Here is a 60,948-nt window from a genome sequence, read left to right on the forward strand (position 1 = left end):
TGCCTGCCATCCCATCTTGCAGAACTTATTTAATGTATCAATTGTAAATAATTTCCCTTCCTGAATATGCATGAACTAATTCCCCAAAGGCATTAATCAAGTAACAATCATTTAATCAAACAAATCTACAAAATTGGCAACTGCACATGTAATGACATCCAATTCTAGTCAGGTTGAAAAATCAAAACTAGAAAAGTAAAGGTCATTGTAAAACTTTTAAATAAGATTATCACAACAGAGACGTCAGTTTGCCTTGTGTATAGTGTACTTCAGTTATTTTAAAACTTAAACAATATCAGTAACCTTGTGTATAGTGTACTTCAGTTATTTGAAAACTAAAACAATATCAGTAACTAGAACTCAACACAGATCCATGATTATCTCTTAACAACAATTTTTCTATGATGCTATCTCTTATATTATAGATTACATGTTTATATGATCATTTAACCAAAACAAACCTTTAACTAGTAGTTCTCTTAAAGACACAATATCTAAATATATATGGTAAGGTGTAATGTAAAAATAAATGAGAATTTAAATACCTGTTGCTACAAAAAAGTACTTTGAGTCTCCATGGATACCAATGGTACCAGGTCCTACCATGTCTGCTAAAACATTGATTATAGAGAATGCTCCATATATTATTCCATAGCCAAACCCTGAAACTATATAATCAAATTGGAATGTAATATCAGTCAATTAATCCAAAGGCTCATTATGCAGGAAATATGATGCTTTAGGCATTTCCATTTTTAATTTACATTTTTTTTAAATGTATAACCATGTATCTCTATGCTTTTTTTCAAGTGGAGCATGTTAATACCACTGCATACATCGTATTCCTGTATTTTCTGTTTTCCAATTTCCAAAATGGCTGCTATTACCATCTAAATGATGCAAAAATGGTCAATATGCTTTAAAAACCTTTAAGTAATATTTACTTTCTTAAAATGGTAGGTCAAATACACTGAAACTTTGATGGTATGTTCCCTCCCATGCACCAATGTGGCATCTGACATTAAATTTTGGGAATGGTCTCCGTTACCATAGGAACCAGCAAAATGTCAAAATTTTCAAAAATTTTTAATTTTCCCAACTTTATGAAACTAAATATAGTTGTATCTCGCAAGTCTGGATGAGACCTTTGACTTTGGAATTCCAAAATGGCCATCATTGCCATGGAAACTGCATAATTATATAAAAATGTCAAAATAATCAAACATGCCCTAAATGTTCTAAAAATTTACAAAAAGATGCAAAGCCATGCATATATGTGCATTCCCTGTTTAAAATTTTAGAAATGGCTTAGTGGCAATGGGGGAAGGGTGACATTCGCTTTTGCTTGCAATGGCAAATCTAGTAGATTTTTTTGTTATAAATAACAATTTATGCATGCAATTGTACAGAAAATATATATTTTGCTGATCACCTAAATTTTCTTTTTCTGTCCATACAACACCGTGTATCATCGGTACAGTGGACATAGGTACTAACCAAGTGGGCATGATCAATTTTGACCTGACACAGTAACGAAAATCTTTGTTTTGTTTTATTGTCATTAAGTGTACATTTCTCAACATCTGAAATTTCTGCTCCCAAATATTTGACATCAATTTTTTCATATTTATAAGACAACTTTGATATTCTTATAAGAATAATTAACTTTTACATGTGCAAAAAGTTGTGAATGTCAACACCAACTTTCAATTTCGATACAGTTGTTGAGCCATTTACATGTTTTATCTGAAAGAAAGTTAATACAGGGAAAAATATATAGTTACCAATCATAAACCTACCTGTGATTACTCATTCCTTGAATCATTTTGGGTAATAAAACAAATGTGAAAATAAAGTTTTTGTGTATGGTGTACCACAAATGAACTATGCACGGTACACAATGCTTCTTTTCGGAATGAAATATCGAAAAATAACATATGTATGAAAGATTTCAATGCCAAGCATTGAAACAGCTATACTTATTACACACATACAGTGGCCTTCTATCAAAGTAAGAGTTGTAATGAATATAGAATTATATCTGATGAGACGAGCGCCAACTTCTTTGACAAGTAATTGTACATGTTTTTAGTAATTGTTCTTGTTTTGGGTAAATAATGAGACTTCTCTAATCATCAACTTACAACCAAATCATTTCTCAAAACAATAATAATGTCAAGATCGAAGTACACATATATCAGGTGAACAAAACAAAGATTTCAATACTGTGTAAGGTCAAAATCGATCACGCCCACTTGGTTAGTACCTATATCCGCTGTACCAATGATACAGGGTGTACAAGTAATCCATTTAAAACTAGTGTCTGCAATAAACAATAAGGAATAACAGTATTTGGTTTTATGAACTTTCATACTCTAATAATTTCCTACCATATGCCATAATATTTTTGTTTGTAATGTCACGAGGGGCAACATGAAGCTCTGGTCCTTCTGTCTGATTCACTTTTTGCAAACCTTCATCTGCTCTCCTGAAATAAACATTTCCTTTATGAATTCTTTAAACTAAATGTTGTTTATATACATGTACAGTTTAGATTAAGCTTTTTAAAACATTTGTAATACTATTGTTTTCACTGAATGATTATATTACAGTAAGTAAATTCCAAATTTGATGTTCAGTACAATGAGACTGATTAAAACCAACTTTTTTTTGTGACTTCCAGGTCAGGTTACATAATCACACATCTTTGCTCACGGGAATGTTGTTTTTATGCCCCACTGTTAACACAGAGGGCATTAAGTGTGCCCCTTGTCTGTACCAAAATTAATTTCTGTTCCCTAACATAAGTTCCCCTGAACCAAATCTTTATGTAACTAATACACAATGCTTATAACCAGAAAATACAGATCAAGTTCCAATTTGGGAGGTGTCATTTTCACCATTCTCCTCCTACTATGTCCATTTATAGCATTATATGAAAGCAAGGGCATCATCCCATGGACACATTCTCCATTTATTTGGTATTTGATCATTTGTGCTTAATTCAGAATTTTATGTTGTGCTGCAAATTTCTTACATATTATTGCTGTTTGAATGTTTCATTTAAAGAAAGCTTAATATTACCTCAACAATTTATAGAAGAAGAATCTAAATATTTCCTGGAATATCACAGAGAATACAAGACCAAATGCCAACTCCTCTCTTAATGGTACAACAGCAAACCACAATATTGATGATAGCAATAATGAAAGCAACCAGAAAAATCCACTGAAAAAGAAAGAAAGTTTGAACATTAGAAACTTATGCAAAATAATAAAATATTTCAATTTCTTAAAATATGAAAATTGTCTCCATCTTCCGGTATATCAACATAATTTACTGAACATTTAGAAATGAACAGTATTTCATGCATGTACACGTAAATACATCTTTTCCACGGTCAATCACCAACTGTTTCCATAAGGATTGTATGAAAAATATTTTCATAATGATTGTAGGAAAATTGTTTCCATGAGGATTTTATAAAGTATTCTTTACAACAGCATTTAAGCACTCAACAAGGCTGCACAACATGTAATAATGAGTATGCAGTAGCTCAACAATTTCTACAATTAATATAGACCAGTGCAATTTTTCCATCAAATCTAATAAAAACTTCTGTACTTTGGTGGTAGAATTTGCTTCTTATAAAACATACATAAATGTATCAGCTAAGTTACTATGTAAACTATGAGAATAAAAAGAATGAATATTCAATAGACTAGGATTAAATGTATTTAACAATGTATTTGTACCTGTCATGTCTGTAAGTGAAATACATGTAAAAATCTAAATTTTAACCTTACCTCGCAATAAGTACAATTATTCTTAGTGGATCATGCATTATTGTGAATACAAATAATCCAAAAGGGGGTCCAAAAGCTATGAAGGTACAACCAAAAAATTCCATCATTGTCATCTTGGAGGGTTGAACTTTTATTTCAGTACCTGTAAAGAGTGTAATGTCATTCTTATTAAGATCTATATTAACTTGTCATGATATGTAATACAATATATCATGCAGTCATCAACCTTTCAAACTATGTGTCCTAGCTAATGGTACTCTATATATAGCAGGGGAGAACTACATACATAATTTATAAAAGAATACTGAAGCAGCAAAACCTCATTGGTACATACATTTTACAATGGTTACCACTGGTTTCTAAAAAATGGATCTAATAAGAAACTAATCTTTTAAGTATAGAATACATGTATGTAACCAATTTTCATTTATTGCTGCACAGTAGTCGTTAAATATCTATGGCATATGAGCATACTTCTGTTGTTTTGTAAATATTTGAACTCTGCTTATTTACCTTTGATATTGTGTATTTGTACATGTACAGAAAGAATTGATAATGCGACTTTTAAGACAAATGCATGTCTATCATGTCTCATGTCTGTCTTTCTTGTCTGTTATTAAAGTTTATCATATATTTAGTACAAAATACAGCTATTTTGTATATCTAATAAAGGTTCGTTTTTCCAGTCTGTATCACCTACCCTGTATCACATACCCCGTATCGCATAGCTAAACCCGTATCGCATGGTAAAACCAGTATCGCATACCTTTTTTTTTTTTTTTTTTACATGAAGTCAGTTTTTGGGGGTTTTTTTTGCTTAAGAAAAAATTTCCTCAAAATAGGTCAATTTTTTGAATGACGTCATTGTTTGGTATGTAACGTCACGAACGTCAAGTTTTCATATTGTATGTGACGTCACGAACATCAAGTTTTCATATTTTTTGGCACACTAAATGCAACTATAAAAAAATACAAAAATAATCAAAATATTTTTAAAACAGCACACAAATTGTAAGGTAACCCAGGTGCTTTGTATAAATAATTGAGCAGTTATTTTATGGCTTTGAAACAAGACAAAAGCAGAACTGAAGGTAACTTAGTGCTATGGATCAGAAAATAGTTCATATAATATAATACCCTCCTGTTGAAATATATGATAAAGCGTATAATACATGGCAAAATCCGTATCACATGCCGTATCACCCTCGACCAATATCATCCCTCAGGCCTAAAGGCCCTTGGGCTGATATTGATGTCTTGGGATGATACGACATATGATACGGATTTTGCCATGTATTATTCTCTATGTAAATGTTCTTATTAATTATATTAAGAATCTGAATCATGATAAATGTCCAAGGCTCAAAATAAAATTTGGGATCAACTGTTTTCTTTGTTGAAAAGTGCTGAATAAGCAGAGATTCTGAAGGCTGTGTCATAAATGTGAATGCTGTGTGTTTAGAAAAAAAAATATGTACATGTATATTGAAAACTTTGCTTAACTTTGTCAAGCTTCTCTGTAGTTACATTAAGTTTTTGTTAAAATTAATTATACTTACTAATTTACACACAGGAACAGGTAAAACTAAGCTTGCTTCCTATTTAAGACTTCTTTGCTTTTTTTGGAATGTTGTTTTTCTGCTAAAATGCACTTTTCTAGACTTTAGTAGTACCAAGTAAGAATTAAGCTGAAAAGAAAATACATGTAAGGAATCAATAAAATAAATAATGAGTCTAGACAGTGACAAAATCTAGACATGCTAGATGAGACAAGAACAAATTACAAAAGTTGTGCTAAATTTTTTAAATAATACCTAAGCATTACAACACAAACATTTCGAAAGATAAATAACAAAAACTTTTGAAAAATTGATTCAACTGATACTACATACCCATTCTGAAGTTATTTTTTAGGTACAAGTATAAATGCTTTAATGCTTTAATGATAGATATATATCTTTGGCTTGTTCTCATGAACATGTATAATGCCTATCTTTTTCTTTAAAAGTGTGTGTTCACTCATTCAAAGTAAAAATTTAGATCATGTAGATAATTTACTGAAATAAAAAGTTTTACAGATCTTAAAGTATAATTAAGATTAGTTTAAATAAAATTTATGTATTTCAGTTTTAAAGAAGTTTACTTTACTGCCAGTTTAGGATGCTGTCTAGTAATGATAATGATCAATGACAACAGTTTTATTTTAATATTTTTTTATACAGTGTATGAAAAAACATTAACTTATCACTTAGTTTACACTGGCTTTATCCCCTTTACCTGCCTCATATAAAACATTGATTATAAACATGAAAATAGCAACAGCATACACCTTATCTCAATTTGTCTGCCATTACCAGATTTTTGGACATCAAAGAAGTTTCGTAACATTTTGACGTCATAATAGAACATATATATCTGATGCCACAATGGAAAGGTGATTGTTGTATAAGGTCTAAAGTTGGGTATCCGGTTGTTCGGCCCCAAGTCAATCTGGTCTAAAGTCAAGTTGACCAAAGTCGATCCTGCCCACATCGATATGGCACCATAATAAAATAAATAAACTATATCGACTTTTAATCAGTATAAATGGAACTTGTAAAAAGTATCGATGATGGATGACAACATGTAGGTGAAGTATGAATATATTGGAGTACCAGTATCATGAGTATTAAAGATGAAATATTTTCAGCATATTAATATTAAGTTATTTGTAACTTTGAATGTCATGGCAATTTTATTTTAATAAATCACACTTAGAAGAAATAAATATTTACCAGTCCAAGGAAACCTATAAAATTTAACTCATTATAATGACTTGTTTAATCAATTCATTAGTCTATAATTGCTTTGTTTATTTAACTATTGTCTAATGATTGTGGAATTTGTGGACTAAGGTAATGCCACTTATAATCACTTTTATTTAATCAAATCCTGATGATTAAAGCTACTTTATCAACAAGTTTTTTTTTATTTTAGTAAACTGAAAATTCTATATGAAGATAACATCAAAAACAAAATATTCCGACTAACCTTGGGTGGAATGGTACTTAAAAACATGTTTCTATGAAAAAAATCATCTGAAAAGTTAGTGTAAAGCCTATTTGAAATTTCCAGACATTTCAAAGGCGTAAACAACTGAAATTTAGGACAATCATTCAAAGAATTACTAAGAAATACTTCTTTGAAAACATGTTTTTCATTCAGTAAATTAGCCGAAACCGTTGTCTGTTTATTTTGTTCTATGCAGTAAGTGTCGAAATTTTGTCTAATTTTAAAAAAATTATCATATTTGTTATAAAAATATAATTTACCGGCATATTTTTTCCAATTCAACCATCCTTTGAAGTTTTTACACTTCAAAATCATAAAATGTACAAATTGTGTCCACGGCGAATATGTCAACTTGGGGATAGGTGTGTATAACTATTTTTTATTACACAAGATGAAAGACTTGTTAAGATCACTGTCATTTGAAAAAAAAATATATATAATTATACCCAATCATTTTGAAAACTTATAATGAAAGCATAATCAGCATAGTTGTTTTATGCTCATCTAAAAGAAAATATTTGTCAAAGGCCAACTTTTTTTTTACTGTACACCTTTTACCATGCATGTGTTTACATTATAAATATATAAACATTGTCATTTATAAATTACAATTAATATACATGATATAAGTCTTCATTTTTAACACCACTGGGTCAATGCCACTGCTGGTGGAAGTTTCGTCCCCAAGGGTATCACCAGCCCAGTAGTCAACACTTCGGTGTTGACATGAATAATGTGGTCATTTTCTTTTTTTAAATTTCCTATTTATGAATTTTTCAAAACACTAAGGATTTTCTTATCCCAGGCATAGATTACCTTAGCCATATTTGGCATAACTTTTTGGAATTTTGGATCCACAATGCTCTTCAACTTTGTACTTGTTTGGCTTTATAAATATTTTGATTTGAGCGTCACTGATGAGTCTTATGTAGACGAAACGTGCGTCTGGCGTACTGAATTATAATCCTGGTACCTTTGATAACTATTAACACCACTGGGTCGATGCCACTACTGGTGGAAGTTTGGTCCCCTAGGGTATCACCAGCCCAGTAGTCAACACTTCGGTGTTGACATGAATATCAATAAATTATGTGGTCATTTTTTTTTATTAATATCCTGTTTACAAACTTTTGAATTTTTCTAAAAACTAAGGATTTTCTTATCCCAGGCATAGATTACCTTAACTGTATTTGGCAAAACTTTTTGGAATTTTGGATCCTCAAGTCAATGCTCTTCAACTTTGTACTTGTTTGGCTTTATAAATATTTTGATATGAGCGTCACTGATGAGTCTTATGTACATTGTAGACGAAACACATGTCTGGTGTACTAAATTATAATCCTGGTACCTTTGATAACTATTCTTTTAAAAAAAAAAATTTAGCCTTAACGATGTTGGGTGGGATGGAGGTGGGACAGATCAACTTGGGGCCAGATCGACATGAAAGCAAAAGTTTAACTGGGACAGATTATCAGGTCAACAGGTCAGGAATAACCACCAATTGGTGGATTATACCTCAATTGACATATAATCCACCAATTGACATATAATGGTACAGACCAATTGGTGTATAATTCTTTGTTTTTCAAAACAAATTATTCTACCAAAATGGAGCATTGTTTTCTTAAAACCATATTATGGTATGAAAACTTGTCAAACATCCCTAGTTTAGTATAGTGACATAACATATTGCATTTAATTGATAATTGTATTTGCAGTTTCTTCTATTGTTATCTTGTCAATTCTTGATTGGCAAATTTACCTGTAATCACCTGTCAATGGACATCATTACTGTCTGCAGTCATGTGATCATGAGTGCAACTCCACAGGTGAATGGAGCTCTTTGTTTAAACTTGACTTTCATTATCAAAAGTCAATCATGGTCAATAATACAAATGTTTCAACAAAAGAATTACATGCATTCTCAAGAGATGCAGCAGGCTTTGACAAAACTGAAACTTTTGGAGGACTCAATAAGGGTCATAAAATAGGTTGCAAGTTGCAAAATTATGCTCCTATCTCACACTAGCATTTTATTACAAAAAAATTGCATTATACGTCATACCAATATACCTCAATTGATGGATTATACATCAATTGAGGTATAATCCACCAATTGGTGGTTATTCCTGACCTGGTCAAGTGAGAATAGCGATAAGGGTACAAATGTAAAGAACAATAAATCAAAGCGCGAAAGCGCTGTAAAGGCAGTTAATTACAGGTTGTTTGTATTTCTAGTCCAGTTATATCATTATCTTCCATAGAACAGAGGTGGTTTGTAGAATTTAAGATTTAAAGTTCTTTTGTACCTAGGTCACCTTTATCTATAGTCTACTGTTTACAGTATATTTTCTGTGCCTCGCCATGAAATGCATTTTTAGCCATGGCCTTGTCAGTTTGCTTTAAATTTAAGAGTTTGACTGTCCCTTTGGTGTCTTTTGTCCCTCTTCTTTAGACATATAAGAACTTTTCCTTTTCAATATAAATAGACTATTTTTAATTATTGATTGTATACGCATATTCTATGACTCCCATAAAAAATAGTTCACAAAGATTGACTAGTCTCTGTACTGTGTGTATAGCAAGAACATCAAGTAACATAATGGTAAATGTACAAAGTAACATGTCAACTTTTTTGATGACCATACCGGCCAACTGTCAGTATTTGCAGAGTATTTCCCCCATCGAGCTCGAGGCTCCCAAATGGAAATTTTGTAAGAGCAATTTTTGTCGACTATTTAAAGAAAACAATTAATTCAACAATGGCTATAAGCTTGTTAATGCAAGAAGAAGCCAAAAACCACATTAGAATATATTTGAAGGGAATCCATGACAATTGCCCCATTAGCAAATAGCCCCACTTTTTCACTAACTCGCCCCACTTTAAAAAAAACTGCCCCAAACTGGATTACCAAATCGCACCACTTGTGAACTGTGTTAAATCCCGTTAATATTACTCCTGCCAACTCGCCCCACCTAATAGAAAACGATAATATCTAGATAAATATATTATTAACCAGGAAGAATTTAGTAATGCCAACTCGCCCCACTTATGTAAAAAGATGTTATCCCGTTGTATATAAGTTAAATTCTGTTAATATTACTCCTGCCAACTGGTCCCACCTAATGGAAATCGGTGAAATCTAGATAATTATATTATCAACCAGGATGAATTTAGTAATGCCAACTCGCCCCATGTATGGAAAAAGATGTTATCCCATTGAATATAAGTGCAATTCCTTATATTGCATTATGATACAATTAACAGGTTTCTTTTCAATTGTTATGCAAATAACTAAGCTTCAAAACTTACATTTATTCTTCAACAATCAGTTTTTTTTAGAATTATAATTTCAGTATATATCAATAATAGTAATTAAATTAATTTTCGGTTTGTTTGTATTCTGTGTAGATTAGTTTTCATAAAAGTGGTGAGAGTTTTTATTTTTAATTATATATATATATTAATCTAAAAATTACCGTTTTTTTATAAGTAGGGCGAGTTGGCAGGAGTAATATTAAACAGGGTTCTCGCTAAGGCGAGTCCACGAGTCCTGGACTCATCAAAAACTGTCTGGACTCACCATTTTAAAAACTGGTGAGTCCACAAATACATCAATATTGAAATATTTTGTATAAACTGAACCCAGTTACCATGACTCACCGTGGCCAAAAATGACGAGTCCCTGGACTCGCCTTCAAAAATCCTTAGCGAGAACCCTTATTTAACATGATTTAACCAATTTCACATGTGGGGCGATTTGATAAATCAGTTTGTGGTGTTTTTTTAAAAAGTGGGGCGACTTGTCCTGCTTCCATTTGAAGGCCCCCTTGAAGGTTTTGTATGACTATATGAACCATCTTTCACGTAAAACCCCCATGTGCATTTTGAAAAGTTGGCAGATATGTTTCTAACTCCAGGCAAAATCTACCGGTATGAATGAAAAAGAAGTTTTCAATTAAGGCTCTGTGGCCATAACAGCTGTCTCATTAGCATTTTAACCACTTCCCATATTTGCAATTAAAACAATAGAAGAAAATTATTCAACGCAAAAACAAAACTTACTTGTAAATATGAAATTCTCTTTACGGTATGAGTTTTTCTCATTGTTTGAGATTGTACAGTAGTACCTGTAACTGCTTATACCTATTTCTTATTCACTTTTGCTTGATAAACTCACTAAATATCATATACAGTGTACCACATCTCCTTATTTTTATATGCATTCCAATAACATGAACAATTGTAATTCAATTCTATATACCAAAGCAAAATGAACTGCACCACTTTCATTCACTAGTATGCATCTTTTGGCAAAATACAAGTTCTTAGATGACACAATTAATATAATATATATTTATTGATAAAAATATAAAATTTAGTATACAACTCTTTAACAGGTATAAAAAAAAAGCACAGCTGTGTCATAAATTGTGAAATCTGTGCTGAAAACATAGACATTGATGGTATTTGAGTAATTCCATATGTGAAGCTCAACATTAGCTCGTCAGTTGGTGGTGGACAGTTATAGTTCCTTTCTGCAGGCTAGGATGAATGACTTTTCAGGAAAACCAATTTCACAAATCAAAACTTTCCTCTAGATTTCTCCTACAATATTCATCCAGTTTAGTTCTTTTGTTTTAATTGGACACCGTCCTGATTTTAAATTTTGCAAACCATTCAGTCTCTTGCTTGCAAATGGTGCATGAAAATAGGATGGGTATGGCAGTAGACAAGTCTCTTTAAAGTGGGTTTGTGCCCTGAAAAAAAGTTTTATAACTTAAGTTTAATTGAAACTTGTGCAACACATATACCTAAATAACTATATATTAATATAACATAGAAGAGAGCATCATTCGTGTCAATGTTTTGTTCCTGTTTACATTGTCATTGATATTTTTTCAGAAAGCCTGAGGCATAGCTCATGAATTCCTGTCATTAGACATTACATCCTAAATTAACATGAATAATTACTGCTAGAATAATTATCAGTATGATATACGTACACTATCATTGTACAGCCCAAGTCTTCAGTATATATAATTGTTGCATTCATTCACTCCTGTGTTCAGTCGTTCAAAAATATTTAAACATCAACAAATGAACTTTAATAAGGACAAGAAATTTTAAAACACTAGAAAAGATACGTACATACAACCCGTGTTTAAGTGTATTTGAAAGAGAAATAAATCTGGTTAAACGATGTAAAAAGGAGAAATATATCTGGTTAAACGATGTATAAAGGAGGAAAAAATTGTAGATATTGCATTACGATGCGTTCTACCTAATAGCACGTGGATATGTTTACATATTTAGACTTGACCCAGTATGACCCGTACCTTGTAGGTCACCGCCGTCGTTTAAACACTTGACTACAGTCGTGTATAAGCTAGACAATAAAAAGCTTAAGCCTGTACTATTTGTGTGAAGTAAATGTGTTCGTTCTGAACATTTAAATTGTTTTACCTGATAGCAAGGACGTATATCTATCCGTTTCCTTCTCAATTCACTTTGTCAAATTCTTCGAGCTTCTTCAAAACATACGTATTACTGCGCCCGGAAGTGAAAAAAATATGAGAAATCCTCGTAAAATAATGCTATTTTCAATTTTGTGGAATCCATTTTGTTATATTAATTATACAAAGATAAAAAAAGTTATGATTAATTATGAATTTGCATATCATTATACGGAACGTTTATGGACTATTTTTTAAGTCGGTCATTTTGGCGGTAAATCATGTACACATACACACGTAGATTGGCTGGTACCCGATTGTAATGTTACACATCAAATATATCAAATAGCTAATACCCGGAACGTAGTACCGGGAACCAGGATAATACGTAGACAACATACATAACTAATACCGAAATTGAAAACGCTTTACGGTTTCTCGTTCATAAACCGAATTCCGCTTTGATTTATAGAAGGTGCAATATTAATCATGTTCAGTCGACTTTTCATTGTTATATCAACGTCTGAACTAATTAAAGAATCTTTAGATGTCAGATAACACTTGAAATTGACCCGACCTCTTTCCACACGGAATATACTAATAATGATAGTTTGTAGTCAGGTTGACTGCTTATAATGCAAAATACACACTAATAACAAGTTCTATAAAACGAACAATACACACTGATCGTTTCTTTAGTCCCCAATGTAAATGAAAGAAACAAAAACCATATCATACCATAAAAAGAAGAGGAGAAATTCGAACATTTCCGGATCTATTTCTGGCCAAAAGACCCCCAGCATAGATTGCGTATGAAAAGATGAACCTCATGACTTAAAAGTCAGGCCTTAAAGCACTGCCTTTAAAAAATGTAATAGCAATAACTAAAGGATTTCATGTCATTTACATATTCATAATGATTTTCTGTATTATATAGCTGGGGGAATAACAAGAGTGACGATCTAAACTAAAAAAAAACAACAAAAAAACAAAATAAAAAGAAGCGAAATATGGATGTATGAAACTGTATGTGCGATTTTATTCCACTTTCACAGCACCTACAGTATTTTTTAAAGTTTAAATTAACAGCATAAATTTAGAAGGTGATTTAAAAAGATGTGTCTCCTTACATTTGAGTCTTTCAATGTGTTTGACAGGGAACAAATAAAATTCTCATTTATTTATTTTTTATTCTTCCTACTTCCGGTTTCAAGCGTGAGTTACACCGCATGAAAGTTATATCTGTAAATGTTAATTAAAATTAATGTCTACCTTTAAAATATGTTTACTAAATATAATCGTATAAATTCGTTTGCATTGTTCACTGTTATGTAAATAAAAATTCTTTTATAATTTTTTTTATCACCGGTCAAATCTCCAGTTTGTTCCTATGTTGAACATGCAGTCTCTATGGAATGAATGAAGATCCTATGACATCCACACCAAATACATGGAAGATCAGCTGATTGTGTGTTGAAATGCCATTGTTATTGTATTCAACTTGATATATTTAACATGAACAACATTTACCCTTATATATCACGAAATGACCAGCGCAGATATAAGCACTGTAGGTGGGAGTATTGGGTAATTAAAAAAAAAAGTTAAAAAAAAGCTCAACAAAATGATTGAATGATTCAGATAATTTCTGAGAGAACAACAAATAATGATTAATAATAAGAGTGTGTAAGGTTTAACATTGAATAGAAGTTCTATATAATCATTTTTAACTATAAAAATTATGACGTTCCTTCTTGAGTTACCTGAATTTTTTGTTTTCATTCCGTCTCACAAATTTAGTAAAACACCTTATCGCTAATCCCGGCTGACTCGGCCGCTTGAACTTTTGACGCATAGAACAATCACTTTTCCGTTGTGGAGTCGGATATTTTGTTTTATGAATATGACGTCAAAATTTTACGCGAACCTGTGTGATATCCAGTAATGGCGGACAAATATCGATAAGGTGTATTAGCAAGAAACGACAAGAAGACCATTTAAAGACATAATTTAGAAAAAAAAGTATTAAGATTATTCACTCAAAATTAATATTCTAAAAAATATGCACAAGAAAGTTAATATTCATACCACATCTTCTTTTTTATATTTCAATAAATTGCTACATTTATTTGTGATATTTTATTATTAATATGTATAACACAGAGACATAATTATAAAGAGTGGTAAAAGGGGGGTACTGAACACGGAAACAATGAAATAAAAATCACGAAAACATTGCAGGACAAATTTAAATCGGGTAAAACGAAGCATGAGAATTAAAATCATAAATATTAAGGAAAAAGTACCAGAAGTTTATTACTAAGCTGTTCTTAGAGACCATCCAGCCATTATTAATGGACATGAACCCTTGCTGTCGCCTTTTAGCATCCGCTACTACATGGAAGCAAAGTAATTTGATGGACTTCATTAATGCATGTACCTACCATACATATCTAAAAGTAGAATGTTATCAAATATACATCAATTTCTATTAGATTTATTCCAAGATTACTGTCAGACGGCTGTTTTTCCAGACAAGCTGGAGCCGTGGGACGTCAGAGCTTGTCCCATATCAAAAAGTGGATATTTGCCCACCCAAAATAGATGCGCTGCTTTGACGCTTCTGGAGCCGACTGAAGGCCTTGGAAAAGTCAAAATGTTTAAATCAACAGGTCTCTGTGAAAACTGTTAACATAAATATGGTTACATAAATGAAGAGATAAATGAAAAATGAAGAGATTGATGCCTGATTTGTATAATTCCAAGTCCCTCAGTCGGCTCCAGAAGCGAAAAAGCAGCGCATCTATTTTGCGTGGGCAAATATCCACTTTTTGATATAGGACAAGCTCTGACGTCCCACGGCCCCAGCTTGTCTGGCAAAACGGCCGTCGGACGTCAGAGTAATCTCGGACTAATTAGAATACACAAGTTTGAGAATTAAGGTATTAAAACATAATGACTTTTTAATCAACATGATCAAATGCAGGACATGCATGAGAAATTAAGAGTACCGACACGAAACACGGAAAATAAATAAGGGGAAACACGAAGTACGCAAATCCTGCCAAAAACGAGAATACAATAAATAAAATGTCAAAACCAAATATACATGAAATAAAGAGGCAGAATATGTTGCAATAAATAACCCTTTACCACCCTTTATATACATACCAGGGGCGAAACCAGCCATTTTGAAAAGGGGGGGCCAACCCAGGACAAAGGGGGGTTCCAACTATATGTCCCCATTCAAATGCATTTATTGGCCAAAAAAGGGGGGTGTTCTAGCCCCCAGAGCCCCCCCCCCCCTCTGGATCCGTCAATGCATACACTGTCATATTTAATATGATATTAATTTTACTTGTGTTTAATCAGAACAATATATAAATTTATCTTATAATATATTTTTAAAACTGTCTTTGTAAAATATGATAACTTGCAAAATGCATTACGTCTGCATCATTGTCCCTAAAATACAGACACAATTTGTGAATTACATGTACAATAACTGAAATCAAACAAAAGGAAAACATTATAAAAATATGATTTTTTTTCATTATTTTATTTTGTGTATTGCCTCATTAAACAAAATTTATCATGTTTACGCATAGTTGAATGTTTATTGAAGATTAAAGGAAATCAGGCCACAATTAAAAATATTTTGGTTTGCCCAAACCCTACCCAAGGTTAAGACAGTGGGTACAAATGTAGGTAGCTATATAGGTACATGTAGGCATTTTCTTTAATTTTTTTTTAAAGAAATTAAAGTATTCGATATTAATTAGACTTCATGCCTATCAGATTAAAAAAAAACTTCTTCAAATCAGGACAATAAAAGAATTTGAGTAGGCAGCTTTTTTCTGAGTAGGTAGGGGTTTGGCAAACAAACCTATTCTTTTTTATGGCCTCAATGACAATTTAGAATTTTTAACATGACAATATTCTGTTTACAATGTACATTGTGCAATGAACATGTATTACAGACTAGGGGAATAACTCTGTTAGCATGGATGGAGGCAATTACATACGGACACATAAAAATACATCAGCTTCCATTTCTACATTTTAATCAGACAAAGATGACATCACGAACAAAAATACAATTACTGACAAAAGGGAAACAACTCTCTTACACACAGAAACATAATCCAACCATACAAACAGACTACACATGAATGTTATTTGTTGGCTTGATTGAAAAATTTCCTTTGGGAATTCATACAAATACACAGCTACCTTTCTCTGCAAAAATAAGTTTATACAATTGTTCTAATTATATTTAAAGGTCTTGTCTTTTTTCCAGATCAACAAAGAGAAACAGCAGCTGAGAACTTAAAAGCCATGGAAGATATGACGTTTAGTTTGTCTTTACTTCATGCTCATTGTGAGTCATGTGTTAACAAAAAGTGTAACATTACACCAGATCAACTTAGCAGCTGTGAAATGACAGACTGTGAAAATATGTGTGGTCACAGATTTCACTCGTGCAAGAAAGACGAACATGAACTTATTTGTTCCCAACAAAAAGTACCATGTATTAACCATTCTAATGGGTGTCCATTGGAAATGGCAAGGTGTAAAAGAGCCTCTCATTTGAGTGTTTGTCCAGCAAGTGTCCAAAGGTGTGTTGTTGAGTGGAATCGGTGGCCAATGCATTCAAAAGAAGAATGTTTAACAACACCATTGCCGCTTGATAGCCAACATGTAAAATGTACTCAATTAGATGTGGCATTAGCACTGAGAGATCAACGTATGCTTGTTCAATCAATGAAAATTCCAAGAAAAATCAGAAAAATCTTTCAAAATTCACTTACACAAAAATATCCCAGTGTTCCACTAGAGCAAAACAGAAGTTCTTCCATTGACTCGGATAATACTGTAGACGATACATCAGGAGCTACATCAGATGAAGATACACCATGGGGAAGTCAGAAGTGTCCCCTGGGACTACAAAAAACAGTCGTTAATCAATTACACAAAGCTTCAAAACAAACTGCTGATAGTGTTTCTGCGACATTAGACTTATTTTCCCATCATTTTGGTAAAGCAGGTCTAAAACATCTGACACAAAAGTTACAAGGAATCACTGAAACTGAAGAAGCAAAAACATGTGGACAGCAAACAGATGAAACTGAAAATGATAAAATTAAAAACTCATTAGATGATATTTCTAGTGAGAATATATCAGAACCAAAGTCATGTGATCTATCAGAGTCAGCTGATGACTGCATGGTAATATCAGTAGAAGATGTTTATACAAAAGATATCAAATTGCATAATTTGTTAGGAGTTAGTCTAGATATAGAATGCATATCAAAATATATACCAAAGCCTAAGAAAATGTATACTTTTCTCTGTGCTCAAGATTTTAGGAGAGATGAGTATCCTTGGCATTTCAAAAATGTTCATAATGATATCCACTGTGGGTTAAATGGGATGATGGAGTTCAGATGTCCCCTTGCCTACATGGGATGTGATTATTCTTGTCAAAAGTTGTCTCCCTTAGAACCTAAAGGGAAAATAATACATAGCGCATTACAAGAAAGCTTTGGGCTAGCTATAACAAATGCAGAGGATCAAATAAAAGAAGAGCAAATGGAGGAAGTGCAATGCAAAAAATGCTCTGTTATAGAGTCAGATAAACGAAAACTAAGGGAAGCAACTCCAGAGATAACCACATCACAAAAATATGACTCAAACATAAAAATCCTTCCAAAATATCAGTGCAATAGATTATGTGATAGTGCAAGTAGTTTCCCATCTACTGATGGACAAATATACCTTGACTGTCTTCCATTTGAGGTGCTACAACACATTGTTGTGTTTTTAGACAGTTTTAGTCTATGCAATCTCTCGTTAACTTCAAAACTATTACGAGATGTTTGTGCTTCACGCCTTGACCAGAAGGGCATGGTTATACCAGTCTGGCAGGCAAGAGGGGAGGGTGTGAAACCTTCATGGACCATTGCATATTGGGTAGGTTTAAGTAAAAAAAAATATAGGGGACACAGTAACAAATACCTACCAGAAGTTGAATGCATGTGTTAATTGTGTTTATATATTAATAGCAGGTTAACAGTTTAATACACCATGCATTATATAAGCCCAGAAGCATGTTGTAATTACATTTGTGACTATATTATAAACATATTAAAATATACTTTTTAAATATCAAATTGAACATTTCACACAGATTTGCATTCATCATATTAATCATTAGTTATGGAAGTTATGATGTTGTCCTTCAAAGAAGGTAAATAACAAACTACAAATGTATATATGTAAATGTACATTAATATTATATTTTAAAAAACTACAGCTTAAGCAGTGAAGACAGATTCTTTTTCAGACAAAACAAAATAAAACACATATATTTGTATTTACAAGCTTCGTTGATATTATGAACTATGTCTACAAAAAAAAAGGGTTTGAAATTCAAAATTTATAATAAACTTTAATAATTATGTTTTTTTCTTCAGAAATGGTGTTTTAGTACAAGCTTTACTCCAGTGAGGAAATGGCAATACCATACAGGGAATGGTCTGTTTGAGCATTTGAAAATCTGTCCTTACAATCAGGAAAATAGCAAGAATATCAAAACTGAACCATTTTGTCCTGCATCAGAACTTATGTCAATAAAAACTGCACCAGAAGAGAAAAATACAACCAAGTCTTTACTCAAACTGATATCTGCTTGAAAGAAACAGGAAATTTACATATCAAAAATCTTCAGTAAATGTGTCATCCATTTCACCAAAAAATAAATAAATTTGATAACTTTATTTATATCATGTATATCATGTTATAGTGAGTCTGATTTTGCAAAAATTTTGACAGCTTCAGAAAATAGATACACAGTGTATGATTGCTTTGGGTAACATTTATTGTAAACAACAACATGTAGAAACAGGAAGTTTTTGAGAAAAAAAATGTGAAAGGGAGAAAATTATAATCATTAAATTTTTATATAAAAAAAATCCCTTGAGGTGGAGATATCATTACCTATAGTGATCAATTATTAACATATGATTATGATTCCTCTTTGCACAAAAAGTTTCTTCAATTACCCTTTGAACAAATATGGAAACTATTTAAATCATTTCATAAGTCCAAATTAAAGTTCAATGAAGTTTGTGGATTAAAATTGTATTTTCATGGATATTTTATTTCTTAGTTTTACTAGTTTGTACATGTTGTATACTGGCCTATAGAAAATTTGCACTTCATCATCATTTAGTTTTGTTGTTCAGCAACAGGCATTTAATCAAATTAAGTTATTCCATGTAAATTGGTATCCCAGCCAAACCTTATAAGGTTAAATTTGCCAAAGATGCAACATTAAACATGCAAGTCTATTTTGGAACAGAAGATAACATGTTCATTCTTATATGAATAACAAATGTATGTCGTAATAACTTATATTCCTTACAAAGAATATAGATAAAAGTCAGGCATGGCCACCAAATCAAGTTACATTGTAAGGTTGTAATATACTTTGGAGATCTTGAAGTTTGTAGAAGTTTGTAAATACCCAGGTAACTTATTCATGATTTTATATGTTAGCAATCACATTGTTTCTATGATCACAAATGATTTAGTTTTTTCTTTGTTATATTTGTCCAATCTCTCTAGTAGTGACTCTATCAGTATCAAGTAGTTTTGCTGTTAATGTGTCAGATGTATATTGTTTTGTTTTTTGTTTGTAGAGTGCTTGACATTCTTTTCATAGATGTGTTAAATTTTGTTTGTGTTTATTTATTTGTTAACTTATTTATTTATTAATTTGCTTTAGTTCTTTATTTTAAAATATATTTTTAAGAATGTTTTCTTTATTGTTTGTTCATTTGAAAAGAAACAATACCAACAAAATATATATGGCGGATATCACAGTAGCATAATATAAATTAGAACTGTAAATTTTTTTGATTTTATTTTTTTTAAATGTTTCATATTATCGTAAATTTACCGATACTAAATTATTTAATTTCATCATGAGAAATGTTGAATGTGGTCAATTTTATCTTTCAAATTTGAAGAAAAAAATACAAAGAGATTACTGCTTCCTTTTTTACCAAAAATATATTTTTTTGCCTACCTTCTGACAGATGAGCATCAATCAGAATACAAGCATGACAAGTATTTATGATGTCCCAGTTATTAAATCATTTTCTGTAAAACATAGAGTTTTGGCAACCTTCTAATGGTTTTGGGACCTGTAAGTTTGTTTTGCGATTAAATAATCTTAACACAGTATTTGTCTGTATGAACAACAACAAAATATTTACTTGGTGCTTACATGCACTCAATGGTTATTTTTCTTAGATATGTATTTTTTGAGGAAAATGTTTTAATTTTGTGTCTCTCAAATCTTGTTGAATGTACAATCTATTTCCTGTGACTTTTATCACACAAACAAATCTTACATAAAGTAATTCACTTGAATCATGAATGTTTTTGTATAACTTACAATCAATTTTAGTCATATTATTTTCTGTAAAAATGATTCATTGATTGAAGTAAAAATTTCATTGTTATAATAGTAATGAAATCTTTGAAAACACCTACAAACCAATCATAAATATAATCATACACTAGTGTTCAAAGTTAAAAAAAATATTCTTGTTTTGCTACATTGTATGTACTTCTATGCATTATTAAGTCTTTCAATAAAGTTTTCATATTATAATGCCTTTAATTTTTATTTGCTGCTGAAATAAGAAAACAAAATTACATCTCCTGACAAGTATTTCAGTACATTTGACCAAAGAGCAAGGATAACAGAATTTCATCACATGTCAAAAGAGCAAGGAAAACAGAATGTCATCACATGATAAAAAAGCAAGGAAAACGCAATTTCATCACACGAACAAAAAGCAAGGAAAACACAATTTTATCACATGACCAAAGAGCAAGGAAAACACAATTTTATCACCTGACCAAAAAGCAAGGAAAACATAATTTTATCACATGACCAAAGAGCAAGGAAAACACAATTTCATTACATGACCAAAAAGCAAGGAAACACAATTTTATCACATGACCAAAAAGCAAGGAAAACACAATTTCATCACATGACCAAAAAGCAAGGAAAACACAATTTCATCACACGACCACAAAGCCAGGAAAACACAATTATATCACATGACCAAAGAGCAAGGAAAACACAATTTCATCACATGACCAAAAAGCAAGGAAAACACAATTTCATCACACGAACAAAAAGCAAGGAAAACACAATTTTATCACATGACCAAAGAGCAAGGAAAACACAATTTTATCACATGACCAAAGGGCAAGGAAAACACAATTTCATCACATGACCAAACAGCAAGGAAAACACAATTTCATCACATGACCAAAGAGCAAGGGAAGCACAATTTCATCACATGACCAAAAAGCAAGGGAAGCACAATTTCATCACATGACCAAAAAGCAAGGAAAACACAATTTCATCACATGACAAAAGAGCAAGGAAAACACAATTTCATCACATGACCAAAAAGCAAGGAAAACACAATTTCATCACATGACAAAAGAGCAAGGAAGACACAATTTCATTACATGACCAAAAAGCAAGGAAACACAATTTCATCATATGACCAAAAAGCACATTACCAAAAAGCAAGGAAACAAAATTTCATCACATGACCAAAAAGCAAGAAAACACAATTTCATTACATGACCAAAAACAAAGGGAAACCAAATTTCATGCCTGACCAAAATGCAAGATAAACACAATTCCAATGCCTGTCCAAAAAGCAAGGTAAACATGATTTCAATGCCTGACCAAATGCAAGGTAAGCACAATTTCAATGTCTGACCAAAATGCAAGGTAAACACAATTTCAATGCCTGAACAAAAAACAAGGAAGGTAAACACAATTCTAATGCCTGTCCAAAGAGCAAGGTAAACACAAGTTCAATGCCTGACCAAAAAGCAAGATCAACACGATTGCAATGCCTGACCAAAATGCAAGGTAAGAACAATTTCAATGCCTGATCAAAAAGCAAGGTAAACACAATTACAATGCCTGACCAAAAAGCAAGGTAAACACAATTACAATGCCTGACCAAAAGCAAGGAGAACAAAACTCGAATGCCTGACCAAAAAGCAAGGTAAGCACAATGTAAATGCCTGACCAAAATGCAAGGTAAACACAATTTCAATGCCTGACCAAAAAGCAAGGTAAACACAATTTCAATGCCTGATAAAAAAGCAAGGTAAACACAATTCCAATGCCTGACCAAAAAGCAAGGTAAACACAATTTCAATGCCTGACCAAAAAGCAAGGTAAACACAATTTCAATGCCTGATCAAAAAGCAAGGTAAACACAATTACAATGCCTGACCAAAGAGCAAGGAAAACAATATTCCAATGCCTGACCAAAAAGGAAGGTAAACACAATTCCAATGCCTGATCAAAGAACAAGGAGAACAATACTCGAATGGCTGACCAAAAAGGAAGGTAAACAATTTTCCAATGCCTGACCAAAAAGCAAGGTAAACAATTTTCCAATGCCTGACCAACATGCAAGGTAAACACAATTCCGATGCCTGACCAAAATGCAAGGTAAACACAATTCCAATGCCTGACCAAAAAGCAATTTAAACACTATTTCAATGCCTGACAAAAAAGCAAGGTAAACACAATTCCAATGCCTGACCAAAAAGCAAGGTAAACACAATTTCAATGCCTGACCAAAATGCAAGGTAAGCACAATGTCAATGCCTGACCAAAATGCAAGGTAAACACAATTTCAATGCCTGACCAAAAAACAAGGAAGGTAAACACAATTATAATGCCTGTTCAAAGAGCAAGGTAAACAGTTTTCCAATGCCTGACTAAAATGCAAGATAAACACAATTCCAATGCCTGACCAAAAAGCAAGGTAAACACAAGTTCAATGCCTGACCAAAATGCAAGGTAAACACAAGCTCAATGCCTCACCAAAATGCAAGGTAAACACGATTTCAATGCCTGACCAAAAAGCAAGATCAACACGATTGAAATGCCTGACCAAAATGCAAGGTAAGCACAATTTCAATGCCTGACCAAAATGCAAGGTAAACACAATTTCAATGCCTGATCAAAAAGCAAGGTAAACACAATTACAATGCCTGACCAAAAAGCAATGTAAACACAATTACAATGCCTGACCAAAGAGCAAGGAGAACAAAACTCGAATGCCTGACCAAAAAGCAAGGTAAACACAATGTAAATGCCTGACCAAAATGCAAGGTAAACAGAATTTCAATGCCTGACCAAAAAGCAAGGTAAACACAATTTTAATGCCTGATAAAAAAGCAATGTAAACACAATTCCAATGCCTGACCAAAAAAAGATTAACACAATTCCAATGCCTGACCAAAATGCAAGGTAAACACAATTACAATGCCTGACCAAAAAGCAATGTAAACACAATTACAATGCCTGACCAAAGAGCAAGGAGAACAAAACTCGAATGCCTGACCAAAAAGCAAGGTAAACACAATGTAAATGCCTGACCAAAATGCAAGGTAAACAGAATTTCAATGCCTGACCAAAAAGCAAGGTAAACACAATTTTAATGCCTGATAAAAAAGCAATGTAAACACAATTCCAATGCCTGACCAAAAAAAGATTAACACAATTCCAATGCCTGACCAAAATGCAAGGTAAACACAATTAAAATGCCTGACCAAAAAAAGATTAACACAATTCCAATGCCTGTCCAAAAAGCAAGGTAAACACAATTCCAATTCTTGTCCAAAAAGCAAGGTAAACACAATTCCAATGCCTGACCAAAAAAAGGTAAACACAATTCCAATGCCTGACCAAAAAGCAATTTAAACACTATTTCAATGCCTGACCAAAAAGCAAAGTAAACACCATTTCAATGCTTGACCAAAAAGCAAAGTAAACACTATTTCAATGCCTTACCAAAATGCAAGGTAAACACAATTTCAATGCCTTTCCAAAAAGCAAGGTAAACACAATTTCAATGCCTGACCAAAAAGCAAGATAAACACGATTTCAATGCCTGACCAAAATACAAGGTAAGCACAATTCCAATGCCTGACCAAAATGCAAGGTAAACACAATTTCAATGCCTAACCAAAAAGCAAAGAAAACACAATTTCAATGCCTGATCAAAAAGCAAGGTAAACACAATTACAATGCCTGACCAAAGAGCAAGGAGAACAATACTCGAATGCCTGACTAAAAAGGAAGGTTAGCACAATTTCAATACCTGACCAAAATGCAAGTAAACAGAATTTCAATACCTGACCAAAAAGCAAGGTAAACACAATTTCAATGCCTGATAAAAAAAGCAAGGTAAACACAATTACAATGCCTGATCAAAGAGCAAGGAAAACAATATTCCAATGCCTGACCAAAAAGGAAGGTAAACACAATTCCAATGCCTAATCAAAGAGCAAGGAGAACAATACTCGAATGCCTGACCAAAAAGCAAGGTAAACAATTTTACAATGCCTGACCAAAAAGCAAGGTAAACAATTTTCCAATGCCTGACCAACATGCAAGGTAAACATAATTCCAATGCCTGACCAAAATGCAAGGTAAACACAATTCCAATGCCTGTCCAAAAAACAAGGTAAACATAATTCCAATGCCTGACCAAAAAGCAAGGTAAACAATTTTACAATGCCTGACCAAAAAGCAAGGTAAACAATTTTCCAATGCCTGACCAACATGCAAGGTAAACATAATTCCAATGCCTGACCAAAATGCAAGGTAAACACAATTCCAATGCCTGACCAAAAAAAAAGGTTTCATCAATTTTCAGGACAGTTTAATTTTTGGGGAATACATATATTTTCAGATGTAAGATGTTGACCAATATGATCTATCTCCGTCATGAATTTCCGGGCTCTGTGGCTTGCGATATTGAGATTGATTTTTGGGTTACCTTGCTTTTAAAGTCGTTTGAGCTTTCCCATTACTTTTCGTCTGCCGTCAATCGTCTAGGATCTGTCCATCTAAACTTTTCTAAGAATCATCCCCTCTGAAACTATTGGGTCATATGTTACCAACCTTACCTGAATGTTATTTAGGAAATACAGTTTTGAAGTTGTATCTGAGGATAAGTTTTATCAACAAACATGACTTGTTAGAAATTAAGCATAGATGTTAAACATTTTCTACTTATATCTCATGACCAACAGTTACACTCACGTTCGTAAATTATCTCTAGCTCAAGGTATGTTTTCTGCGGAATCTTTTTGAAAAATAGGAGATTGCAGTTCTTGACTTAAATCTCTAAAACTTACAGAGCAAAATTGAAATCAGGTAAAAAATCTTTAATTTGTAGATAAAATTTTCAGCAGCTCAAGTTCGATATCTGATGAAATTTTCAGAAAAATAGAACAATCTATTTTGAAGTAATTGACCTTGAAATGTCGATATTCAACACAATTTGTTTGTTAAAAAAAAAGTGTTTTTGTTATGTTGAACACTTAGTAGATAGAGAGAATTTATTTTTATAGTAGTTGTTGCCCTTGCATGATGGTTTTTCATGCTCCTTTTTATTGGGGAGGGGGTGGATACAAATAGTTTACACGGACGGATGAAACAGACAATTATATGAGCTACTAACCTTTAAAGACGATGTTTACCAATTTTTACATACCTTAGCAGAAATAAAGATATAGAGGCAAATTGTAAGAAGCAAATTAAGATCTAAACATACGGCAATATGTCTGAAATCGTCAACTGACCCCGTAAAGCAGTTGTACATGAAGATGCTTTTTGCAATAGTGAGAAATAGTCAATAGAAAAATGTTTATCACAATAACATCTAGAAATTAATCCAGATGATCGAAAATGTCAAATTGCTGAATTTTTAGCTTCCGCGTTTTCTAACTTTAGTTTGCCCCAACCAAATGTTATGAAACTTATACAAGAAAGATACCTTAAACATTGTTAAAAAAAAGAAGCTCAAAAGATATGCAAAATAAGATCTGCATAAAATTTAAGGTCAACATGGCCAAATTGTTTGTCTCCTTAAAGGATTTATTGAATGTGATGATTTTGTTTACTAATTTGAAAATTATCTGGACAACTTTACTAGATAGGTTCACACTGCAAATACACGGGTGTCATTCGGTTTATCGAGAGAAATGAGCGTGAAAGAATATCTAACGGCGGTTAAGTATTGAGCGACGATCGTGAAATCTCTGGTAACGGATCGTGAAAGACATTAAATGGGAATTCTAGGTCAGAATCTTTAAAATTATTGCTTAATTTTCAAAACGCGGAACAAATCCGAATAAAAAAATATGTCTGTCAAAATGGTTTAACTTCCCCAACATAACTGTGAAATAAGAAAGAGAAAATATGCAGTACTTTATGAAAAAACACAAAAGGCGCAATGCATGTTCATGCTATTAATTACAAATAACACGATTTTTGTTACTATAATGGTCATGTTTCAGTTCATCGTGATATATTTGAAATGTAATCTTTGGTGTGTCTGATAGTACAATAAAATTAAGGTATGTTCTCCTCTTAGAAGCATTAATTTGTATATGAAAACCTTGAATTTGTTGAATATCCATCAAACTTGATCGTGCAAGATCATGCAACGCACTATTTTGATCGTGAAAGATAATGGGTGACCAGACTTATTACTAGTAATCAGAAATCAGTATTTCTTTTACCATTTGATAAACCTGAAACCGGTTAAAGCCTGTAACTATTTTGATAAGGATGAACATTAAAGTTTTTTTTTTATTTAACGCTTTAACTCGAAAGTTAAAATACAACAACTAAAACATCTCTAGATAAGTTTGATTGATTCAGCTCTGAGAATCGGTCAAGTGCAATTCATGCAGACTGACACTATTTACTAATAGCCAATAATATGGATATGCAACGTTTAAACCAAAATGATACACATCAAACAAAAAATTACAGCAAAACAACATCTTTCATGAGTAATTTGAGATGGAACGATAACCAACATTTTGTGCAACAGTACTTTCTTAAGTTCTGTATATACAACGCAGATGTGGATTGATTTAACTATATACTACAGACTATAGAATACCAAATCGCAAATGCTGTAATGTCTCGTCTGCTTTACTTATGATAGTTAATGTTATGGAACGTCTATAATATCAAGGGTTTTACTAGAAGTGTCAAATGCGCTTAAGCGCTTAATGTATTTTTGTCCGTCTGATGAATTAAGCCTTTTCAATTGATTTTTATAGTTCGTTCTTATGTTGTACAGTTATACCACTGTCACAGATTCGGGGGAGGAGGGTTCGGATCCCAATAACGTGTCTAACCCCGCCACATTATTAATGTATGTGCCTGTCCAAAGTAAGGAGCCTGTAATTCAGTGGTTGTTGTTTGTTTATGTGTTACATATTTGGTATTCGTTCATTTTTTTTTATACAAATAAGGCCGTTAGTTTTCTCGTTTCAATTGTTTTACATTGTAACTATGGGGGCCTGTTATAGCTGACTATGCGGTATGGGGTTTGCTCATTGTTGAAGGACGTGCGGTGACATATAGTTGTTAATGTCTGTGTCACTTTGGTCTCTTGTGGATAATTGTCTCTTTGGCAATCATACCACATTTTTTTTTAAATTATGATTGTCAATGGTTAATAAAAAGAATGCAAGGTCAGATGAACCATGACATTCAGATCTCTACAAATATCCCGTAGACCAAATAAATGTGTTCCGATCCTTACAGTGCCTTAGAAACTGACAAATATAAAAGTTATGCTGGCCAATTATTTCGAAACATAAGGTCAAAAGTATATGAACCCTGACAGACAGTCAGACATAGACATCTTTCTATCATTCAATATATCAAATACAATTGACGTCCAACATACACGACTGAATGCCATGGCGCTATAGCATACAGGTATATATCCAAAGGCTAGACAAACATAAAACGAGCATTGTCGAATGATGCATGACAATGGGTTCAATGTCAGTTGAAACCTTGCAGAAGTCGAAAATGTTCACCTCACAATCATAACAACAGACACTTATCCTAAAGCTTAACGAATCCGCGATAAGGACTTGACCACAAAAATAAATCTTCATCCATAAAATAAGGCAAATTCGGGGTCAGGTGAATCCTGTCTGACGGACATGTAGTTTGTAGGATCCAATATACCAAATGTGGATATCTTATAACTCGTGATAAGTGAGTACTTCACATGATAATTAAAGCTTCATCCTACAATCATCCAACTATTTTACATTTCATTTTCTGAAAATATTTATACTTTGAAAAGCTTAAACCTATTGAGGATGTTGACCTATATAGCTTTTCTCAAAATCAATAACAAATATTAACTATGATATGATTGAAGGAAAATTTGAACGTCTTCGTAGCATCAGATCTTTCACGATCCCTTTCACGATCTTCAAAAATACGGTACATGATCTTTCACGATCCAAAAAATCCATTTTTGTGTAAATAGTTCTTTATTTACCAAGTTTCATATTATGTTTATACAAAATAACTATAAGAACCATTTGATTAATTCAAATAGAATGCCCTTATTCGTATTAAAGTAGGTTTTCTAGTCGAAATTGTGAAAAAATCATGTTTGTTTACATTTTTTATGTCATTGAAATGTCGAGAAGCAATCTGCCTTTTGTTGTTTTTTAATAACTATGTACTTTTAAAACTGGATATTCTGACATACTGATCATAATGTTAAACCATTTTGACAGACAGTTTTATTTTGTCGTAAATTTGTCTGTGTAATTAATTTAATTAGAATATGTATTGACCTTTCATATGTCTTCTCGATTAAATGTCTTTCACGATCCGTTACCAGAACTTTCACGATCGTCGCTCAATACTTGACCGCCGTTAGGTATTCTTTCACGCTCATTTCTCTCGATAAACCGAATGACACCCGTGAAATACTACAACTGACGATGATCGCTGAGACCTACACACATAATTGAAATTTAGCGATCGCATACAAAAACTGTAATTGCCGCCAGAAGTATGAATAATTAAAAATCGACGTTTTTCTTCTGTTTAATGTTGACTTATAAATAAGTACCGATTATCAGGTTATCTGCATGTTGATATCGTAAAATATCAGCTGCGAGACATAATATGAAGCATTCTTGTCGAGTGAGCGTAGCGTTCCTTCGTATATTTTTAGCGTAAAACGTACAAAGCCGTTAGCGTCATAGAAAGATGAATATCTCCATGTCAACGTCTTATTGAAACCACCAAAATGTCTAGCAGTGAAAGTGACAGTGACACGGATAGTGTTGAAGAAGTTCAAGTAAAAAAGTATCTAGGGTCATTTAAGGAGCAACTTAAACAAGCAAAGGCACAAACTTGTATAAAAATTGGTATCAAAAGACAACCTGGTCACTACCATCTGAGAGACACAAGGCATGCCGTTCTAGCCACCCAACGTCCAGCATACGGCGGAACACACTGGGATGTTGACATCCCTTCACACCTTCAGAGGTCTACACCACGGCTTACACGTTATGCAATTAGGAAGGCTATTCTAAGAGAACAAGAAAGACAGTTAGAAGTCGGTTATGAGGATAAAGGGTTAGAAGCATTATCCAAACTTGAAAATTTAAATAGGGAGTTCGACAATGTCATGGTGTATAATTACGGCAGAATGGGGCTCGAAGAAGATAAAAAGAAGTCCGTAGTTTATGAAAATAAAGATTTGCTTCACTGGGAGTTGATGAGGAAGAAATTTGGAAAACAACAAAATGAAGAGATGGAAGAGGAGCGTCAACACAGAATAAAAGTACTTCGTGGAATTTATGACAACAAACACAGGACACCAAGTATTGAAAATTTAGTTGATGGAATGACAGACACTAATTTCAAAAGATCTCTTGTAAACAAAAATATTGAGGAAGCACAACTTAATCTTGAGAATAAGCAAGATGACGTGGTCAAAGAATACCAACTAGCTATGTCCGAGATGCTGGACGAATCCCTTGCAAAGGTAGTACACACTTTTGCCGCGAACGACACAAGACTTGCTTTCGAAAATGAGAAAAGGCGCCGAATGTCAGAGCATCCAACTAATGCAAACCCAACAAGAGAACAAAAAATAATGAAAGTAGCACTAAACAATCTTGTAAGCGCCTTCAACGACGTGAAAGCGAAAGAAAACAATGAGGAAACAAAATACAAAAACAAAGTAATAGATCAGAAGACAATAATGCAGGAACAATTATTACGGAAAGTTACAACAAATATTGCAAACAAACTAGTTGCGGAAGAACGCGTAAGACAAATCAAAGAAGCAGAAGAAAATATTGAAGATCCGTCGAGAAACGCATTGCGGCATTTAGTAACGAGAGTTCAAAGGCAAATGTTGCTTCAAAAATTCAAAGGTAAATGGGTTAATTTAGTGAAAAAACCTAAAGCTGTCGAGGATGCTGAAAGGGTAAATGAAACAGAACACGACAGAAAGCTAAGACTGCAGAGAGAAAGTCAAAGAAGATCATCGTGTATGATAAGGGGCGATGAAGATGAATAAAATGTTATATAATGTTTATAAATAAGTCTTGCAAAATAAAATATATTACTTTTTCGTGCATTTTTTTTTATACATGTATGTAATTCCCGTACAGATCTGTATGCATCAATTACATGCGGAGGTTAAATAACAATCCATCGTTTTCACCATTTTTGTTGAAAGTGTTTTATTGTCCGTAAGACTGAAAGCTTTTTTCCTAATGTTTGTAGTTTAAAGGTTTGGTTGGCTTTCTTGTTTTCTTTGTATATATGTTTGATCAAGCATTTTAATTAAAATTGAAATTTGCAACCAATAGATAGACAGAGCTTCAGTTGTATACATTATACTCTACGTTATACTTAACATCCAATAACAATTATAATGTACTAGTATGTAATTTGTGAAGTGCTCCTTGTTAAATCTGTACGGTGGCATATATGTATATACATGTAGTTGTTTAAAATTTCTGTGTTATTTAATGTACTGTAGAGTGAGGTTTCAAAGACAATCATACCCCATCTTCTTATTTTCATGTATACCAGTAAGCAGTATTGTCTGTCAGTTTCTTCTTATAGTAGTGTTTGAGCAGGAGTATTTACATAAGCAGTATTGTCTATTGTCTGTCAATTCCTTCTCAGTTTAGTGTATGATCAGTAGTGTCTGTCAGTTCTACTCATTGTAATGCATGAGCAGCAGTTGTTACATAAGCAGTAGTGTCTATCGGTTCCTTCTGATAGTAGTGTATGAGCAGACGTAGTGAAATAAAAAAAAAAAGTGTCTGTCAGTTCTTTCTCATCTTAGTGTATGAGCATAACAATTACATAAACAGAAGGTGTCTGTCAGTTCCTACTTGTTGTAGTGTATGAGTAGTAGTAGTATAGTGTCTGTCTGATTCTTCTCAGTCATACAAGTGTATGAGCAGCATGAATGCCATTACGTGTTTGTCAGTTTCTTTTCATTGTAGTGTATGAGAAGCAGTAGTAACATAAGCAGTAGTGTCTGTTAGTTCCCAGAGTAGTGTATGTGCAGCAGTATATGTATAAAAGTATTATAGATAATTACCTAAATAAATCTATAGAAAATTGTTCATGTATGTGTGTTCTGGTGATAATTGTCTCAAATCAGTGAATTTGTTAACTCAAAAAATCTGTTTTATATGTATGTTAATTGTATTGCATGTGAACATGGTGAAGTTGCAAACTGCATCATCTTGAAGGGTCAGGACAGTATTTCTTATTAACCAGTATTTCCTGGTAAAATCAAGTAAAGCTCATATGTCTGACTGGGCTAGGTAACACTCTTAAAACCCTGCTTATAGTATCTGAGAAACAGAATGACTAATGAACCATGAAAATGAGGTGAAGGTCAGATTATCCTTGCCTGTCAGACAGGTTTAACAAACAATCATTCCATACACCAAATATAGTGGATTTATTGCTAAAAAGGATCTGAGAAATAATCAAAATCACAAGAATTTGCCAATATAGTATGAAGATAATGTCAAGGTCATATGGGCAAATTAAGACAAACATTAACAAGAAACACACAAAAATTGTGAAAATATGGCACAGCTCTGTCTCAAATTCTGTCATTACCCGCATGTGAAGAAAATATATGACAAAGATTGGTTTCAATTAAGTAATAGATCATTTATTGCATTCAACACAAACATAAAAAAAAAAACATGAAAGGATGGAGTAAAAAATGTTTGAATAAATACATCTTGCCCATTCCATGTTTTTGTTTTGTTTGAGAATCTATAAAATTTAGCAACCATAATGGAATTTGATGTGACTGTCATATAAGTGAGAAGTTTAGCGCTACAAAACCAGGTTCAATCCACCATTTTCTACATTTAAAAATGCCTGTACCAAGTCAGGAATATGACAGTTGTTGTCCAATCGTTTGATGTGTTTTGTCATTTGAAATTGCCATTTTATTAGGGACCTTACAATTGAATTTTCCTCGGAGTTCAGTATTTTTGTGATTTTACTTTTTTCTTTGCTTAAAGATACAATTAAGCCTTAAAAGTGGTAGGTTAAGTATTTTTCCAGAGCAGCTGATTTGTAATAAAGCTGTATTTGAAAGGTATTATAGCTTTATACAGGATATCACTTGTCCAGCAACAAACAGCATTCGATTAGATAACTTAAAGGCTCCTAATGCTGAAGGAAAATTGATCAACATCATACTTATTTCAGTACTTGATGGTAGGCAGTTGAAAAAAAACCAAATGCAGAAATATAAAAGTTATCAATTTTAATATATAACATAATTTATAACTCTCCTAACAATTAAAGGAAACTTGCATCTATACAAGAAATTTACATGTTTTAACTGAGACTTCTATTACACAGTAAAAGTAGTTTAAGGTTTTGTGCATCATACTTTTATGATAATCTTTACAATAATACAATAATACAATGTGTATGCATATTGAAGTCAGAAGATGTGTTGGCATCATTTCAAATGTGCTAACATACCACTACCCCTCCTCATCCATTTGAACAGTTCATAAGTTTTTGCATGAACTAAACTAGAGCCATCCACCCAAATGACTGTTCATTAGTCATACAAACCCATTCCATTGGAAAACCCAGTTAAATATTTTTTGATAGTAAATGTTCTATGCATTAATGATTCAAAATTAAAAATCTTTTATTATTTAAAATTTTTGTTCAACCCAAATTACAGGTTTAAAGAATTACTGACACAAACTGTGATCAGCAAATGATCAAATGAATTGCCACACCAACCTGTTTCTTTGGGGTATGATGAGAGGGGTAAACTATGTAATTTAAGGTGAATATAAGAGGCACTTTGTATTTTGTATGCAACCACACCACAAAAGGTAATTCATCATTTTGCAAAGTTTTGTGATCATTGAGTCATTATTTAGAGAACAGTTTAACAAAATGTAATATTTTGAATAACATTTCAATTATCACACAGTACAAAACATTTGTGACCTTAAATGACAGGTAGTTAGAGGAATTGTAAAAGACTAATGATTATTTGTGACAGATCTTGCAGACCTTACAGTCTATAGTTAAACAGACTAGGAGACATATGACTTTACATTGTCTTAGAAAAAACACTTCATTTGTATTATGTAAAGATACAGGTATTTCTATTCTGTGTATGGCCAAGTCCAAATTTATTCAAAAGATGTGAAAATCAGAATATGAAACACAAACACAAAATTCCACAAAAAGGTGCTCTTTGTTTACATTAAAATAAAATTCTACATCAACATACAGACAGTAATTTTCAATAATATATGTACAAAAAGTCTGGTAAATCCAATCTGACTACACTTATAGCAGTATAAAAATAGCTCAGCTTGTACATGATTTAGTTATTGGAAACAGGTTTTATTGTGTAATCAAGACCATTCATTATAATACAAAATTCACAATATGTTTGATAAGAACTCTGCATCAGAATTAATATTGTTTTTTAAAAGGCACTTCTCAATATTTGCAGTAGTTATCACTAGTCCTTTTTTTCATATGTTTATGGGAAAAAAACCAAGCACCTTTATCATCTTAATACCAAATCTGTGACAATTCATTGCTTCGCTGATGCCTATTGTTTGTTTTTTGTTTTTTAAAAATAAGGCAAGGACATACTAGAAAGTTAAAAAGCCAAAGTCCTACCAAAAAGTCAGATAAATCAAGCCCCTTCCAAAAAGTTATTCAGGTTAAAGCCCTATCCAAAAGTCATTAAGGTCAATCCCTACCAAGAAGTTAAAAAAGTTTTGAAATTTATCATATTTATATTGTATTCCTATTGCTGGGCCATAGAAAGTAATAGTTGGGAATGTATTTGATGAATATTTGAACTGATATAATATCGAAAGAAAACAAATGAGTTATGAAGAGTATGAATAGTTCAATGCAAATGAAAGTAAAAAAAAAAAAGACAAATTGATCAATGATGTAATGGTTAAAATTTGACATTTTGATTAATATAAAAATAGAAAATAAACAGTTTCAGGTTTCGCCATATTACATCATATATCAACTTGACAGTTGTGTCTGAGGCTCAGGAGCTCTTTTCACAAAAAAAATACTGAAATGACTTAAAAGTATCTTATCTCATGTTGTTTTAAAATAAGATGCAAATATGGATGAAGTTAATATGAGACATGATATAATATAGCCATACAATATTCTGTTTATTCTATGTTTTATTTACAATATTAACAAGTCATGATTGATATGTTTGCAGGGTTAAATGTAGGGTAAAAGATTATTATTTCAAAAAGTATAATGAATAAGAAATTTTTAATTTTTACCAGTTACAGAGTAAGTTTTGCAATTTTAATTGTGCGCTTTTTAAATCTGTACCTAGCAAAAACATTTTGTTCTTGAAATGTTTAGATTAAAATCCAGCAAAACTCTAGATTGGAGAAATCCATTAAAGCAGAGATTCAGGATTTTTCACTGTTATATAATAATATACAAATGACTCTCGTCTTTTTTATTTACATCATTTTTTGTAATAATTACTTTCAAAGATGACCAGTATAAAGTCACAAAACTGAAATTGATGATTTGATGACATTATATAATTAAAGTCTTTTGTGGATCATTATGAGATTTTATGGTGATAATATATCACTAATGACCCAGCAAGACCTATGGTAAGGTCAATTTTAACTCCTCAGGTCAGTAATTCTCATTCTGACAGGAACGTGACTGTATCTTTTGTTAAAACAGTGGGTAAGTGATGGGTAAAAATTAGTTTTTGTCAATGTGAAAATTTGACAGTAAAATAACTGTGCATCTCATGTGTGTTTTAACTCTTTATTGTTGGTACAAAATATTAAATATCTTTTGAAGAAATTTCTTTTTTTCAGCAGCTAAAGGACTATAAGCAGACAAGAGTTCAATTATTTATAAACCATAATTAAATTAATGTTACCCTATTGGCTAAACACCTATTGTTCAAGCGACCAATCATAATGCGTGAAATATTACTGAATGCTATAGATTCTGAATAAACAATGTTGGACATCACTATATTTCTAAGATGTAAAATCTATGCCCTATTAATGGTATACAATACTTCTTTGAATGTCAATCACATATCATAAATATTAATCTTGAAATAAAACTTTCTACAGAACAAAAGCTAACAACTTTTATGTACATAAGAATTATCAATGTAATATGAATTCTATTGAAATAACATATTGTGAACTAGAAAATACTGCAATGTTGACAATATGTTTTGGATAAAACCTCTCTGCTTGAAACTATATTCAGGCTTCCTTAAATAATATTTGTCTGGAAATTTAGGCAATGGTATCCACATTCTTTTAAAAATATGCTTAAAGTATAATGTTTGTTTTCTCTCTAAAATTGCAAATCAAATTGAAGTTTGTTTTAAAAGTCAACAAAATATGAGATTAAAGAAAGAATACTGCATGGAAGGGTCTATGACCTTGAAAAATAATTATGTGTGACCTGAAAGATGCTTCAAAACTGCTTTAAATATAGTCTATATGCCAACATAATTATTAACAGTGCATGTAACATAATTATAGGAAATAATTTAAACATTATCAGTTTCAACATTTTCACACAGTTATTTAAAAAAAAAAAGCTTACAAAAAAATAAAAAAATAATCTCAAAGATCCTTCTCTTGAGAACCATTAAAACAAAATAAATGAGGTTATCTCAATTACAACTTGTTATACAGCATCAGGGAGAGTTTTGATGGTAAATGATAACAAACTATGTAGTTAAGTCTTACAAACATCCAACAAGAGAGCTTTGAAAAAATACCTTTAAGAATGCAAATTCAATTTTCTATCCCCAATTAATTTCTCAAAGCATGAAATCAATTGTACTGTGGATTCATCTATTTTCGTGGGTACCAACTTCGAGGATTGCAGAAACCTTGCATTTTCATGGAAACTTGTTTTCGGTAGATCATTTAAATTTATGGTTCACCTGTACCAACAAAACCTTACAAATAATAATGAATCCACAGTATTTTAATTGATAAATACCCATTCATGACACTTTCATTAATCATTCATTGGTTGAAAATGACAAAAAAAAATAAAACATTATGAAACATATCTATGGTTTTGAATGTTTTTCAATAAACAAACGATTTCAACATTTTTGAAACAGCTGAGAAGCAATTGAGTTTATTACAATATTCTAAACCCTTTCTGATGTCAACTTTCACTAACTCTTGATACAAAAATAAATAAAGTTTTGTACATTATATCAGTATCTTTGTTATCTACAATTCTTTGGTGTACTTGAGATGCTCCGGCCTGTAGTTTTACTCCCTCCACTGCTGTCTGAAGAGTAAGATCTCTGACGACGAAGCGAGTCATGAACTGTGCCATTTGGTGTGATTGATCGTGACCTATTACTTCCAGTTCTTTTCCTAAAAAAAATTATGCAATGAATACGTAAAAATTATGTAATTCAACTTTAACAGATTTTTTTTACATTAAATTTAGGGCTGTTTCATATAAACTAGGGATGTCAGCAAGTACTCAAGTATTGTTCTGAGTATTGAGTTTCGAATAGCAAAATGACACTGGACTAATCAGTTACCGATAAGAATGTGTTTTTCTTCTTTAAACAAGTGAAACTGCAAGCTACTGCTCACTGATGATACCCTGCCCCAAGTGGATAATATTAATAGTGTAAAAATATGCAAGTGTCCGGTAAACAGGAAGTTGTCGAGTGATGAATCTGAAAACGCATCACACGGTATAGCTGACTTATATAAATCCTGAAACCAAATTTCAGAAATCCTTGTGTTGTAGTTCCTGAGAAAAATGTGACGAAAATTTTCAACTTAGCTATCATGTGTAAAATCATACAAGTGTTCGGTAAACAGGAATTTGTCAAGTGATCAATCTGAAAACGCATCACAGGGTATAGCTGACTTAGATAAACCCTGAAACCAAATTTCAGAAATCCTTGTATTGTAGTTCCTGAGAAAAATATGACGAAAATTTTCAACTTGGCTATCATGTGTAAAATCATACAAGTGTTCGGTAAACAGGAAGTTGTCAAGTGATCAATCTGAAAACGCATCACAGGGTATAGCTGACTTAGATAAACCCTGAAACCAAATTTCAAAAATGCAACAAAAAATATTCATGGGACGGACGGACTGACGGAAGGACAGACAGAGGTAAAACAGTTTACCCCCCCTTTTTTAAAGCGAAGTATAATAATAAAACTGATATTTATTGACAGCGCCTATCTAGATATAAAATGTAGGTAGCAATTTTTTATTAATAAAAATTAAAATAAGTTAAGAAAGTTTGTGCTTAATTCTAATATTACATTTCTCAGAGAAGTGGTGGGCTATGAACAAGAGCAGCTTCTCTAGTCTTACACTTTAAGCTAAACATGTATAAGTCATTCTTTCACATCTCTACTGCAATGATATTTTTGTCTGTACATCTGCTAGTTACATAAAAAAAAAACTTTGACTCTGCCTAGTAAATGTTCGAAAGTTATGAATTGAAAAATTAATACTTTTTCTATAAAAATGTAATACCACCAAATCATGGTACATCACATCGGGTTGTATACGAAAGTAGGTCTAAAAATAATATTCCCTTGAATTTGACAGTTTTAGGTAATTAATCCTACATTTTATTGCAGTAAAACATTTCTATGTCATAAAAATATGTCTTGGGTATTTCAAAACACCATTATTTTTTTTATTTGGGATTTCTAATTATTATTTTGTAATCTTGAGGTTACATGGTGACTAACCTTGTAGAGTAGGGTGCTCTTTTTGTCACATCTTTTCATGTTTTCTACAGTTCATGCTCAGGTCTAAATGTTTTTGAAGTATACTGATATTTCTATATGAAGATAACTTCAAATACAAAATATTCTTAAGCTTGAAAACATGTTTGTTTGAATATAATCATCTGAAAAGTTAGATTAAAGGGTGTTTGAAATCTCCCGATTTTTTTGTCAATGGGGGACACATATTTGCCGTTTGTACACATCTATTTAAAACCAAATAACCGCAGCTATAAACAACATTGATCAAATCAATTTCATTATAGATGAATAGCAGACATTTCAAAGGTGTTAAGAACTGAAATTAAGGGCATTCAGTCAAAGAATTACTTAGAAATACTTCTTTGCATTCGTGTTTTTTCTTCAGGAAATTGGATGAAAATCATTGTCTGTTTTTCGGTCCTTTTCAGTAGGTGCTGCAAATTTGTCTCAGTTTTAAAAAATAATCATATTTGTTATATAATATCATTTACAGGTATATGTCTTCCATTTCAGCCATCCTTTAAAGTTTTATACACCTCAAAATCAAAAACTGCGAAATTGTGTCCCCGGAGAATATGGGCGCCCCACTCTACACAGATAAAATAAGGGGAGAAATTTGATTGGTTAACTTCTAAAGATGGTTATTTTCTTATATGCAATGAAATATTATGTGAAATTTTTTCAATAGTACTGGACGGATAAAAATTTACTCATGCCAAATATTTCTTTAATTGAAACAAAGATAAATTCTGCACATATTTTTGAAAAGCGTAAATCTAATAAAGAATATTAGGGGAAAATCAATGGTGGTATTACACCTAATAAAGCTACAAAAACTCACATTATTTTATTTATAAACCAAACGCCTGTCCAGATAAGATTAATATCTATACACCTGACAATTACCAATCAGAGTATTGTTTACCTTTTCCTTGATTTTGATTGTGTTTCATCATCAGAACTTTCACATGTACTACATTCACTCGAGCTAGAACTTGATGATCCAGAACTTGAGCTATCAGAATTGAATCCTGTGGGTTGTTTCAGATCTACTTTGTCTGCTACTTCAGCTACCTCAGGTCTCTCCCTCTGTAATTACAGAATAGAAAGATAACCTTGGATTATATGTAGAAACAAGACTTGGGAGTTGTACTTCCATTTTATATTTTTTTGTATTTCTAAAGAACCTTTCACATAATTAGTATGGGTGTAGGAGCAAAAATATTTTAAACATTTATAGAGAGAGAGAGAGAAAAATATAGAAAGCACCAACAACTACATCTATACAACATAAAATAAGTGTATTATGATTATATTCCTTTTAAAATTTGTAGTGATTTTCAATAGTTGAAAGTGTTTAACAAATATCTTGATGCATGTACATGTATTTCCTTTTCAGTTTTGAATAGTTCCTTTTCTAAATTTTATTCTGAGTTTTAATGAAGCATAGGGTGCGCAAAGCTAAGAAAACAACAATGCAGTCACTGTAAAATGAATGAATCATTTATTAAATGAAACAAATAATAAATAAATTTGCTATCAAGTAATTATACCTTTAATGTTTTGTACCACTTCTTTGATAACTTTGGACGACCACGAACAGTTTTATGCCATACAATTGGAAAGTTAACAACACTACAATAGTTCTGTGTAACAGCAATAGTATCCTCTAAATTAACAACAACATGCCACCAACCACCTGGTACAAATACGGTTTCTCCAGGTCCCTGTAGAATCTCCAACTGAAAAAGTCACAAATATACTCATATATATATATATGTTTTGTTTTAAATAAGGCGGTTACTTTTCTCAATTGAATTGTTTCATATTTTTCATGTCAGGACCTTTTATAGCAGACCATACAGTACAAGTTTTTTTCATTGTTGAAGGTCGTTTTGTTACCAATATTACATTACTTACATTCACTTCATTTGAATTTTAGTGGATACATGTAGTTATCTCATTGGCAATCATACCATATCTAATTCAAATGGCAATCATACCATATGTAGTTCACATAAAATGTTTCACACATTTCACTTTGATTAAAAACTATTACATCAAGTCTCTACAAACTGATGTTTACAATTCACCTTTTCAGAATCTAAAGGACAATGGGTATTCTCATTGTTCATACATCAAAATGACAATAACGTCATAGCATTGGTTGAATTTCAATTGTTTAGAACGTTTTAGATTCTGAAATGTCCAATTCAATGACTATATGATGGATTGAACTTGAGCCTTGCTTCTACCAATAAAGGAATAGGTTCAGTAAGACCCCTTTTTTGCCCCAAAATAAAGCAGTTTTACAAAATTGTAAAAATGTAAACTATAAGTTATTTTTTAGTTAAATTTTAGACGGTTTCCGTGTAAAATGAAAGTGGCCACATTCGTGTTCATCCTTAATATTGAAATGTAAGTTGTATTTGAAAATAATACAAAACATATTTAAAGGTTGAGGATGAAAACAAATGCAGCCACTTTCATTTTTGACAAAATCCATCTGAAAAATGCAATTTTTCGGCATATTTGGTAGCTTTTTCATATTAGAGCTTAAATCGGGTTGTTTTTAATGATTAAATCAGTTAAAATCTTTCACATATATTAATTGAATCAAATATAATAGACACTCAAGTGTTTAAAAAGTGGTCAAAATCTTTCTTCAGATGAACCTGAAATTTGAGGCCAAAATGGGTCTTTACCAGACCTACTCCTTTCTTTGTTTATCCATAGCACCTACAGTGTTATAGTCCTTAAACACTAGCATGAAAGGTTTTTAAAATATTTAACTTACTGGAGCGAATTCCTTGGGCCAAGATGGAGATTTAATTTTAGGATAGACATAAGTAAACCAGGATACAGCTTCATCTCTCTGTTTCCCTCCTTCCTCTCTCTTGGCTTTTAACATGTACTTTGGTGTATTGGTGGGTAATAAACACCATCTGAAAACATATTGTTTAAATCTGATTGTAATTTGAATTTGAACTGATATACAAAGCACTTCTTCAATAATTTTGGACTTTCCATAAAATTTTCAATGTAAAACTCCAAAATACTTTTATTTATTCCCTAGGGAAATAGGAAGATTTTTCATCAAAGAATCTTAAAATATATCCCTCAGCCAAGGGAAATTTGATATTGTATTTAGCTGCTTTAACCAATTTTACTTTTCTTTCTAAAAATAAATTAATTTGTATATGCAATTTACATATCTGCTTGCATTCACAACTTTTCATGACATTTACAATAAATCAATAATAAATAATTAATTAAGTGACATGTTTTTTCCTGTTTATATGCCCTGACTTTATAAAACTGAAGGTATAACAAGTGAAACTGCGAGCTACTGCTCACTAATGATACCCCTGCCGCAAGTGGATAATATTAATAGTGTAAAAATATGCAAGTGTTCGGTAAACAGGAAGTTTTCGAGTGATAAATCTGAAAACGCATCACCCGGTAAAGCTGACTTATATAAATCCTGAAACCAAATTTCAGAAATCCTTGTATTGTAGTTCCTGAGAAAAATGTGACAAAATTTTTCAACTTGGCTATCATGTGTAAAATCATACAAGTGTTCGGTAAACAGGAAGTTGTCAAGTGATCAATCTGAAAGCATCACACGGTATAGCTGACTTAGATAAACCCTGAAACCAAATTTCAGAAATCCTTGTATTGTAGTTCCTGAGAAAAATGTGACGAAAATTTTCAACTTGGCTATCATGTGTAAAATCATACAAGTGTTCGGTAAACAGGAAGTTGTCAAGTGATCAATCTGAAAACGCATCACACGGTATAGCTGACTTAGATAAACCCTGAAACCAAATTTCAGAAATCCTTGTATTGTAGTTCCTGAGAAAAATGTGACGAAAATTTTCAACTTGGCTATCATGTGTAAAATCATACAAGTGTTCGGTAAACAGGAAGTTGTCAAGTGATCAATCTGAAAACGCATCACACGGTATAGCCGACTTAGATAAACCCTGAAACCAAATTTCAGAAATCCTTGTATTTTAGTTCCTGAGAAAAATGTGACGAAAGTTTCATGGGACGGACTGACTGACGGACGGACTGATGGACGGTACGACTGACGGACTGATGGACAGACAGAGGCAAAACAGTATACCCCCCCCCCTTTTTTAAAGCGGGGGTATAATAATGATAAATGTTTATGTAGTAACAAGAATGTGTCCCCAGGACATTGATGCCCCGTCCGCCATATTATTTTCTATGTTCAGTGGACCGTGAAAGTGGGGGGAAATCTCTAATTTGGCATTAAAATTAGAAAGATCACATTATAGGGAACATGCATACCACGTTTCAAGTTGATTGGACTTCAACTTCATCATAAACTACCTCAACCAAATTTTTTAACCTGAAGCAGACAGATGGACGGACGCACAGACCAGAAAACACAATGGCCATAAATGGCACATAAAAATCTGATTGGATGTATTGTTTAGTTTACTGTAGATTTTACCTTTTATATCCTTTGACTAGAGCATTCCAGGCACTGGTTCCTAAAGGGTCTATATGAATGCCAGTACCAGACCTTGCTGGTCCCATAACAAACCACCTGAAAAATTGATTATTACCAGATTAGAATTGTAAAATTATATTCTTTTTTGGTTTTAAGAGCCCAAGTCAAAAAGTGGATTCAAAGAAAACAAAATTTAATACAAAGAAATTATGTTCTGTAATTTTTTTTTAGAGCAATTAATAATCATGAAAAAACTTCTGAAACAAGAAGTTTTGAAAAGCCTGTGTTTCTCACCTGTAAATATGTGCAACTTCAGCAATGGGCACACTCTGACATTATGGACAGGACTTTTATTCACAACTTAAATTATCTTTTTTGCTGATGATTTTTGTTGTTTATAGTTTCCCACTACTATATTTTTCTCCAAATTAAAAAAAAAATGTACTAAAAAAATATCTTGTGAGGACAATAAATCCTTATAGGAATGGCCTGACATTATCAGCTATGTGACTTATTTGTTGAATTTGTCCTACCTGTATGGAGGTCTTCTTCCTTCACCAGAATAACTAAACAAATCATCTTTAAAATACTTTGGAACGTCATAATCTCCAAGCAGTCTTTTTCTCTTTGGATGCTAAAAAAAAATTCAATAATTCAGTTCCTTGCAAGGGTAACAAAACTAAAGCAATTCTATCATTTAAACATTCATCACTTGAGATTTTACATTTAAGTGACCCAATGACCTTTGACAAGTTATTTGTAGGTATTAAATATAATTTATTTTACTTGTGGTCTAAAAATAAGTTTTAAAAAGAGGTTAAAGGAGTAGGTCCTGAAGCAGAGATGGGTCCGATTACTTTCAATGTAATTGATTAAATTACAATTACTTTGTCATTTGTACGATTAAATTAAATTAACGATTACATCATTTCTGAAAGTGTCTGATTAAATTAATGATTACATTGGCAAAGTAATCATGATAACTTCTGATTACAATGAATTCAAAAAAATATGTGAATGGAAAAACGTTAATATATAACTATAGCATTTTTTAGAAAGTATTGTCATGGTTGTGTTTGCTATATTATAAAATGATAACTTCAAACTTCATCTATCTAATAAACCTCAAAAGTTCACTTCATACATACATGAACATTGTGTCACTGGTTATCCCCCATCATTGCCCATTGCACTTCATCATAATTAATCTCTGAATTATTTTGACTTCAATTGAATATAGCTTTATAAAAAGCGTTTGCTGTTTGTCTTCTGGCCTATTCTAAACTTTAATTTATATTTGTTGCAAGGTGCAGTTTATGAGAGATAAAATGAATGTAGGACAGAAAGTCACAGGACAAAAAGTCACGGACAAAAAGTCACAGGACAAAAAGTCACAATTCAGTTTTTAGAGTATTTTTCTTTAAACAAGAAAAAATAGTTTTGAAAACAAAGTTTTTGTTTTTTTCTTGAACTCTTATATATAAAGCAATTTGTAATTAAAATTTATTCAATAAATATCAATGATGAACAAATAATTGTTCTGAAAACAAAATGTCAAAGTGACTTTGTACTTAAATGGCTTCATGGAGCCAAGAAATGTCCCCTTTGCATGATTAAAATTTGATAACTTTTCATTTAACAAAGCTTATGATCAATGTCCTACACTGAAAAATAAAAAGATGTAATAAAAAGAAAATATTTCAAGATCTTTCTCTTATATATTCAAACAATTGTCAAAAAAATAATTGTGACTTTTTGTCCTGTGACTTTTCGTCCTATCAAATTTGTGACTTTATGTCCTGTGACTTTTTGTCCTGTGACTTTCTGTCCGTTTACCGATAAAATATGCATTGGATGAAATAAAGTTACCAATTTAATCAAATTGTAAACAAAATACAAGTGCTAAAAATCATTGCATTTTACATGTCCAGTCCAAATACATACACAAATTTGCTTATTTTAAACAAGATATTTGTCCAACTTTTAATTAATTTTGTGCTAATTAGATAAATGATCACATGTCTGATTTATCTTTTACCATAGTTATTGTCCTACAACTATACTCAGTTGGTAATTGCAATAAAAACAAACCTTAATTGGTTTCCTACCTGTCAATTCAAAGTTGACAAAAAGTTTGAATTATCAAATATATATATGTACATCTTTAAATTGTGAATATATGTACAGTATTTTTTACTTAGGCAAGAAACATATAATTGTATTATATGTCTCTTCTAAGGCTATTGATGACTTTTCTGTACTGTAACAGGTTTTTTTTACTGAAGTAATCAAACCAATTGTCATCCTTTATAAAAAAAAAAAAAAGTCAACCAAACTATCTTAACATGTTCAATATAAATTGAATAAGAATAACAAAAAAAATCTTTTAATGACCATAAACACAGGTTAAGATTTTTTTCATTGTAATCAGAATCTTATCATAAAGTAATCAGGATTACAGGGTATTTTGAAAAGCAATTGATTAAATTAAATTACATGTAATCAGATTTTTGGCAGATTAATGATTACAATGATTAGTTGAAAAATTGTAATCAATTACAGCTGATTAACGATTACAATTACAATTACCCCAACTCTGTCCTGAAGGGTAGATTTTGGCCTCCAATTCCAGGTTAATCTGACATAAGATTTTGGACACTTTTTAAACACTTCAGTGTCTATTTCAGTTTATTCAATTAGTTCATGTGAAAGATTTCAACTTATTTACTCATTAAAACACTCTGATTCTAGCTTAAATATTAAAAATTTATCAAATATACCAAAAAATGTCACTTTTCAGATGTTTTTTGTCAAAAATGAAAGTGGCCGCATCTGTGTTCATCCTCAACCTTTACATATGTTATGTATTAGGACTTTCCATCCCAAATTATCTCCCTTACTGACTAACATAACTTCCTGTTTACATTTGTGGCTAATGTAGCATTAAATGCCATTCCTTATCCAAGTCATCCTCTGTTGACATTAAATTTAAAACATTATTTAATTCATATATGGACCATAATTTGCTATTGGGCTCTGTTTCCTATAACTATAGAAAAGTGATAAAATGTGAATTACTGTAAGAAAAGTTGCAACTACATCTAAAGATGCCATTATTTTTATCAACATACAAGTGTATGCTACTCTTCCCTAGAAAAAAAATTAAAATATACAAATTTCAAAGATTCTACAACCGTATTTTTGTGTCGTTTCTCGCGTTACTTATTGCTTCCGAAGAGCATAACGCTGACTGATTTATAGATAATCGTCACCTGCAAATTCGTAACTTTTGCTTTCAAATAACAAAGAACATCGACCAATAAGAATAGTGAGAAGAAAATGCAGAGAACTATAAGTATTTATGTAGCAGATGTAAGAACAGTGGCGTGATTTTTGTGTCCGATTTCGTAACGCAATTTTTAGATGATGTAATCTGCTTTGTTGTAATAGAATTCTTAAAAACAATATGCAAATATGAACTCTCGCGAGATGTTCAAACAGGTAAATACGAGATGATTTACATTCTTGTTTTGATCTTCGTAATAATTAAGTAAGAAAATTACGTTGTCGTTATGCGTTACATTTCACACGAAACAGAAGTCCAGTTATTTATTAAAATTGTTTTTGTCCTTAAGTTCTAGCCATTTCCGGTCATACGTGAAACATGTGACTAACATGTGATAACGCCATTACGGCCGGATGTACGAAATACTAGGTCTAAACATTGTTTTTGTTTCCAACGGGATGTTAGCAAACATAATCTGTAGACTTGTTTCGTCTTGTTTAAAAGAGGAAAATACAATTGTCAAAGAGATTGCGCGGGTGGTCTGTTATTTTTCCTATGTGCATAATGTTACATACGATCCTGTGTGAAAATAAATGCCCAATGACTTGACAAAATCGATTTCATATTTGACAGACAAGAACACACTTCGTTTCCCGATAATGACGTGAAGAGTCCTTGGAAAAATCAATCGAAATTACGTCTCTTATCATTGTACCAATGCTCGTTGGATTGATTTAACTTCAGCAGTAAATATTACTGGATATTTTAGGTGAATAAATATAATTTAATAACAAATACATGTTAATATACCGTTACACTTAGAATGTACAAAGTTGGAATCCTGTCACAGTTTTTAATTAATATTTTTTATTCATGTTCTGCAAACACTGATCAGAAACGCAATAAACTTGTCAAAGGAGAAGTAAACTTTTACCATGCATGACTTGAAAGGAAGTACTTTATTGATTTTAGCCCACTAAAGTAGGTTAAAATGTGGAAACCATGTAGATGGTGTACAGGTCACAAGTATCACATTGTGCCTATTTTAAAGATTTTAATTCCAAGTTAAAAGTTTTTTTCTTTACTGGATTTAAAGAATGTTACATTGCCAATGATTTGGAATAAATTGTATATAACTGGAATATCAAAACTAAATATAAATACATTTTTTTTGCTTAAACATCAAGATACAACGATTATGGTATCCTGTATCAATGGAGAAAATATGGAAAATTCTGAATAAATTGTACTAATTGTTTTCAAAACAAGCACATATTTAGGAGTTTTATAATACTGTTACATTTAAGATGGATTTTAAGAAAAAGTATACTGTTCAGATTATTTTAAGCAGATTTTGCAATAAAATAAAACTGAAAAAATGCTTTCGGTTTCTTATGGTTTCCTGTCAGGTTTAAAAAAAACTTTAATATAACATTGAAAATAGATTTTAAATATCAACATGAAGCAAGTAACACTAGTAATGGTGTTTATTTATGCCTTTTGAATTATATTGTGCAAAATAAAGAAAATAAAGATTGGTTTCCTGTTTGGTTTCATGTCACGTAAACGGTGAATCAAAATATATTATTTTTTTCTCGAAAACTCAATTGTTCCATTCATACTATTTTAACACCAACACAACCCACAAAATAAAAGTTAAAATTTAAGAACTTATAACTAGAGGCTCCAAAGAGCCTGTGTCGCTCACCTTGGTCTATGTGAATATTAAACAAAGGAAGTAGATGGATTCATGACAAAATTGTGTTTTGGTGATGGTGATGTGTTTGTAAATCTTACTTTACTAGTCTTGCTGCTTACATTTATCTCTATCTATAATGAACTTGGCCCAGTAGTTTCAGTGGAAAATGTTAATAAAAATTTACAAATTTTATGAAAATTGTTAAAAATTGACTATAAAGGACAATAACTCCTTAGGGGGTCAATTGACAATTTCGGTCATGTTGACTTATTTGTAAATCTTACTTGGCTGAACATAATTGGTGTTTACAGTTTATCTCTATCTATAATAAAATTTAAGATAATAACCAAAAACAGCAAAATTTCCTTAAAATTACCAATTCAGGGGCAGCAACCCAACAACGGGTTGACCGATTCATCTGAAAATTTCAAGGCAGATAGATCTTGACCTGATAAACATTTTTACCCCATGTCAGATTTCCTCTAAATGCTTTGGTTTTTGAGTTATAAGCCAAAAACTGCAGTTTACCCCTATGTTCTATTTTTAGCCGTGGCGGCCATCTTGGTTGGTTGACCAGGTCACGCCACACATTTTTGAAACTAGATACCCCAATGATGATTGTGGCCAAGTTTGGTTCAGTTTGGCCCAGTAGTTTCAGAGGAGAAGATTTTTGTAAAAGATAACTAAGATTTACGAAAAATGGTTAAAAATTGACTATAAAGGGCAATAACTCCTAAACGGGTCAACTGACCATTTCGGTCATGTTGACTTATTTGTAAATTCTACTTTACTAAACATTATTGCTGTTTACAGTTTATCTCTATCTATAATAATATTCAAGATAATAACCAAAAACTGCAAAATTCACAAAATTACCAATTCAGGGTCAGCAACCCAACAACGGGTTGACCGATTCATCTGAAAATTTCAGGGCAGATAGATCTTGACCTGATAAACATTTTTACCCCATGTCAGATTTCCTCTAAATGCTTTGGTTTTGGAGTTATAAGCCAAAAACTGCATTTTACCCCTATGTTCTATTTTTTGCCGTGGCGGCCATCTTGGTTGGTTGACCAGGTCACGCCACACATTTTTGAAACTAGATACCCCAATGATGATTATGGCCAAGTTTGGTTCAATTTGGCCCAGTAGTTTCAGAGGAGAAGATTTTTGTAAAAGATAACTAAGATTTACGAAAAATGGTTAAAAATTGACTATAAAGGGCAATTACTCCTAAACGGGTCAACTGACCATTTCGGTCATGTTGACTTATTTGTAAATCCTACTTTACTAAACATTATTGCTGTTTACAGTTTATCTCTATCTATAATAATATTCAAGATAATAACCAAAAACTGCAAATTTCCACAAAATTACCAATTCAGGGGCAGCAACCCAACAACAGGTTGACCGATTCATCTGAAAATTTCAGGGCAGATAGATCTTGATCTGATTAATAATTTGACCCCGTGTTGGATTTGCTCTAAATGCTTTGGTTTTTGAGTTATAAGCCAAAAACTGCATTTTACCCCTATGTTCTATTTTTAGCTGTGGCGGCCATCTTGATTTGATAGTCGGGTCACCAGACACATTTTTAAAACAAGATACCCCAAAGATGATGATTGCCAAGTCTGGATTAATTTGGCCCAGTAGTTTCAGAGGAGAAGATTTTTGTAAAAGATAACTAAGATTTACGAAAAATGGTTAAAAATTGACTATAAAGGGCAATAACTCCTAAACGGATCAACTGACCATTTCGGTCATGTTGACTTATTTGTAAATCCTACTTTACTAAACATTATTGCTGTTTACAGTTTATCTCTATCTATAATAATATTCAAGATAATAACCAAAAACTGCAAAATTTCCACAAAATTACCAATTCAGGAGCAGCAACCCAACAACGGGTGGACCGATTCATCTGAAAATTTCAGGGCAGATAGATCTTGACCTGATAAACATTTTTTACCCCCATGTCAGATTTCCTCTAAATGCTTTGGTTTTTGAGTTATAAGCCAAAAACTGCATTTTACCCCTATGTTCTATTTTTTGCCGTGGCGGCCATCTTGGTTGGATGACAGGGTCACGCCACACATTTTTTAAACTAGATACCCCAATGATGATTGTGGCCAAGTTTGGTTCAATTTGGCCCAGTAGTTTCAGAGGAGAAGATTTTTGTAAAAGATAACTAAGATTTACGAAAAATGGTTAAAAATTGACTATAAAGGGCAATTACTCCTAAACGGGTCAACTGACCATTTCGGTCATGTTGACTTATTTGTAAATCCTACTTTACTAAACATTATTGCTGTTTACAGTTTATCTCTATCTATAATAATATTCAAGATAATAACCAAAAACTGCAAAATTTCCACAAAATTACCAATTCAGGGGCAGCAACCCAACAACGGGTTGACCGATTCATCTGAAAATTTCAGGGCAGATAGATCTTGACCTGATAAACATTTTTACCCCATGTCAGATTTCCTCTAAATGCTTTGGTTTTTGAGTTATAAGCCAAAAACTGCAGTTTACCCCTATGTTCTATTTTTAGCTGTGGCGGCCATCTTGGTTGGTTGACCAGGTCACGCCACACATTTTTGAAACTAGATACCCCAATGATGATTGTGGCCAAGTTTGGTTCAATTTGGCCCAGTAGTTTCAGAGGAGAAGATTTTTGTAAAAGATAACTAAGATTTACGAAAAATGGTTAAAAATTGACTATAAAGGGCAATAACTCCTAAACGGGTCAACTGACCATTTCGGTCATGTTGACTTATTTGTAAATTCTACTTTACTAAACATTATTGCTGTTTACAGTTTATCTCTATCTATAATAATATTCAAGATAATAACCAAAAACTGCAAAATTTCCACAAAATTACCAATTCAGGGGCAGCAACCCAACAACGGGTTGACCGATTCATCTGAAAATTTCAGGGCAGATAGATCTTGACCTGATAAACATTTTTACCCCATGTCAGATTTCCTCTAAATGCTTTGGTTTTTGAGTTATAAGCCAAAAACTGCATTTTACCCCTATGTTCTATTTTTAGCCGTGGCGGCCATCTTGGTTGGTTGACCGGGTCACGCCAAACATTTTTTAAACTAGATACCCCAATGATGATTGTGGCCAAGTTTGGTTCAATTTGGCCCAGTAGTTTCAGAGGAGAAGATTTTTGTAAAAGTTAACGACGACGGACGACGGACGACGGACGACGGACGACGGACGCCGGACACAAAGTGATGGGAAAAGCTCACTTGGCCCTTTGGGCCAGGTGAGCTAAAAAAGGATACAAAACATGCAAAAAGAAACCAAAGGCCGAATACCAAATTATGGTCCATATATTGATGATTGGTTGACAAATATTGTTATTTTCTATATACATGTATTTACACAAATTTTCGTTTCATATGATTCTCTATATCCATTTGGAAAAGAGTGATGGATGGACAAGCAATCGTAAAATACGGGCTTTTAATTAAATTATTAATCCCATGATAACAGGGATGCTTCCTGAAAGCAATACATGTACAGGTTCAACAGTTCGGTTGTAAACGTAAAAAAAATAATGAAATAATCTTAGATGGTCCAAAAAATGGCCGAGACCACGTTGTCCTAGAAGGGGTAAAACTTCTTTTATCAATGAACTTTTCAGCACAAGAGACATGTATTATATGTCTCTGTTAGCACTGTTCAATCCTGTCCTGAAGTTTCTTCATCTTTTTAAAGCGAAAAACTCGAGGAAGGAAAGGTTTATTTGACAGTAAAAGTTTTGCCAATGACACCATTTTGTTCATGTATAGAACTGGCCCCTCCGATAATTGACTATGTTGGGTGAATTAACGATCTCTCAGGTAATTCAACCAGTCGATCATGTGATCGGAATGTGTACAAAATAATACCGGAAGTTTGAAAATTCAAAAACAATAGCGCTGAGTTTTAATTGGATAGCGCTGCAGTCTGCCCAATACCACCGCAGTAAATTATGTGAGCGCTGAACAGCGCTGTGCTAAAACGGCCAGGGGAGAACACTGGTATTATCATGCATATACTGTACCTCTCCATATCCACTGTCAAATATATACAGTGGACTGTCATCTGTATTGTCATGCATGTATTCTGCAAAGTATTTCATCTTTAGTTTGACAGAATATCCATCATCATCTTCACCACATTTGAATCTCTGATTTCTAAACTTCTTGGATAATCTCTGAAAAATGTTTTGAAATATTTAAAAATTAAAAAAAGTACACTGCTTTCAGTTAGTTTGAAAATTTTATGATTAAAGTTTGGTTTATTATAACTACTGTTTTGCATGTACAAATATTTGTGTTTGTGTTACCTAATATTCTTTATCATTGAGGCAAGTGCTTTTCTTATTCAATAGCTGATTTTGTGTTATGTTCTTAAATGTACATTTTGTAAGTTGTTTATTTCCATTGAAATAGATTAGAAGGGTGCGGATTGGATCTTGAGAAACTACATGAAGCTTAGACATATCACATACTGATGTGCGTGTCCCAAGTCAGGAAAGTCAGTATCTGTTATTTGTAAAATCGTAATAATTGTTTTTGTCTTGAAATTTGGTTTAAATAGTCTTTGTTCAAAATATCCATGGCATGTCTTTGTTAGTTTCCACTAAATATACCAATAACTTATTAAGACACAGAACTATTCATGCTATTTAGAGCCTCCAATCTTATATCGACACTCATCTATTGAAATTTGTTAAAAACATGTATGTGTTGTCAGATAATGAAGACTTGTGGTGTACATGTGGTGTCCATTTTATTGCAGCTGGTGCCAGTTAAGTAAAGACTTACATGCGTTGACCATTTTTTTGTAGCAGGCCATTCTAACTGGTCATTAGCAATAACACAAGGAGTGTATGTTCTTTCATATCTTTCTCTGAACTCCTCTATAGACACAAACCGTGCATCAACTCTATCTACATTGTCATGCACTGTATGTAGTCCACAATCAAATGAATTGGCATAATTAAATCTGTGCCATCCATTTATCTCTGTTTCTAGTTCTGAAAAAGCAAGAGATGATAACATGCAGTTTGCTTTTGGTCAAATCATAAATATTTAGAATTGTCAAAGACAAACATACTAATATAGGTATTCCATTGGTTTGGATAGAAAACATGCCATAAATATCAATTTGATTCCATTAAGACATTTGTCTTTGAGTTTCAGTATAAATAAAACTGGTCAATGTTTTTCAACAGCATCCAATTAAAGTCATTGTTTATTCAGCATACACTGTAACTTGATATCCATTGTCAGTACATTGAATTTCACTTTTAATCATCCAGGTGTGTGTCTAAAGCTAGCTAGTCACTAGTTAATCACCAGGTAATTGCCAATAATTTTGTATTGCTGTATATGTATACAGTCTAATCCTAAACCATTGTAAAAACCTTCTTTGATTATTCTAGGCTATTTTATATCTTTTAACACAAAAACCAATATCAACGGGAAATGGTGACTTCCATTTTTCTCGTACTCTTCCAATTTCAAGTTTCTCAGACTTTTTCTCTGGCAGTATCAATTTTGTAAACAACAATGTCTAGTGAAAATTTTTAGAGGTTAACATTTTCAAAAGGTAGAAGATTTCAAATTTTAATGGGAGGGTTGGAAGAGAGTATGAAAAGTTGGAGATTTTTACTGCCACCGGAAAAATCACATATACACTAAAGCCAGGGTTTTTTAATTTGTTGTTTTACTGATTTTCCCCATGAAAAAGTAAGGTTTTGGGTCAGAAAAAAAAAGAAAAAAATATCGTTCAGGACAGAATAATATCTCAAACAATATATATGCTACAGTAAATAGGTGAAATTAGGAATTACATGTAATTACTAAAATTTAGAAATTACATGTAATCCCCGATGTACTTAGTAAATACAAGTAATTCCTGAATGGCCCAGTTATTACTAGTAATTACTAATTTTAAAATGAATTTTTACACCTATTTACTAACTGTTAAAACAATGTTGTAATATGGTAAGCTGATCAAAACTTAAGGTAGTTCTAGCTATAGAAGATCATCAGTGAGTACTCTTAAAAAGTGATCAGCCTAAAATGTACCTTTTTTGTTATAAGATCTTATGCATTATCTACAAGATATAAAATAAATTAAATATGATTTTTTTGTTTGTTACATTGTAAATCATTAATGGAAATTATATAGTGAAATTATAATTTCCTTTTAGCAGTCAATCTGGATCTATTTTACTAAAATAAGCAGAGAAACATGGTTTATGATTTTTGCACTTGCAAGTGAATAATTGGACCTCATTGAATACATATTCATGTGACCTTCAATTCAACCCCTAGCTAGAGATATGTTACCGATTTATTCAGATTTGAAATTGTAAAGGTTTCACAGAACCCAGTATCTAGCCTACTTTAGCTGTTAGCTCAACAAAAATGGGGAAAAATATCAAATCTCAAGAATTAAGTCAGCCCTAAAATACCTACCCTTTTACTTTCTTTATAATATTGTATCTTGGATTATATCTTTAATTTTAAAACAAAACTAGAGGCTCTAAAGAGCTTGTGTCGCTCACCTTGGTCTATGTGTATATTAAACAAAGGATCGAAGCAGATGGATTCATGACAAAATTGTGTTTTGATGATGGTGATGTGTTTGTACATCTTACTTTCCTGAACATTCTTGCTGCTTAAAATTATCTCTATCTATAATGAACTTAATTAATTAGCCCCGTAATTTCAGTGGAATATGTAAGTAAAAATTTTATAAAAATTGTTAAAAATTGCCTATAAAATACAATAACTCCTTAGGGGGTCAATTGACCATTTCGGTCATGTTGACTTATTTGAAAATCTTACTTTGCTGAACATTATTGCTATTTACAGTTTATCTCTATCTATAATAATATTCAAGCTTAAGATAATAACCAAAAACAGCAAAATTTCCTTAAAACTAACAATTCAGGGTCAGCAACCCAACAACAGGTCTTCCGATTTATCTAAAAACTTCAGAGCAGGTAGATCTTGACCTGTTAAACAATTTTACATCTTGTCAGATTTGCTCTAAATGCTTTAATTGGATTTTGAGTTATAAGCCAAAAACTGCATTTTACCCCTATGTTCTATTTTTAAAAGCCATGGTGGCCATCTTGGATGGTTGGCCGGGTCACCAGACACATTTTTTAAACTACTTACCACAATGATGATTGTGGCCAAGTTTGGTTTAATTTGGTGCAGTAGTTTCAAAGGAGAAGTTCAAGATTTTTGTAAAAGATTACGAAGATTTATGAAAAATGGTTAAAATTTGACTATAAAGGGCAATAACTCCTAAAGGGGTCAACTGACCATTTTGGTCATTTTGACTTATTTATAAATCTGACTTTGCTGAACATTATTGCTTTTTACAGTTTACATGTATCTCTATCTATAATAATATTCAAGATAATAACCAAAAACAGCAAAAATTCCTTAAAATTACTAATTCAGGGGCAGCAACACAAGAACGGGTTATCTAATTCATCTGAAAATTTCAGGGCAAGTATATCTTCACCTGTTGAACAATTTTACCTCATGTCAGATTTGCTCTCAATGCTTTGGTTTTAAAAAACTGAGCTAATCACAAACTAATACATTGTTGACGCCGTCGCCGGAAACAGCATACCTATGTCTTGCTTTTTGACTCCGTCAAGGCGAGACAAAAAACTACCTTGACCAAAAACTTTAACCTGAAACTCACACTTTCATTAACTATGTTCAGTGGACCGTGAAATTGGGGTCAAAAGGCTAATTTTGCTTTAAAATTAGAAAGATCATATCATAAGGAACATGTGTACTAAGTTTCAAAATGATTGGACTTCAGCTTCATCAAAAACTACCTTGACCAAAAGCTTTAACCTGAAGCAGTATAGACGGACGAACGGACACACAGACTAGAAAACATAATGCCCCTCTACTATCATACATATGTAGGTGGGGCATAGGTGGGGCATTAAAACATGTAATTACTAAATTGGCTAGGTATTTACTGAAATGTTTAGTAAATATGTGTAATTCCTAATTTCACCTATTTACTGTAACATATATATATATATCTCCTTTATAACAGTATGTTAAGTATGCTCTTTTGTCATCATTTCTTAAATTTTAGTTCGATATCGACTATCACAAACATCACATGACATCGTCTTATAATTTTCAAACTGGGGGTTGACAAAGACGAAATTCACAAACAAGAAAAAAATTTAAAAAAAAGATCCACTTGTAGCCTTTATCAACATGATCAATTTCAAGAAACATGGTGAATAATGATCTTCATTTTGATCTCTTGTGGACAGTTGTCTGATTGGCAATCATACCACATCTTCTTTTTTATATTCAAGCACAAATCTGATAAAGAAAAAAATGCAAAAACTTCGTATGAAAATAAGTTTCAACATTCGTGTCAAACGAATCCGGGTCTGTCCTCTCTGATTCTGCAGGTTTGCCCTAGTTTCTGTTCGCCCTAATATCTGTTTGCCAGAGTTCTTTCGCCCTGATTTTATTTTTAAGTATATAGTGTTGCCGCGTTATGTGTATATAATTGAATGTGTTGAAGTCAGTCTACAATTTATCTTTGTTGATACATTTTGACAATTTAAAAATGTTCAGTAACAGTGATAACAAGATCAATTCCGAACTGTACTTCGCACACATTTATTTCCTAAACAAATATTTAAAAACACGAAATAGAATTACTATTTGTGAAACAAATACACAATGTACCAAAAACACAGTCACACTGAGCACTGTACATTGATCACTTGTCATCAGTGTTTTTACCCATCCTTTTTTTATTTTTTATATTTCAAACTGAATTTTACCCATCCAAGCTGACTATTTTATTTGAGAAAAATGTTATTCTCATTATTAATCCATCAAAGACAATTTATATAACAATCAGTGATATCAAAGGTTTCATATGACACCTAATCAGCAATCAAAAGTCAATCAACAGTAATTAAAAATAATTATAAAATACAAATGTAAAGTGTAACAATGCAGCCAAGAATTTTATTTAATAAATATAAATTTGGCAAATATTTTGTATTTAACTTTTTAAATAGATATACATATATTCTAAAATATATATATTTCTTTCATAGCTGCGGACCCGATATGGTCCGCAAATAGTAAAAAAATAACATAAGGACCTAAGAGCTACATATATATGGTTTCGCAGCTATTTCTTTCATTGATGTACATTTTAACATATCATTATCAGTGCTCTACATTAGCTAGAATTCAAAAGGGGCAGGGTGCCAGCTGTGGAGGGCAGGGCAATTTTTTATGTTAGGAGAAGGCACTGCTCATTTCTTTTGTCTACGTCCCTGCGTGTATCACAAGTTCACATTTTTTTTTACTGTATATATTGTTAATAAAGATGCATAAGTTGTTGTTTTGATTATTTATTCTATAAAATTTGCATAAGAAAAGTCATTCATACCACATGTTCATAAAACATGACAATACACATTCATACTATGAATTGATTGAGGCAAAATAAACTTACTATTCTCCCCCACACCCTCTTCTTCCAAAAAAAAAGAACATAAACTAAACATATCATAGTTTACCATACATGTACATGACAGAGTAGTTGTATTTCAAAATTTTCATCTAGAGCTTGGCCCTCTAAACCTTTTTTCATTGTATTTAGGAATACATTATTTAATGTAGCTTCATCAAGGTGATTTGTGATGAGAGTTTTTACTGCACACTTCCATTTAGGCCACACTTAAAAATATTTTGGTTTGCCCAAACCCTACCCAAAGATTGAGACAGTGGGCCGGGTAGATAGGTAGACATTTTCTTTTTTTTTCTTCAAAAAAAGAAATTGAAGTATCAAATGTTTATAAGTCTTCATGCCTATTTGATTAAAAAAAAAAAACTTCTTCAAATCAGGACAATAAAAGAATTTGAGTAGGCGGCTTTTTTCAGGGCAGGTAGCGATTGGGCAAACACACCTATTTTTTATAATGGCCTTATGTAAGTTGATAGCATGACACCATCCAAACATATATGAAGTTTATATAAAATTTCTTTTATCATGTTTATGAATGTGTATAAAACATGGATTGTCAAAGGTATGATTATCAAAAATAAAATGTTTTGTATGTTCAAAGGCAGTTAATATCTTTAAGGTCTAATTCTTATATAATTTTGTATTCATATGGTTATTTTTTCCTATTTTTAGTGCTAAATAATATTTCAGGAGCACAATTTTGTAATAAGCTTTTTCAGGGGAAGTAACTCCACAATTAATTTCCAGCATGGTTACGTCTGCTTGTCGCTCACAAGTTGAGATGGGCGATATTTCTGTGAAGGCATAGTTTTATTTTGATTACTTCAATTCAATTCTAAATTCATGAAAGTCTTCATGCATACACTCTTCCATTGTGAGTTGGAGATCAAAAATAAAATGCCGACACATTCATCATATTTATGACAAAAAGGTACATTGTCTTAATTAAATCACCTAGTAATTAACACCTTTGAAGTCTTATCCACAATAATTGATTGTAATGACATGAATAACCTCGTTACCTGGGGGAAATCACCAGGTGTCATACATGTATATATAATTAAACTTCTGATAAGAAATAGATGAAACAAAAGGCAATTTTACCAAAACGGCACAGCCACAAGGGTTTTTCGTAAAACGGCGTTCAGACAGAAGGGCGTGGCTGAGGGCACACAGGGAGCGGCTTAGGGCACACAGGGCTTGGCTTAGGGCACCCAGGGCACGGCGCCCTTCTATTTTGGACTAACGAGACCACTGAATATAGGGCGAACGAACCCAGAGCGAACTAACTATTAGGGCAAACAAACTCAGTGCGAACGAACCTAGGGCGAACATGTTATCAGGGCAAACGATCCTGATACTGTGTCCAACACGTAATACATTGTAGCTTGTCCACTGTAAAAATAAATTTGAATTGAAGCCATACTTCGAAATAAAAACAGATAAATATGACTCATTAAAAAGCTTAGGTAACAGACTTCATCTTCTCTAACAGGTAACACCTGCTTCATATTAACCCTTATTTATGAAATAACCTTTAAACTAAGAACGTGACTAAACTCTACCAACTCATGGCCACAGGTCTTGCGACTTACCTGGTCTTGCCTTCGATTTTGCCTCTCGGATTCTTTTCCTTGTTCGGTGGTCCATGCAGACCTCTTGCACTGTATACAGTTAGGGTAATCAACTTATCAAATCTAGCTGTTAAATGGGATTTGAATCGGTTTTATTTGTTTATGAAACCAAAATTTGTAAACTTCTACGATCAATAAAAAATTCAGATTTATACAAGAGGCGAATTTCACAAAAAAAAGTTTGAAAACTTATATTTCATATAAGTTAGTGGAAATTTTTAAAAGCTACAAGAAAGAATGGAAATAATTCAATACTGTCTTGTTTCTTTTTATCTTTTTTTCTTAATATGTTTTCATTACTTTGATTTCGTTTTCTTTAAAAAAAAAGAAAGTAATAACTAAAAAACAATGTAGGTGACGGAAATGGACTATAACCCGTATATTATTTTTTTCTATTGGGTCGGCCAAGTATTTATAAGAGAAATTTGTATGTACAAATTAGAATAAAAAATAATTCTGAATGAAAATTTTCCTGTACCATACCTTTTAATGTAAAAACTAGAGGCTCTCAAGAGCCTGTGTCGCTCACCTTGGTCTATGTGCATATTAAACAATGGACACATAAATTCATAACAAAATTGTCTTTTGATGATGGTGATGTGTTTGTAGATCTTACTTTACTGAAAATTCTTCATTCTACAATTATCTCAATATAGACAATAGACAATATTTTATTGGCACAAACGCATTTACAATAAATGGTAATGACCGAATGGATAAACAATTTGCTATACATGGTAGTAAAATCATGACAAACAATTATATATATATGTATGTGAATAAACGATTAAAGGTATAATGAAAATCTATTACAATAGATTACTTCTTGCATTAAAACAATTTGTTACGAAAGAGGAAGATAATTTAAGTGCCTTATAAGATGTATTATTAAGTATAAGATTAATTATATTTTTATCACACAATGTGCATGGTTACACTTTTTCCTGTAATTTTAAACATTTTAAATACAAAAGTCTCTCTAATACTGGAGTAACCTCTGCAGTGTAGCAACATGTGCTGTTCATTTTCAATTTCGCCACTTTTACAGATTATATAATGAATATAATGAACTTGGCCCAGTAATTTCGGTGAAAAATATTTTCGAAAAATCTACAAAAATTTATGAAAAATGTTGAAAATTGACTATAAAGGGCAGTAACTCCTAAAGAGTGAACTGACCAAATTGGTCGTGTTGACTTATTTGTAAATCTTACTTTGCTAAACATTATTGCTGTTTACTGTTTATCTCTATCTATAATATTATTCAAGATAATAACCAAAAACACCAAAATTTCTTTAAAATTACCGATTCAGGGGCAGCAACCCAACAACGGTTTGTTTCGATCCATCTTAAATAGTTGACCAAGTCACCGGACTCAATTTTTAAACAAGATACCCCAATGATGATTGTGTTTAAGTATGGTTAAATTTGGCCCAGTAGTTTCAGAGGAGAAGATTTTTGTAAAAGATTTACGAAAAATGGTTAAAAATTGACTATAAAGGGCAATAACTCCTAAAGGGGTCAACTGACCATTTTGGTCGTGTTGACTCATTTGTAAATCTTACTTTGCTGAACATTAAAGCTGTTACTGTTTATCTCTATCCATAATATTATTCAAGATAATCACCAAAAACAGCAAAATTTCTTTAAAATTACGAATTCAGGGGCAGCAACACAACAACGGGTGTCCAATTCG

The 60,948-nt window shown here is 32.2% G+C and overlaps 4 protein-coding genes across 6 annotated transcripts in view; 2 read left to right on the forward strand and 2 right to left on the reverse strand.

The window, feature by feature from the left end:
• The window catches only part of LOC134685231 (gamma-secretase subunit Aph-1-like), a 15,941-nt gene extending 2,406 nt beyond the window's left edge, over positions 1-13,535 (reverse strand). The window contains exons 1-6 of the mRNA XM_063544752.1: positions 13,445-13,535; positions 5,366-5,494; positions 3,807-3,948; positions 3,085-3,228; positions 2,391-2,488; positions 546-668 (exon numbers count right to left, since the gene is read on the reverse strand). Of these exons, the coding sequence (XP_063400822.1) occupies positions 546-668; positions 2,391-2,488; positions 3,085-3,228; positions 3,807-3,919 (478 nt within the window). The 5' untranslated portion in view covers positions 3,920-3,948; positions 5,366-5,494; positions 13,445-13,535. The remainder of the gene's footprint in view (positions 1-545; positions 669-2,390; positions 2,489-3,084; positions 3,229-3,806; positions 3,949-5,365; positions 5,495-13,444) is intronic.
• A 205-nt stretch (positions 13,536-13,740) lies between these two features.
• LOC134685232 (F-box only protein 30-like) lies at positions 13,741-20,918 on the forward strand. Of its 3 annotated transcripts, none has more exons than XM_063544755.1 (3): positions 13,741-13,782; positions 16,615-18,287; positions 18,791-20,918. In XM_063544755.1, the coding sequence occupies exons 2-3, from the start codon at positions 16,653-16,655 to the stop codon at positions 19,007-19,009; spliced, it is 1,854 nt and encodes a 617-aa protein (XP_063400825.1). In that variant the 5' UTR covers positions 13,741-13,782; positions 16,615-16,652; the 3' UTR covers positions 19,010-20,918. The 3 variants fall into 3 exon arrangements, with proteins under 3 accessions (XP_063400825.1, XP_063400823.1, XP_063400824.1); XM_063544753.1 differs by having other exon boundaries at positions 13,742-13,884; XM_063544754.1 differs by lacking the exon at positions 13,741-13,782 and adding an exon at positions 13,804-13,901.
• An 8,578-nt stretch (positions 20,919-29,496) lies between these two features.
• On the forward strand, positions 29,497-30,874 carry LOC134683655 (uncharacterized). Its single transcript, XM_063542967.1, has one exon. It carries the CDS (start codon positions 29,537-29,539, stop codon positions 30,818-30,820), a length of 1,284 nt encoding a protein of 427 aa, XP_063399037.1. The 5' UTR covers positions 29,497-29,536; the 3' UTR covers positions 30,821-30,874.
• A 2,169-nt stretch (positions 30,875-33,043) lies between these two features.
• LOC134685233 (bifunctional arginine demethylase and lysyl-hydroxylase JMJD6-A-like) lies at positions 33,044-59,392 on the reverse strand. Its single transcript, XM_063544756.1, has 9 exons — positions 59,213-59,392; positions 52,883-53,094; positions 52,117-52,269; positions 43,604-43,704; positions 43,071-43,166; positions 41,385-41,532; positions 40,141-40,329; positions 39,513-39,676; positions 33,044-37,214 (listed from the first exon to the last, which is right to left on the reverse strand). The coding sequence occupies exons 1-9, from the start codon at positions 59,265-59,267 to the stop codon at positions 37,061-37,063; spliced, it is 1,272 nt and encodes a 423-aa protein (XP_063400826.1). The 5' UTR covers positions 59,268-59,392; the 3' UTR covers positions 33,044-37,060.
• Positions 59,393-60,948: the final 1,556 nt, after the last annotated feature.

The sequence above is a fragment of the Mytilus trossulus genome, chromosome 9 (assembly GCF_036588685.1).
Source record: "Mytilus trossulus isolate FHL-02 chromosome 9, PNRI_Mtr1.1.1.hap1, whole genome shotgun sequence".
NCBI classification, from domain to species: Eukaryota; Metazoa; Mollusca; class Bivalvia; order Mytilida; family Mytilidae; genus Mytilus; species Mytilus trossulus.

Excerpts from the sequence above, each read along its gene's own strand:
- LOC134685232 (XM_063544753.1), top strand. The coding sequence starts at position 13,830 with ATGAACAACATTTACCCTTATATATCACGAAATGACCAGCGCAGATAT. Across the intron at positions 13,885-16,614 it reads CCAGCGCAGATATAAGCACT|ATCAACAAAGAGAAACAGCA; the intron begins GTAGGTGGGAGT and ends TCTTTTTTCCAG. Across the intron at positions 18,288-18,790 it reads CATGGACCATTGCATATTGG|AAATGGTGTTTTAGTACAAG; the intron begins GTAGGTTTAAGT and ends TTTTTTCTTCAG.
- LOC134683655 (XM_063542967.1), top strand. The coding sequence starts at position 29,537 with ATGTCTAGCAGTGAAAGTGACAGTGACACGGATAGTGTTGAAGAAGTT.
- LOC134685233 (XM_063544756.1), bottom strand. The coding sequence starts at position 59,267 with ATGGACCACCGAACAAGGAAAAGAATCCGAGAGGCAAAATCGAAGGCA. Across the intron at positions 43,705-52,116 it reads TTGACAGTGGATATGGAGAG|CATCCAAAGAGAAAAAGACT; the intron begins GTACAGTATATG and ends ATTTTTTTTTAG. Across the intron at positions 37,215-39,512 it reads CAATCAAAATCAAGGAAAAG|GAAAAGAACTGGAAGTAATA; the intron begins GTAAACAATACT and ends AATTTTTTTTAG.